The sequence below is a fragment of the Lissotriton vulgaris genome, chromosome 5 (genome assembly GCF_964263255.1).
Source record: "Lissotriton vulgaris chromosome 5, aLisVul1.2, whole genome shotgun sequence".
In the NCBI taxonomy this organism is placed as follows: domain Eukaryota; kingdom Metazoa; phylum Chordata; class Amphibia; order Caudata; family Salamandridae; genus Lissotriton; species Lissotriton vulgaris.
The window spans coordinates 356739330-356811418 of record NC_141693.1 but is presented as its reverse complement, the minus strand read 5'-3'; positions in this window follow the sequence as shown (position 1 = coordinate 356811418).

Here is a 72089-nt window from a genome sequence, read left to right as displayed (position 1 = left end):
TTTGTAACTCACATTTTCTGTTTGCTGGCTTTGTTTTAGGCTGTTGGGTTTGTCCCTTCCATTGCCAAAATCTTGTATACTGTGTTTTTCGACAAACTCGCTTTCTGTAAACAAGCTTTTAAATCTTGTTCTTATCTTGTCCCATTTACTGTGCAATCAAAAACAGAGGTCAAATGTTAGTCTCTGTCTTCCAGGGAGCTTGGTGTTTATTTTTCTTTCTCTGATTTACATGTGAGTAACCTGTGCATCCCAGTTTCCCAGGGCTCTCATGAAAAGTGTAAGCAAAGTATGTGTGCGGGGGTTTAAGTGGGATGAAAAAACTGGGGGGGGTCTCTCGTAGGGGCAGCCGATGTAATTATGAGCGTGGCTTAAACTCTTAAGCTAAAAATCTGTACTAAGCATATTGTGCTGCCCCACTGGTATTGTGCTTCTTCTGTCATTACCTCCAGATATATAATATGAGTGACATTAAATCTACAACTAGCCAGGACTATAGGCTTTGTCAATGGTTGTAAGTTACATAAGATAAATAAGAACAAACTGCAGCATTTTCAGTATTATAATTATAAACAATTAAAACATAGGTGGTTCAGAGATGAGTTACAAGTAGAAAACACTTAGAGGGCCTGTTTATGTTGGTTATATGTGCTTGGCTTAGGGCTCATTTTGCAAGCAGACCAGTTTGAGGATTGGGCACATTTTTGATTTGATTATAATGTTTTCTTCACACTTGTTCTTCAAAATGCTATATTTGGACCCCCCTTTTTTCAACAATTTGCAGTAAAGATGTGGTGTAAAACCCACCATTTGAATCCATTTGTTTCAAACTTTTCTTGCTGGGGGAGAACCCCTGCACCCTCCTTATGCAGTTCGGGCTCGCTCGCCTATTACATTGGGGTACAACATTTTTGGTGTCACCACTTTCAAAATCCACCAGCTGCCACTGCTAGAGTGAACTCAAATACATAGTGTACATTTATTCTTCAATTCTGTCGCCTACCCAGTCTTGCTAGAAATATGATGGCCATTTAAATCAAATGAGTAGAAAAAGACATACAAAATCCAGAGGTATTGAACTATGTTGCATCTTGGTGGCTATGGGATAGGTTTAACTTTTACCCAACTCTGATCCCAGCGGTCCTTGTTTTATCACTTTCATAGGCTGGGTCAAGTCTATTAGCAATGGAATGTGTGACCTAAAGGTTATACTCAAACCTCTGGAGCTGGCACACTAACCCATTGTACAGTCCTGCTGACATTAGAGCCTAGAGGCTACACACTTCTAATCAGCACATGTATGACTCACTGAGCTGCTTTACAAGTATCTGAACCTTTGGCTGCCTAGCTACACACAGACCCAAGGGGCAGGTACATCAACTCACTGAGATGGGGACCCAGTAGCAGGGCCGGACTGAGAATCCAAACCGGCCCTGGCAAAGTGCTCAGCCAGCCCCCTGGGGGTGCAACCGAGCTCTTTGCCGGTGCCGGTTTTCTGCCGATTTTGTTACAGGGCCGATTTTGCAGCTATGCTATGATGCTATGCATGATTACGTGAGCCCTTGCTCACGTAATCATGTAGCCTCCATGTTTACTTTTTATAATTTTTGTGAGCCAACTGAAAGGGGATATTTATGGAAGCATATATGGGGTTTGCATCCTTGTTTAGAATCCAAGACACCCTGTTATGAGACTCTGCTTCCTGTTAGAGTTGAGGATGATGGGAGTTAGCATAGGAGCCCTCTGCCCCCCACTCCCAATCACCTATTATTGTGCCTCATCAGTCAGCATTGCAAATGGAGCCATTAAGGTGGTGGTCAGCTCTGTTTTTTTGAAACAGTGTCAGAAATAAATATCGACCACGATAAAAAGTCCAGTGGAAGGCTGTATGGCAGACTCATATTTTCTGAAAGTCTATTTGGTTGATTTTTTTCATATATTCATTGGATAGGCACTCCGTCTGAGAAAAAGGCCTGCTATTCTGAGTTCAAATACTTAATTTAATTTTAATTTAATAACGATTTCTAAAGCGCCTGGTGACCCAAGGGCATCCCCGCGCTATAAGATTTGTGATCCTGTTGAGGGGGAGGAGAGGGAGGGGAGACAGTCAAGGGGACTTCATTTAGGAAACAGATGAGTCTTTAATTTCTTGCGGAATGCTAGGTAGTTAGGTTCAAGTCTGAGGGAGCGGGGAAGAGCGTTCCATCCCGTAGCTGCTTGAACGGAGAATTGTCGTCCTCCTGTGCGGGTTCTTTCAAATCTAGGAATGCTAGCTAGGTTCTCATTCTGGGATCGTAGGGATCTGGTTGCTGTGTAGGGGGTGATCATTTTGCTGAGGATCGCCGGGCCAGATCCGTTGATCAGCTTATGTGTCGTACACATCGCTTTGAATTGCACCCCTTGGCGCACAGGGAGCCAGTGCAGAGCTTTGAGGGCCGGCTTGGCGGACATTCTGGAGGGGATGTTAGTGAGCAGGCATGCCGCCGCATTTTGTGTCCGCTGGAGTTTCGTTAGGGTGGCCTCAGGGGCTCCCAGATAAACCAGATTGCTGTAGTCCAGGCGGGACAGTACTAGTCCCTGAATGAGTAGTTTCCTAGAGGTAGGTGGCAGTAAGGGCAGGATCTTGCGGGTCGTGCGCATGAGCCCGAAGCAGGTGCCCGAGGTTTTGGTTGCTTGTGTTTTCATAGTAAGCTCTGGTTCGAGCCACACACCGAGTGTCTTAATTTCACGTTTCGGGGGGGGGGGGATTTCCCCGAACACATCGGGCCAGAGTGCTGGAGGGATGGTCGTCCATTGTTTTCCTAGGAGCATCACCTCCGTCTTTGTCCCATTTAGTTTTAATGATGAGTTATTCATCCAGTTGTGAATTCCTGTAAGGCAGTTGGTCAGGTTTTCTGGATGGTCGATCAACTGGGACAGGGAGACGACCAACTGAGTATCGTCAGCATAGCTTACCATTTTTATGTTAAATGGTGTTACCACGTCCTCAAGAGGGGCCATGTAGACATTAAAAAGCGTCGGACTCAGGGAGGAGCCCTGAGGGACGCCGCTTGTGAGTGGGAGAGTGAATGAGTGATGATTGTCGTCCCACACTTGGAAAGTGCGCCCTGTAAGGAAGGATTCAATCCAGTTGATTGCTGTCCCGGTAAGTCCTGCATCCGCCAGTCTATGCAGAAGGACACGGTGGTTGACTGTGTCGAAGGCTGCGCTTAGATCCAGGAGGATCACTGCCACTGATCCTCCTGAATCCAGTATGCGCCTTCCTTCCTCAATGACTGCAAGAAGTGCGGTGTCTGTTCCATGGCCTGGGCGGAACCCAGTTTGGGATTGTCTAAGCAAGTTGTTGGCTTCAAGGAACTGTGACAATTGTGTGTTTACCAATTTCTCAGTTACTTTGCTGATACCAGGAAGTAGAGATATTGGTCTGTAGTTAGACAAGTCTGCTGGGTCTAGCTGAGGTTTTTTTTGAAGTGCTTTCACCACCGCACTCTTCCAGCTGTTGGGGACAGATCCGTGGGCGAGCGAGCTGTTGATAAGATCCGTGACAGTGGGTACGATGACTGAGGCTACGGTTTTGAGGAACCTGATTGGTGCTGGATCCAAAGGTGACCCACTTTTCATTTTCGTTAAGGTTCGTTCGACCTCTAGGCAGGTTACTGGCCGGAATGTCGGTAGTATGGGGCGTAAGTTACTTTCGGCCTGGTCGGGGGATAAATGGCTTTCCGTGTGGCTGGGGGGACCGGGGGGTGGGAGAGAGGTCAGGATGCGGGTGATTTTGTCATTAAAGTAATTCGCTAGCTCATTACTTCTGTCAACTTTAGGGGTGGTGGAGGGGCGAGTGATGGGGACTTTGAGCAGCTCCTTTACGATTAAGAAGGATTCTCTGGCTGAGTTGGATGATTCTTGTATCCGCGTATCATAGTATGAGGCTTTAGCTTGTCCGATGGCCTCTTTATAGAGTTTAACTGTGGTCTGGTAAGCTTCTTTGTTGGCATGTTGCCAGTTTTTCCTCCAGAGTCGTTCGGCTTGTTTGCAATTTTTGCGAAGTATTCGTAGGTCCGCGGTGTACCATGGAGCTGAGCCAGGTTTGCCGTTTTTGTCTTCCCTAGTTCTAAGTGGGAGTACTAAGTCCAGGGAGGAGGTGATCCAGTCTCTGAATTTTTTGTCTGCGGTAGCCGGGTCTTCTGCGTGTGCAGGAGTGGTTCTTTCAAGGGTCTTAGCCCATTCTTCCGTGGGGAGTCTGGACCAGGTCCTGTCCTTGCTGTAGGTGGGAGGTTTTTGGTGTTTCCTGAAAGTTCCAGGTAGTTGGAAGGGGACTAGGAAGTGGTCTGTCCAGGGAAGGGGAAGGGCCTCCTTCGCTTGCATCGAGGAAGAGCTAGTGAACACCGGGTCCAATAGATGACCCTTGATGTGGGTGGCACCGGAGTTAAGTAGGCGAATGTCGAGTGCCGCTAGATCTAAGATCAGGTCATTCTAGTGAGAGAGCAGCAATATAAATCTGTATAGATGCTTTAAAGGTAGCTCACAGCATTTCAAATGCATAGTTCCTTGTTTGGACAGAAAAAAACCTACAGATGATAACAAAGCTTCAGGTTTCATAGTAACTGTCACCTAAGACAAGAACCCAAAGACATGTCTTCAGGAAGTCCCCTGGGCCAACCTCTTGAAAGAGCCTTGGAGTCTCCATTCACTCTAGCCATTTTCTGTTTTATTACATAGTCCTGATTTTGAGGCTGTTCTTGTCGTTGGTTGTTATTTCCATCCATTCAGAGCCTCTCAGCCACTGCCTGCCTCAAATAGGTTTTAAGTGCACTTGGACCATCAATTGTAAACAATTACTCCTTTCCTTCGAGCTATTGCCAAGGGTCAACTGTGTGTGCACTGTATCACTGCCAAGGAAATACCCAGGTTGTCGTTTTTGTTATAGAAACAGCATGTTCCATCTAGGGCGAGTTTACAGCGGTTGGAAGCTGTGAAAGAAATATTTAATTGCCCTAGTATGTGGTATTGATCCAGCTGATCCTTGCCTTGACACTGAGTAACCCGAATAACATCAAATATATTCATATGGATGCCAGTGATCATATTGCGGCCTCATGGGGACCTCAATACTTTATTGGCACGCACAGTGTTCATCTGAGCATCTGTGTCTTAAGCAGAAGACGGATACCGAGGTCTTGCTCACCAAATAGAAACATATGGCCAGTTAGCGCAGAAGATACAAGTAGTATCCACTTCTAAGAAGAAAGGAAAGTGTTAACTGCCTGACTAGCCTGTGGGTATAGGTCAACCAAAGATAGGCTTGGGGTTGACTAAGGTAGCTTGTCAGAAAAAGGTAAAAGGCAGGAAGCTTAGGCCACCAGGATTTCAAAATGTTTTAACAGGGATTAACACAAAACTGGAATCCGCCTCTTTGGTGCCATCCAACCCACAGGAGATTAGCAGCTCCTCTGATAGGGAATGGGGGCATACAGCCCCATCCGTTCCTCCTTGGTGTTGAATCGTCTTTCCTCTTGAGAAGTCGCCCCAATGCATATCAGTCCAGTGTCCCCACTTTTCACCCACCTCACGTACTGCACACCTGCAGCAGCAATAGTCAGTCGAATTGACTTGTGTCACGTTGACTCCCGCAGCAACATGCCTCTAAGTAAAGCTAAAAGGCAAAGTAAGTAATGATTTCGTTTTAACATGCGTTAGTACTGTAGTGCAAAGCAAGTATGTTGTTTAATGGTTGAGGTATGTGCACGGAAAAGTGCACTTCATATTTGTTGCCTGCGTTTGCTTTTATGTAAATGACATGACGTGCAATTTTGATTGCTGGGCTACCCGAGTAATATTAATGTGTCTCCGACAAATTGATTAAGTGGGTGGAACCAGTGGAATAAGTGGGTGGGGCCGGGGGAAGTGGGAGTGGCCTCCTAAAAAAATCGGACAAATTTGACAAATTAAGTCCTGTCACCACCCATATATGCCCACACACAACATACATGTGTCCTAAGTTTAAGCATCATGGCGTGGTATAGCGAGGAGGAAACCTGGTGCTAAAAGTTTCAAGTTCTGCAATTTTACCCTTTCTTTCTTTTTTTTTTTTAGTAAAAGGAATATGCGTTAGCCTTATTTCATCCAAAGGACCTTAAACTGCAATTCTTGTGCTTCCTGGGCATCTTTAGTGATGTCGGTGACAGGAAAGGCCTTAAACTGTCAACACCCATACTCTTCAGGGGTCCATTCTCGGCCTCTTACTTTAAGTCCTACGTGGTGGCAACTTACTTGTAATTCATGGGTACACTGGCTGACCAAGGTAGAATCTAGTGGTCTGGGCCTAAATTCAGTTCATTGACTTATGTCAATAGGGGTCTTTTCTGCTTATTTTATATATGTAAATTTATTTAGATTGTGGCCACAATGTTGATCTCAAAGATCCTTATGTGCTCGGAAGGTTAATCGACCGCACTGGTCTCCAGTAAACATACCATGTTGCTGCAAAACTCGTTTTTTGTAAGCAGTTAGTGTGAGATGAATGATGGGCGTTGCCAAAGGTATGGTGGTTTTGAATTGCCAGGGTTGTGTTCTCGTGCTGGTCCATTTGCACTGGAATGTCTGCACAATAAGAATGTTGAATTCTTTTTTGTAACAGATAGTTGCCTAGGCTTTGTATTTCTTTCCAAGAAAAGAGGGCTACCCATGGAAATGACATGGGCAGAACCTATATGTACATTGTAGGTAGGTAGATGTGGATTTAACATAGTAAATCAACAAATGCCTCTATACCTTCAGTATATAATGGTAGTTGACATTGTTGAGTTGATATTTTTGTAGGGTGATATTAAGTATTCGATAATATGGTGGAATACTTGAGTGTTGCTACTTCTTATTCATTGTTGATAAGTTCTGTGGTTATTTTCTTTTGTGATTTCATACTGTTTTGTTGACTTTTTCTGGTGCATTCATTTTAGGTGTTGTTAAAGTGATGTTCTTTTAACTACCGTGAACACTTGAAACACATTTAGCCTATTGTACCATAACTAGAACCTGCTGCTGCCATCTAATCTTGCTCATGCCAATATTGCCCACAGGGTGTGCTTGTCTTTGACATTGAAGAGTGCTGTGCAAGGGATTAGCTGGCAATAATAAAATACCCCCACCTAGAACTATTTGGCAGCCACTGGGAGAGTGAAAACATGGAATACTGATCTTTTAAAGGAAGATTAGCAGAAGTAGGCCACCCAAGGAATGGTTCCACCCTTCATTTTTCCTTTCCACATCTTTTCACCTTCCTTTTATCTTTCTTTATTTCCTTTTAATTTCGTTCCATACAGTTTTCTTTCCCTCCTGATTTCTTTTTTACTTCATCTTTTTTTTCTTCTTTGCATTTTTTATTCCTCCCCTCTGTAAAAGCCTCGGGTCTGATATACGGTTTGGCGGGCAGAGAAAAGGCAAACAGGGTGGTGGACGGGTTCACATCTACCACCCTGCATATGCTCCACCTGCTACATTTAAGAGTTGCCCACTAGCCCAGCAAATATCTCTATATATGGGCAGGAATTACCATCATGGCAGTGGCGCTGAAACAATTTTTAGAGAGAGGGTCTGCCATTAATGTTCTATCACCGAAGTCATAATGACTGTGAAAATCTAAGCATCTTACAAAACAAAAGTGTAGTAAATGTGCCATGCCCATTCAGCAGGACAGTGGTAAGGGTGTGGTATGCTGGTGGTGCATTTTGGAGCACTGGTGAGGTAGTGCATTCTCATCTGCAGACAACACATTTTCCATTGAAACGGCCACTAAGGGGCTGATTACGATGTCTGGCGGACTTGAGTCTGGCCAACACTGTATAGGTCTGGAACTGCCCGAACATAGGTCTGCGTTCCAACATCCCAAAGGATGGTCGGAAACATCCATTTCATTATGGCAGCTTGTGTGTGCAGGGGCAGAAAAGTATAGTGAAATGGATCTTTGAAACATCCCTGCACAGTGCCTGCCATACGGTGCAGGGATGTTTAGGGGAGCCCCATAGCGGAGGGCCAGGGGTGAAGGGGCACTTTACAACAGTCTTTCCATATCAGAAAAGCCGAGATGAAATGACTGTCGGAAACCAACATCATAATCCGAATGGTGGGACCACCGTCAATAAGGGATTATGTTTTCTTTCCGAGACACCGACGGGTCTCGTTTAGCCTGTCGGAAGCATCACGAACGGTCCCTCCACCCGATGCCACCATCCGCTGCACCATAATGTGGTGGGAGGAGCGCAGGGGCAGAAGTCGGTGGGTCCAACACTGGCTTGCTGTCATCATAATCAGCGCCATAATGTATATAGCCATGCAGTTTTACTTGAAAAACTGTATAGTGCAAAAATGCTAAAGTGTGGAAATCAGGTTTTAGCGAAAATGTATCACTTGCGCATCACAAAGTAGAATGTCTTCATTTCTTTTAATACTATTAAAATCTTTCTATCACAATTCAGATTTACAAAAAGTACTTCATTTGTGCTTTCGTAATGGCTGAAATAAATTTAAATATGTGTAAATGTTATTTACAGATATTTAAACGTTCTTGTGTGTTAGAAAAATTGACAGCCTTTCATTTCCTGAACCCCAGAAGGATTGTCACTTAGATCACTTTTACACAATCCTCTCACTTTACAGCGGGAGAAATAAAAGTAAACTTCAGTTCCTGAAAAGGCAGCAATTTGTCAGATGACACAGAAGGCAGCAATTTATCAGAATACAGCCTAGCATTTGAGTTTTGTCTTTTAACACGCATCTAATGTGACAATATAAACATAACATTTAAAGGTATCTTTATTGCCCATTTATTTTTGGGACTCCAGCATTATTATTTATGCGATTTCTACAGCACCTCCAGCACACTACTTCCAGCACCCATGTGTCATGCCATTCTTGTCAATGTAGGAAAGGTTTGGCAGACAGCGCCATCAAACATGGCAGCTGGCAGTCAAACGTTTTTAAAGTTTTTTTATTTTCAAAAAACATACTCCTTTGTTTATTAAAACTAAAAAACGAATGACCTCAATACCATGGATTTTTTCCCCTTGGCCTGGGGTTTATTTTTATGTTGTTTACTGTCCCAACAATCATGATGCTCCTGGTGATGAAAGGTAGTAAAAAAATGGGATTTGGCGGCCCAATCTAAATAGGTCAGACAGAATGGCTAACCTCCGATGGGATGTACTGCCCCAGGCCGTCGAAGGAAGGAAGGTTTACGCGTATGGAGTAAACTTTACTCAGCGTAAACCTGGCAGCCGCCCACCTCTAAATTAGGCAGACAGACCAAGAGTTTGGTGGAGAGGATACTACATCGCCATTGAGATGAAGTGAGCTCTCCTCCAAACTCTAAATCAGTCCATTACATTTGGCATTATCCTGTTTACATAGACCTATGTAGCAGGATGTTACTGATTGCACACACAACCCAGAATATATCAGTAATTGTACTCAAATATGGATATTGTCTTTGGATGTCTAAAACTTCCCACAGCACAGAATATGTTTCCTGCTTGTCATGAATTTTGTAAGCCTAGAAACTATAGGGTTTAGGGTTGTACCTTTCCACATTTCCTAGCACCAAACCCTCACTCTCAAACGTGGCAAGTGGAAAACGGAATTCAGGAGAATAATGAAGTCTGAATAGTGTGCATGAATGCCATCCTTTCCTCAAGGACGTTCAGCACTTCCGCTGGGATCCTTCCGCCTTCAAATCAGATATATTGTTGCTGAGAGTAACACATTTCTATCACCTGATTTAGCTTCATTGACTTGTATTGTTGAAAAACAAATTTGTGTCAGTCCAATGTTTTCATTTATTTAAGCTTCAAACGTTCTAGTGAGATCCTGGTCAGTTGAAATGACTATTGTATTTGATCTCTTACTGTGCCTCCAGCTATTTTATATTACATGCTAGTCTGACATATCGTGTTGTATTTTGATCACCTCATTTGCACTCTCACTCCGCTTGCCTCCATTTTCCCCACAACTTTCATCATTTCTCTTTGTAAACATGTTTGGTTCCTTCTTCCACAATTCAGCTTCCACCCTACAGCTGTGTCAAGGTATATTCTCCCTTGCTGTTTTACTTATTAGCTTTGGCTTTCTGATACAGGAGTGACAGTCAAAAGTCAATAAAGGCAATGAAAAAGAATTTAATCTGTGTAGTGACATCTGAATTTAAGCTGATAATAGCAGATGCCTCAGTACACCCTTTGTGAAGGCACTTTTCTAGGTACAATGCGCACAGCTATGGCACTTGCATATGCTCTTGATGAGAATGATGTGTTCAATGTTAAAACCTCCTGTGCATTGGGTATAAAATTGGGACATGCCTGTACATGGAAATCTTCTCTCCGCCTTTGATTTCAGGGTATCCCCTGGTGAGTTGATCCTGTAACTCAGACAATTGATTTGTTCGTCAATAAATACTTTGGGACTCAACCAAAACTTGATGTAATCTTTCTGCAACCGTACAGGGTACATCAGCTAGGAACCTTTAAGACCTAGCCTGGTAGTATTGACCTAAGCAGGAGAGGACCTCCATTGAAACCCCAGGTACCAGGCTAAGAGGGTGGATTCTCCACCATCAGCTTGGGCGAAGGATGGTCCAGCTTTCGGCACGCTAAAACAGGTCAGAGAGTCTAATGTAGTTTATTTTGAAATGTGAGCCTGTTCGTGATTATTGATTACATACACGGTATTTTTTCATTAATTTGATTATGATTGATGAATCATCTGATTAGATACAAGGAATAAAACTGGTGCGCAGAAAAAGGCGCAGTCCCAGGACACTAGGCAATAGTTTGCAAGGGAAACCCACGTTATTAGAGCAGATGTCACCAAAGGGATGGCAAGGGTTATCTGGGTTCCAAGTACAGACCATAAAATGATGAATGTGTTTCGATTAAAAGGGGTAGGGCTGGTCATTGGCGCAGGTGAGCTTGGCCGCTGCGCAGGGCGCCAGTCTACAGAGGGGCGGGCACATAGAGCTGTCTGCAATAAGGTCAGACAAAGAGCAAAGTCCTTCTTACTTAGGTTCAATGATTCAGTTTGAAGAGCTTTTAATCATTTATCAAACGTGCTGCAGGTGCTGTTTTTGAAACGCCATTGGACTCTTCCTTGTTCCTCGATCTCCTTTTAACCCCCTGCTGCCACCCCCAAAAATAACTTGCCACCAGTGTGACGAGACCTGAACAGTTAGTAATTCAGTTGAATTAGAGGAGGTGCGGAGATGTTTGCTTTCAGAGGACAGTCACTGTTGTGATGTTATCAGTCAGGAACAGACCTGTGAACACAAAAGTGCCCCTGCTACCTCTTTTAATTCACCAGCAGCAGTGAGGGTGCCAAATGCCTTTCTGAGAATACTCCAAATCAAAGTTTTATTTAGAGTGAAGGCCCACAGAGAGGGACACTTTTTCACCTCAATTTCTAAATTAACTTAAGTTAGTGGATTTGTAGAGCATGGCTTACTACCGGTGAGGGTATTCAGGGACTAGTTAGGTGAAAACTGAGTCTAGCAGTAGAGGAACTAGACAAAAGTCAAAGAGCCAGATCTCCAACTTCCTTTGGGACTCCAGTTTGCATACAATGGGGTAACCCAGTATCCCTCAGAACCTGGGCAATCATTTTTTTTAAATTTATTTTTATTGCAGAGTTAGAAACAAGACCTCAGAGTAGGCCAACCAGTACACTTACGGCATCACAAAAGTTGAATTGACATAGGTATTGTACACAGCCATTAAGCCCACATCCCGGAGGCTGTGCGGCGCGCCAAGTCTTCCGTTCTCAAGAAGATGCCTCAGTGTACGCCGTTCCCACCCTCCACGCACCATCAAGCAGACACAGAGTTCTCATGGGGACACCGTCGGCAGCTCTTACCCGCTCCAATGCAGTCCCACCCATATCACTCCAGAGCAGAACCTGGGCAATCATGTAATAGAATACAATTGGTACTGTCGGGTGCGAAATATTTCTTTAACCGCATCGCTGCAGCGGCTTTTCCCGCTGTGTGCGGCGTTTTTAAAAATACTGCGTTACATGACGAGCTCAGCTCGTCATCAGTATTCGAGTGCCGTAGCTGATGACGAGCTGAGCTCGTCATCAGCATCGAAGTAGTTAAGTACTTGGACTACTCAAGAGTCTATACGTTCAATGACAAATTAATTGTAATACACACACACACCATATGGGTTATTTAAGAGCTTTTATAAATTGCTTTATTCATAAAATACCCAAATTTACATTTGCAAGGTTGTCAAAATTACATCATAACAAGTAGCATGTGACAAGGGTGACATTTGGTGCTCAGTGCTGTAGTGACGGTATATACAAAGGTGATTGGGGGAGTAAGAAAGAAGGGCGGGGGAGATGGCCAGAGAACACAATATTTCAAATCACTCTGCGGACGGAATGAATAAGTCTCATCTCAGGGTATCTCAACTGGTCCGCGGTTTAAATTGTCGACGTTTCAACCCAGGGTCTGCACTATTGAGGGGTAAGTGGGGGTCTTCATCAGGACTTGGACAGCCTGTTAAAATTAAAATTGGCGGTCAGGTTTGTGTTCGAGTGTATAGTGCCAAAAGACATCAGTGTGGCACACATAGCGGTGAAGACTCACCTAAGCAAGCCCAGACTGGCTTAAGGGGTATGGCAACATTAGGGTCACTCTCAATGATGGGGCTGGTATCCTAGCAGGAGCCTGGTGTCTCCTTCATATAGTAAGGCTAGGTGAAAAAAATGGGCGCAATAGTTACTCTCCCATTCATTTAGCTTCTATTTCATAGTCATGATCAATGTTGTTCAAGAGAAAACTCACCTAGATTCAATATGGAGTAAGTCTGTGTGATTTCAGTCTCCAGTCCTACTATTAAATTATGCCAAAATCGGCAAATCGGCGACTGGATACACAAGATCCACCAATAAAAATTCTCACTTCAGCTGTAATGGTGATGTCCATTCCAGCTCTACCCCATCACCAATACCATCAAGTGTTGATAACTACCTACCAGGATCCACAAATCATATTGCAAGCAGACTTCGGAACTAAAAGACACCAGATCGGCTGACAGTAGAACTCCTATCGAAGCAAGTTAATCCCAAAGACGTCATTAAGATGCAGTCACTGGTCAACCTCTACAGCCTGCAATCCCAGTAGTGGAAAGCCTCCCATTTATTTACCTGATCCCTCTATAGGTATGACCCGCCTTCTTCACTGCAAGCTGGCTTGGTTGGATCATCTTGTGGCTGAGTCATGAGGAAGTTGGCATTGGGCTTCAAGAAGTTAACCGCATGGAGCCTACTGGCAATTTCCTGAACATTTTATCTGCAAAGACAATCCTTTCCTGCAAGTCTTTGAACAGTACAAGACGGATTTGAACCTCACTTCATACTGGTTGTATTCTGAGGTACCCACTGACTCCAGTTGGGCGTGCCAGAGACAACAAGCCCTTTTGAATGGGACGAGCAATGCAAGGATTTACACCTGCATGGAAACTCTAACCCAGAATGTGAAAAGTATACCACCTGTGTTACCCTCACTATTCTAACAAATTTAATTTTTTTCTGAAAACACAGGTACTGATCTACAAATTCAGAAATAGCAACATCTTTATGGGACAGAGCGAATGCGTCTCTTCCTAAATGCATCGACCCATTTCCTTCTACAGTGGTTTCTTGAGTTGAGATCCAAAGGATCAGCACCACTGCGGCACTGTTTACTCGCAGTGGTGCATTTGATCAAACTAGAACTTACTATACACTGGCTTCTACTCAACCTACGGGTCAGTTGATGGAGGCTGGAGTGGAGGCACATGCAACCAGCTGCATGTCTGAACAATAAGGGAGGCGCTGAATATAGTGATAGCAAAGAATTATATTTATCCTAAAGATGTGGTCTCCTTCTGTTCACTATCTATGATTTACACAGATGTTAAAATATTCAGTGAGGTGATAGCCCGAAGAAGTTTGAATAAAATGACTGTATTAGTGCACTAGTTGGGCTTTATCTCTCAGAGCGACATGATATTCATCTGGCTCTGGCTTGCCCATGTGAACTACCATTTGAAATGAGAGGGCCAGGACTACAAAGTGACTCTTGGAGATTATGAACGTTGGCCCTTTTGCCCTTTGGCCCGTACATAGTGCGAAGGATCAAAATACTACATACCTGCCTATGGTCAGGGTAAAGACAGAGGACGTAATTTCTGAGAGGTAGGAACTGGGTCGAGAAACGAGTTAGGGATGGTTTCTGTCACCTCTTTTGTTCACCCTTATTAAGGAACTACTAGCTAGTGTAATGAAAATGTGAATATAGACATTTCGGTGAGAGGCATGAAGCATGTAGTTTAATTTTATGTGAATGATACGCTTGTCTATATGAGAAACGAAGAAGTAGAAGTTTCATGCATGCTTGCCTGAAATGTTTAAAACAAATGAAGCGTTGTTAGGGCTATGAAGAAACGTGGCCAAGTTGTGTCCAATTACCGATAATCAGTATAGCCCACCAACCGTTTCAGCATTTATCCGAATTGGGATTAATGTCACAACTGAATCCCTGAAGTACTTTGGTAATTGGTAATATATATCACCGATTCATGTGAGAAGGATGTTGAACTAAATATTGGAAAGATCCTTCAAGGAATAGACCGCTTCCTTCTCTTTTGTACACAACGTCAACTAACCCTATTGGGTCGTGGGAAGTTCACAAAATGATGGTTTTTCCCAGATGCATTTACACATTCCAGGGGGTAAAGAGGCTGTTTCTTAGAAAAATATTCCAAAAAATAGACAGTTGTCCTCTCCGGTATTGGCGTTAGCCCACCCCGGATCAAATTGAACACCCTCAAACTCCTGTTTTAACAGGATGGAGTGTTCCTCCTAGATTTTGGGTGTAACTAGTTTGCCTCTCTACTATAATATTTGCCTAGTGGCTAGATGAAACATCCAGCTCAGAACGGGTGCTGCTCGTAAATTGAACTGCACTGTGCATATCTGTTGTCCCAAGAGGCTGAATGAAACACTGCCTACCAAGTGTTGTTGATGTCAGAGAGTTAGGAACAAAGCAAAAAATTATGAAACTGGTCCCCTTCAGGTCAGAGACAGAAAAATGGTCTCCAACATATTTTTGTAACATTAAGCGAGAGGTGGATTCTGCATGGTGTGGGCAAAATATTAGGGGACCTGCATGAGGGAGGTATCTTCATAAATTTTAAGAAGTCAGGAAGATATTTACACTTGTAAAGGGGCAGTTCCTAATGTTTACAAGAGTCACAAGGGCGTAAGGCTTACATGGAAAGTTATGTAACACGTCCCTTCAAATCGATCACAATGAAGACCATTATTAACATGACATCGGTTGAGAGACCAACCTCAAATATATCTACAACACTTATTTACTCAATTCAAAAGTTGAGTGCACAGTTTTATATCAACACCAGCAACACGCAACTTCTTCTCAAATGGACACCTCACAGTACACTCTTGTACGCTCTCCATCAAACTCTAAATCAACGACCTCCTCCATGACTTTCAATCCGGTTTTCGTTCTGGTTTTAGTACGGAATCAGTCCTGATTGAAATGGCTGACTCAATACGTTGAGCGGTCGATGGAGGCTCTAAGGCGGTGTTAGTGCTGTTAGGATTATCTGCAGCATTTGACAAAGTCTCCCACCCCATCCTCTTGAAACGACTAAAGGATATAGGAATCCAGGGAACAGTGCTGAACTGGTTCCACCCCATCCTCTTGAAACGACTAAAGGATATAGGAATCCAGGGAACAGTGCTGAACTGGTTATCATCTGTTTTATGTGACCTCAAACATCAGGTCTGGACCCACCCTTTCCTCTCTCCTGTCAAACCCCTCAATTGGGGCAAGCCCCAGGGCTCGGCCCTGAGCCCACTTCTTTTCAATGTTTACTTAACCCCTCTGGCAGAGCTGATCTCCAAAACTGGGATCAAAATAACATCTTACGCTGATGATACCCAGCTATTGTTCACCTTTAGTGATGTGTCTGTTACCACTGTTGACCCGCTGAAAGAGTACCTTAAGAATACTGTGGCCTGGATGGACCGCAACTTCTTAAAACGTAATGCGGATAAGACCGAGATCTTATTTTTTAACCAACCCTCTCCTCTCTCTTCGAATTTGTGGTGGCCTGATGAATTAGGCATTGCTCCTTCACCCAAGTACTCGGTCAACAATTCTGGCATTAGATGGAACAAACATCTGTCCCTATCAACGCAGGTTCAAACGATTTCGGCCGCCTGGTTTGGTGAAATTAAAATTATCAGAAAATTCATTAACTATCTGCCCAATGCAACTCTTAAAACTGTGGTGCAGAGGAGGAGCTTTGCGGGCAACCAAGATGGCCGCGTGAGCTCGGAGCTCCGAAGACCCTCCGATCCTCCGTATTGATCCTGCTACCCATCCTGTCCCACAATAGTGGGAATCTGTTGCGGTGCTGTTGCTGAGGCGGGCCCGTTCTCCGATCGAAGATCCGGGTTTCCTGAGCTGAGTTACACCGTCGTGAAGATTGGTGACGACGACGCCATAATAGTCTGGCACTACGAGGGGGACGGTGGCGCTTCCACACGGTGGCAGTCCGAGAGGGCTGGAGCTGCCCAGCTCTGTGCTGGCGGCCAGATCAGATTGTCCAGAGGCCTGACGCTCTGCTGGGACGGTGGAGGTGATTATTGACTTCGGCCGTCTGGAAGTGGTAGTGTCGGTTCGACCTCGCTTTGGGTCGTGCTATCCCCGTCGCCCATCATGGCGGGCAGAGGAGACCCGGACAAGGGGAAGCCCCCGAGAGTCAGCAGGAAGCATTCCCTCTCGCAGACCACCATCTCTGAACGCTTCTCCCTTCCTAAGGGTTCGCCTGGTGCTTCAGGTCGCACTAAAGATCCGCAGCGAGATGTATCTCCGGACGATGTTGAACCCACCCTCCGGGACGTTATGGGAGCCATTGCGGGCATCAAGGCCGAAATGCACAAGCAGCACGAAGTGTTGTCGCACAAGGTCGACACGTTGACGATTGAGGTCAACCTTATCAGGGCCGACCTCTGAAAGACGAACGACAGGGTCAAGTCGCTCGACATTAAGACGTCGAGCCTGACCACCGACATGTCCGACGTGCAGTCGGAGGTTCGGAACCTGAAAGCCGCCAACTCGCTGCTTGCCCGCAGGCTCGATGATTTTGAAGGACGGGCACGGCGCCAGAACGTCCGCATTATCGGTGTGCTGGAGGGCGCGGAGGAGGACGCTGACGATCTCTTTGTTGGGGAATTGGTGGTGAAGCACCTGGCTTCCGGTGGACTAAGCAAGTTCTTCTCGGTGGAGCGAGCGCACAGACTGCCCGACGGCCAACCGAAACTGGGAGCGTCTCCGCGCCCCATCATTGCCAGACTTTTCAACTACAGGGACCGGGATGCGATCCTGCAGGCATCGAGGAGAGCTGGTCCGTTAAAATTCCAGAATGCAGAAGTGAACTTCTTCCCTGATTTCACTCAAGCGGTACAGAAACGCCAGCAAAGCTTTATGGGTGTCAAGCATAGGCTGAGGGAGCTGGGGTTGAAGTACTCTATGCTCTTCTCAGCGAAGCTTCGTATAGAACATGACGCTCGAGCTGTGTTTTTTGACTTGCCGGAGGCAGGTGGGGACTGGCTGGACACCCTGCCTCAATGTCGGACTGCCCCTGAGGATTAGTCGGAAGGGGCGTCAGGTGGTCCTGACCTTCAGGAATGAACAATGTTTCTTCGGACTTCCTTCGGTGGAGGGCCCTGCAAGTGCAATCAGTCACTGACTTATGTTTTCTTCTCTTTCTAATGCAGCTTTTCAACTTTGGAGGATAACAGGGGGTGATAGGATGTCTCCTTTCTCCTCTGGGGGCTTTCCGTAGGTTAGTTTTTTGGGGGCGACAGGCACACTGCTAGTTGGGGGGGCTTATTAGTCTAATGCAGGGGTGCAGGGTGGGGGGTGGTTGGTTTGAGTGTTCTCCTTCTGCTTTTCCTCTTTCCCTTTTCTCACGGCAAGGTTGCTATTCTTCTGTTTACTATGTTGCGGTAGCTGTTTTCTGGGGGTGGTGGTCGGGACTGTGCATCTTTGATGATGGGGGGTAAGACATTAAACGTGTTGAGTTGGAATGTGAATGGGCTGGGGATCGCATTAAACGTGGGGTTGTACTGCAGATGTTTAAACGTTGTGTACCTGATGTTATTCTATTACAGGAGACGCATCTCATTGGCAATACGTGTCACGCACTCAATAGAAAAGGGTTTAAGATGGTGGCTCACTCCGGGTTCTCTTCGGGGTCCCGAGGGGTTGGGATCATGGTGCGCATGTCTCTCCCACTGGAGGTGGAGACTAAGGTGATTGATGATAGAGGCCGATATGTTGCCGTTGTGGGTAGATGGGAGGGGCGTACCCTGGTTTTGGTTTCTGTTTATGTCCCCCCAGGTTTGCAGACGACTACCTTCCAGGATCTCGGGGGCGCCATTTTGGGCCTCTCGGAGGGATTGCTTATTCTTGGTGGGGATTTTATTGCGGTGGTGTCGGGAACCCTTGATCGTTTTCCATCCAGAGATCTTCGCAGTGCGCAATCATGGCTCCCAAATTTTTTTTTTTTTTTTTTTAATTTTTAAAACCTTTATTTGAAAAAGTGCACACAGCTATTCAGCCTGACATCCCGGAGGCAAGGCAGCATATAGAAGTATGAGGGCAATAGTGCAAGAATAAATGTCACAGTACAATGAAGGTTGATTTTATTATTTTTGTGTCATAAAGGAACATAGAGAAAGAAAAGAGAAAAAGACGCCAGAAGGGCGCATAAAGAGTGGCAATGGGGTAGGAGAAAACAGTGAAGCGTTGGCAATGGGGTAGGGGGAACAGTGGGAACACAATCACGGATACAGGAGAATAGATCAGGATAAGGGAGGGGGAGAAGAGAAAACAGGATACAATATTACAGCGTGACCCAGTTGGTGTCACAGGCTATGGCGACAGGTGTTCCTCCAACAAGACAGGTTCCGGGGGCACACAAATATCTCCCATATAAGCATTCCAGGCACCCCACACCTTCAACCATTTTTTGGGCTTACCCCTGGCAACATAGACCGTTTTTTCCCTGAACATACACCAATCCATGTTGGCTTTCCATTGCACCACCATGGGAGCTACCGAAGCCCCCCACTTCTGTGCGATATCGCGTTTGGCCACCATGTTGCCAAGGGTCACCCACTGCGTCTGAGCCACATTGTGGTCCGTCGGTCCCCAAATGTTGAGGAGGCATCTCCTAGCTTCCGCTGTCGCTACCACCCCAGTCACTTCATCCATAATCAGATGCACACGTCTCCAGTAGGAGGCTATGACGGGGCATTCCCAAAGAATGTGCATAAAAGTGGCAAGGGCACCGCAGCCGCGGCGACAAAGCCCATCAACCGAGTAGCCCATATGCACAAGCCGGGGGCCAGTCACGTACACCCTATGCAGGATTTTGAGCTACACCAGCCGGAGACGAGAGGAAATGGCGACCTCCTTAGGGGAAGAAACTGCACTCTGCCAATCCTCATCGTCGATTTCCAATCCGTCACGCACCCACTGATCCCGCACACCCAGGAGGAGGTCAGTGCAAACATTAATAAGTTTCTTATAAGACAGTGAGATGGCACTGTCAGGCATGTGGCCATCCAACACCCTGTCTTCCAACGGGGAGCTTTCTGGAATCGCACCCTCATCCGGTTTAGCAGAGAGCAATGCGTGTCGCAAATGGGCATATCGGAAAGACTCTGAGTTACCAAGCTGATATTCCGCCTGCAGCCGGGAGAAGGTCTTGATCTCACCTTTCGATATCATATCATCCACCCTGGAAATACCTATGAGGTCCCACTTATCAAACCCCTTGGTGTGCCATAACTTGCCCAAAATGTCTGAGTCGTACAATGGGGTGAATCTAGGACCGCAGTTCTCGTTGGGCCCGACATCCGCCTGTCCCGAGAGCTCGAATACAGCGCCCTGTAATAATTGCCGCCACTCAAGAGCCACTTATCCATCGCGTATCCAGGGTTATTTTCCGGACCATAGAAACCGTGATTGATAGCCGCCAATTGGGAGGCCCAGTAGTATCTACGCACGTCTGGTAGTGCTATACCCCCGTCATACCACGGAAGCGTAAGCTTCGTGATAGCGACGCGGGGCCAGCAGTCCCAGAGTAGGGCACGTTGAAGACCTTCAATCTCTCGGAAGTATCGGGCGGGGACCGGATCTTGAGTGTTCTGCAGGGCGTACAGGAACCTGGGCAAAGACATCATCTTAAATAATGCCGCGCGCCCGAGTAAGGAAAGCGGAAGTTTGCGCCAACCCTCCACGTCTCGCCGGAGGCGGAGAAGAGGGGGAAGCAAATTGTGTTCATAGCGCGCCTTCGCATTACCAGAGATATAAATTCCCAAGTATCTAAAGCCTTGGCTGGCCACCTGGATACTGCAGCCTCTAGGGAGGCGCGGTGTGTCCCCTTTCCGTAGATAGAGGGAAGACTTGGCCCAGTTAATAACAAGGCCAGAATACCGGCCAAAAAGTCTAAGTACATCACACGCCACAATAAGTGACTTGCAAGGGGAAGTGAGGTAAAGCAGAATATCATCCGCATCTCCTAAATTTCTTGAGCACTATGGGTCTTATTGATTGTTGGCGACTTTTACACCCTGCTCAGCGGCAGTATTCCTTTCACTCGGGCGCGCACGGAAGCCTCTCCAGGATTGATTACATCTTGACTCCGGCGGTCCAGGCATCGACCGTTTCTGGAGCCCGCCTAATGGCCAGAGGTATATCGGACCACTCTCCGGTCTGGGTGTCGTTTGACTTTGGTATTGTGGCGACGTCCAGACTGGCACCGGTACTTTCGCAACCCCAAAACTCGGGACCTCCTAGCTAAAGCTATCGACCTGTACTTCTCTGAGAATACGGGCTCGGTATCGTCGGCCTTGTCTCTCTGGGAGGCCTTCAAAACTGTCCTGAGAGGAGAAGCCTTCTCCTTGATAGCCGAGGTGCGCAGGCACAGGGATGAGGAAATGGTGCGGTTGGAGTCGGAAATTGAGGGCCTGGACTCTCAATTGGAAATAGACCCGACACCCGAATTGCTGCACGCTCTCTCCCTAAAGCAGTCGGAGTATCGAGCCACTGCCACTGACGCTGCCAAGGCGATGGGCAGGGAACAGCAAGGGAGGATCTATGATGCGGGTGACAAGGCGGGCAAGCTCCTTGCCTGGTTGGATAGGAGGGAGAAGGCTTCCCGTGTGGTGCCTGAAGTTCTGGGAGAGGACGGGATGGTTGTTACTGACCCCAGTGCTATTGCCTCGGCCTTTGCCGACTACTTCGAGACGGTTTACACCTCGGTCTCCTCCTTGACTGAGTCGGACTCGGCCTCTTTTTTGGAGGGAGTTGAGCTCCCTTGCCTGTCGGACACCGAGCGTGACGACATGGACAGGGACATTACGGCTGATGAGGTGGCGCTCGCGATACGATCCCTGCGATCTGGCAAGGCTCCCGGTCCCAATGGTCTTCCGGTGGAACTCTATAAGATTAAGGCCGACAACGTCGCAGTGCCCCTGCGGCGCATGTTTTTGGAGGCCCGGGAGGCCGGTGAACTCCCGCTGGACCAGCGTTTGGCCACCATTGTGGTCATTCATAAGGAGGGGAAGCCCAGGGACCTTTGTAGATCGTACCGCCCGATCTCCCTGCTGAATGCCGAACCCAAGATATTGGCTAAGTTACTGGCTAACCGGTTGGTGGGTGTGATCGCCGACTTGGTCCATCCGGACCAGTCGGGCTTTATACCTCACCGCAACACTGCTCTTAATCTTCGGAGGCTTCACGCTGTCATGGCGCGGGCGCACAAACTCTGCGAGCCGACTGTCCTGGCTACACTGGACGCGACAATGGCGTTTGATTCCCTCGAATGAGATTATCTTTGGGCGGTGTTGTCTAAGTTTGGGTTTGGCCCCGACTTCATTAGTTGGGTCAGGCTTCTCTATGCCTCCACGTTGGCCAATGTAAAGGTCAACGGCTGGATGTCGGCTTCCTTTGCCTTGCGCAGGGGTACTAGACAGGGTTGTCCGCTGTCGCCGCTCCTTTTTGCTCTAGCGCTCGAGCCGCTCGCTGCCTGGATTCACACCCACCCTGACATTTGTGGGATCAAGTGGTCACCGGACTTTGAGGATCGAGTCTCGTTGTATGCAGACGATATCCTGCTCTATCTTACTTCCCCCTGTCGGTCTTTGATTGTGGCGTTTGACATGTTGAGCACTTTTGGTGGGTATTCGGGCCTAGTCATTAACTGGTCGAAGTCCTATCTCTATGTGCTTAGCGGAGACACCCCACGTCTTCCTAGGGGCTGCGCAATACAGCTCTCGCAGCAGGGATTTAGGTACCTGGGTATCTATATATCAACGGATGCCCGGGCACGATACACCAACAACTTGCTTCCACCTCTTGCGCGCCTCAGGCGCGATGTGAAGGGTTGGAAAAGGCTGCCGCTGTCCCTGTTGGGCCGAGCGGCTTTGTTCAAGATGATGTCCCTGCCGAGATTCTTATACGCGCTCCAGAACACGCAAGACCCTGTCCCTTCCAAATACTTCAAGGAAATTGAAGGTCTACAGCGGACCCTCTTGTGGGAGAGTAGGCCGCGTATCGCTGTAGTTAAACTGACTATCCCATGGCACGATGGCGGTATTGCTTTGCCTGACATCCGCCAGTACTATTGGGCCTCCCAATTGGCTGCTATTATTCACGGCTTTTATGGACCGGCGGAAAGTCCGGGATACGCCATGGGCCGTTGGCTCCTGAATGATGGGATGTACTACAGGGCGCTGTAGTCTAGATCTCTGGATGGAAAAATGACTGGTCCCACTAAGACCGCTGTGCACATATGGGGGGCTTTACGAAAGCATTGGGGTGGAAGGGTAGGCTTACTATGGCCACTCCACTCTATGACTCCGACTTGCTGGGTAGGTTGTGGCACGCGAAGGGGTTTGACCGGTGGGACCTCATTGGCATTTCCAAGGTGGCTGATGTGATGGCCAGGGGGGAAATTAAGTCTTTTGAGGCTCTGCAGACTGAATTCCAACTGGGTGCCACAGAGTACTTTAGATATGCACAATTGAGACATGCCCTTACGTCTGCTCTGCCTGTTGGTGAGAAGGTCCCCGAGTCGTCCCCGCTGGAAGACAGGGTGCTGGACGGCCATATGCCTGACAGTGCCATTTCGCTGACCTATAAAAAACTGATAAATGTTCGGACTGATTTGTTGTTGAATGTGAGAGATCAGTGGGTGCGTGATGGGATTGAGTTGGATGATGAGGATTGGCAGTGTGCGGTGTCTTCCCTTAAAGAAGTGGCAATTTCGGCTAGGCTGCGCTTAGTCCAATTGAAGATACTCCACAGAGTTTATGTAACTGGCCCCAGACTGATTCACATTGGGCTCTCCGTGGATGGTCTTTGTAGGCGAGGGTGCGGTGCACTGGCCACCTTCATGCATACCATCTGGGAATGTCAGGCCATTGCTTCCTATTGGGAACGAGTGCATGTGGTTATGCGTGAGGTGACTGGTGTGGATTTGACTGCGGAAGCTTGATGCTGCTTGTTGAACGTGTGGGGTCCGACTGATTACACTACTGCTCAAACCCGCTGGGTCACGTTAGGGTACATGGTGGCCAAGCGAGACATTGCTCAAAAATGGGGTGCCCCGACTCCCCCACCGTGGGACTGTGGAAAACCAATATGGACTGGTGCATGCTCCGTGAGAAAACTGTGTACATAGCTAGGGGTAAGCCTAAGAGGTGGGGGGTTGTCTGGGGTGCGTGGAATGCATACAGAGGTGATATTTGTGTGCCCCCCGACACAGGTCCGCTGGAGGTTCGTCTTTCTCCCTAGCCCTTCCTTCCACCCAACTTTTTCATTTAAACGCAATCCTGGTTCCTTTCCCCCCCACTCTTGTACGCTTCTTCAATATGGTTAGTGCAGAGTGCTAAAAGGTCCCACTCGCCCCCTGGAATCGTGCATTGCTGCTCCTATGTTATACCTTGCCACTTCCTTTTTTTCTTATTCCCCTCTATTTTTTCTTTATCGTTCTTCTTATTGTTATCTTAGGTTCTTAATTATATTATAAAATTAAACCTGATTTGCTCCTCGATTTGTTTTGTGCACACCTTTTCTCCGCTCCTTATATTGCTGCCTAGCCTCAGGGATGTAAGGCTGAATAGCTGTGTGCTTTGAATTTTCAATAAAGGTTTTCCAAAAAAAAAAAAAAACTGTGGTGCATGCGTTGATAACTTCTCACCTGGATTATGCGAATGGCTTATACATGGGTCTCTCACTGGGCTTGCTCCGTAGACTTCAGACTGTTCAACACGCTGCAGCCCGATTAGTCTGTGGTATCCCGCTTCGACACAGCATCTCTTTCTATCTTCAACAACTTCATTGGCTGCCTATTGCAAAGCTAACCGAATTTAAGGCTCTGACCTTTGCTTTTCGGGCAGATAAAGGAAAAGGGCCGGCCTACCTAAGGAGGAGACTTCGTCCCTATCAACAATCCAGATCCTTATGGTCCAACAACAAACACTTCCTCGCCACCCTTCGGTTCTCGAAAGCCAGAATGGGAGATAAATCCTTTGAAGTGGATGCCACTAAATGTTGGAATAAGTTACCCTCTCATTTACGCTTGATTCAGTCTGAACAAGAGTTCAGTAAATCTCTCAAAACCTGGCTCTTTAGTTGAAATGACTAGCCTTTGTACATTCCCTCGCCCTGCTCTCTGTCTGCTATAGCGCCGGGACACCCCGTTTGGGGTAGCTGTGCGCTTACCAAATTCCTTTATTATTATTATTAAATCAGCCTCTTGTTCATATAGTTTTATGCAGCAGGAGTCTACTGATTACACACATAACCAAGAATGTATTTGTTATTTTACTCAAATATGTATATTGGTTTTGGATGTCTAAAGCTTCCACAGGACTAAATATATTTCCTGCTTGTAATGAATTTTGTAAGCCTGGAAACCATAGGGCTTAGGGTTATACCGTTGCACATTTCCTAGCAGCAAAGTCTCGCTGCTCTCGAACTTGGCAAGTGGAAATGGGATTTCAGGAGAATAATGAAGCATGTATTGTGAACATGAATGATATCTTTTCTTCAAGGACATCAGCACTTCCTCTGGGATCCTGCCATCTTCTAATTAGATACATTTTTTCTGAGAGTCACACATTTCTGTCAAAAGATTTAGCTACATTGACTATTATTATTGAAAGATATAAATATATACATATATGGTATACATACACACCAATCGAATTTCTTAATGTATTTAGTTTCACACTTTCTAACGAGAGCCCTGGTCAGTTGAAGTAACAAGTGTCTTTGATCTGTTACTGTTCTTTCCGCTATGTTATATTACATGCTAGTCCGACATGTTGTGTTGTACTTTGAACATTTCTTTTGCACTCTGACTCCATGTGCCTCCAATTTCCCTACAACTTTCATAATTTCCCTTTATCTTTGTAACCATGTCTAGTTTCTTCATCCACCCCTTGGCTCCCACCCTACAGCCCTGTTATGGTGTATTCTCCCTAGCTGTGTTATTTATCAGCTTCTGCCTTCTGACCCAGGAGTGACAGTTCAAAGTCAAGAAGAGCCATAAAAATTATTTCAGCTGTCCAGTGACATCTGAATTTAAGCTGATATAGTGGGTGCCTCGGTACACCCTTTGTGTCTTTTGGGCCTTGATACTTGAAGTGGTGAATTAACTTGCTCAGTTGACAAGTATTTATATTTTTGTTACTTGTGAAGGCCATTTTCTAGGTAAATTAACTTGCTCAGTTGACAAGTATTTGTATTTTTGTTACTTGTGAGGGCCATTTTCTAGGTACAATGTGCACAGCTATGGTACCTGCATATATTCTTCTTTAGAATTATGTGTTTAGTATAAGAAACTCATTTGCATTAGGGTATAAATGTGGGCCCTGCGTATACTCGGAAATCTTGTCTCCACCCTTGATTTCAGGGTATCACCCCTGGTCATAAAACAATTGGAATGTTCATGAAAACATATAAATATCAAGACACTTTTATTTGATGTTCCTCAACACGTTAAGTACATCAATTTATGTCTTTGTTCCCAGCACTGTTGTCCTCTCCCCTTTTTGTGATCTTTGCCCGTTTTCTTGGTTTTGTTGCCAGCACTGTTGTTCTCTCCCCCTTGTGACCCTTTTGCCTTCTGAATACCCCGCCCGCTCCCCCCGCTCGCACTTGATAGGTGCCCCGCGTCATTTCCTGCATTTTTGCCCTGCCATTGTCATTACTGTGTGATCTTGTGTAACATTTACTTTCTTCGCCCATGTTCTTGTTTTTGTTCCCATCACTGTTGTCCTCTACCCCTTGTGACCCTTTTGCCTTCTGTAAACCCCCGCCCACTCCCCCCCTGCGGCCCCACCCCCTGCTTCCCATTTGACGCCCCGCTCCTCCTCCCACCTGCTTCTCCCTCCCACATCCCCTTATATGGAGGCCGCGCAGTGGCCGCGCCTAAGGCAAGCCCGTCTGCGCCCATCTGCTCCTGGACCGCGCCCAGCGCCAGGACCCCTGGCCCCCGCGAACGCCACGATGCCAGCCTCTGCTACTACTCCAGCACCCTCTACGCACTCAACGCCAGACAATCACGCACCTGCTGCCTGGCCACCACGAAGCGCACCCAAGGACCCTTCTCCTGCCGGAACTGCAGCTTCACCAGCATACTGCCCGCTAACCCACCCACAGAAGAACCCAACCTCCTCAGATGCATCCTGCTCAACACCCGCTCCGCCTGCAAACCCGCCGTCGAACTCTGGGACCTATTGGACACCAACACCCCAGACGTCGCCTTCCTGATGGAGACCAGGCTGAACCCCTCCTCGGCACCCGACATCGCCATAGCCATCCCCGAAGGCTACAAGATCACCCGCAAGGACGGCACCAACGGAATAGGAGGAGGAATTGCCATTGTCCACAGAAACACTCTCAAAATCTCAACCGACACCCTCAGCACCGCCGAACACCTACACTTACAGATCCACACTGACCCCAACACCATACTCTGTGGTACCCTCATCGACAGCCCCCCCCCCCGGACCCCGACCACAGTTCAGCGACTTCATCGCCGACTTCATCAGCACACACGCCCTCGCCTCCATGGACTACATCCTCCTCAGGGACCTGAACTTCCACCTCAGGAACAACAACGACTCCAACTCTTCCACCCTGATAGACAACCTCGCCAACCTCAGACTCGGACAACTGGTCACAACACCCACCCACTCCGCCGGCCACACGCTCGACCCCATCTTCTCAGCAAGCTTCAATGTCTTCTTCAACCGTACCACTGAACTCCACTGGACCGACCACCGCTGCATCCACTTCACCTTCTGGAAACCCACCACACACCACCGCACCGAGCAGATGCCTTGCGGCCGCTGAAGCAAAGCCACTGAGGACCGGCGAACCACCGCCCTTGCCCAGAGCCCACCCACAGACCCGACCAACACCGACACCGCAGCCCGCAGCCCGCAGCCCGCAGCCTCAGACATTGGATCAATGACTGCGCCTTCAACACAGTCTGCCACCGCACACTAAAAACACGCCTCCATGCCGCCGGAATCAAAGAGAAGGCCCTGGACTGGATCACCTCCTTCCTCTCCGGCAGAACTCAGAGCATCCGACTCCCCCCTTCCGCTTCGAAGCCACCAAGATCATCTGCGGCATTCTCCAAGGCTCATCCCTCAGCCCAACACTGTTCAACGTCTACATGGCACCGCTCGCCTACGCCGCACGACAGCACAACCTCAACATCATCTCCTACGCCGACGACACCCAGCTGATCCTCTACCTCACCAAAGACCCCCAAACCTCAATGAAGGAATGAAGGCCGTCGCCGACTGGATGAGAAACAGCCGACTGAAGCTGAACTCGGACAAGACAGAGGTCCTCATCCTCGGATCCACCCCCTTGGCCTGGAACGACTCTTGGTGGCCGACTGCACTAGGAGCACCCCCTACACCCACTGACCATGCACGCAACCTAGGGATCATCCTCGACTCCACCCTCTCCATGACTAAGCAGGTCAACGCCGTCTCCTCCTCCTGCTTCAACACCCTCTGCATGCTTCGCAGGATCTTCAAGTGGATTCCCACCGAAACTAGAAGGACGGTCACCCAGGCCCTCGTCAGCAGTAGACTAGACTACGGCAACGCGCACTACGCAGGAGGGCTGGCCAAACTACTAAAACAGCTCCAACGCATCCAGAACGCCTCCGCACGCCTGATCCTCGACATCCCTCGCCGCAGCCACATCACACCCCACCTGAGAGACCTGCACTGGCTCCCCATCAACAAGAGGATAACCTTCAAGCTCCTCACCCACGCACAGAAGGCACGCCACGACACAGGACCAGCGTACCTCAATAGCCGACTCAGCCTCTACACCCCCACCCGCCAGCTCTGCTCCGCAGACTGCGCCACCATCCCCCGCATCCGAAGAGTGACCACCGGCGGCAGATCACTCTCCCACCTCGCCGCCAAGACATGGAACACCCTTCCCATCCACCTGCGGCAGACCAAAGACCTCCTAACCTTCAGGACACTCCTCAAGACCTGGCTCTTCGAACAGCAGCAGCGTACCCCCCACCCCCCCAGCACCTTGAGACCCTCACGGGTATGTAGTGCGCTTTATAAATGCTATGATTGATTGATTGATTGATTTGTATTTACGTTTTAGCTTTTAAAGTGTATCAGGATTTGCTTCTATTTAACGGAATATATGTATATAATTGAGTTTCTGTGTGCCCCTCCAATTTGTGGTCGGACTAGGTAGGTATTCCTTTTTTCCTTTAGTTCTAAATATTGTCCCCAGTTTTATAAAGCAAAAAAGAATAATAGAAAACTTTATTAAGATTGTATATCCTTACCGATAATTCGGGGATTATACAATGTTTTTGATCGTGTTTTAATTTAATTTACTGCTCCTGCCTACCTTCACGGAATATACTTAAAAGAGAAAAGACAATGGGGCGATCGCATTAGCTTTGCGTTGCAGTCGAACCCTCCGTCTACATTAAAGGGATTTTGGTTTCTATCCCTTAAACGGATTGCCCAATCTACAGATATTATAGCCTGGATGCATCGCGTCCTTTAATGCGTAGCCAGGCTACGCTTACGAGACCTGTAAACCATTTGTACACAGACACTCCTAGCTTGGCGGCATCGCGTCTTTCAACGCGTAGCCAGGCTGCGCTCCTGTAATCTCGAAATCGCTCGTAAACCATACAGCTGCAGCCTTTACTTTCTGTTTCCCATAACGTCGCTGTGTTGCCTGGAAACTGCCCACAAGCCTCATTGGTTACTGTTGTGGCCATCTGAAGGCACAGCCACTTGCTGGTAAGAGGTGTAATTTATTTCTGATAATATTGCTTCCTTAAATCTGTTATCATTGTGGCTAAAATTTGTGGGCAGCTATAAACAGCTATTGAAACAGGGTTTACCCCTATAATTATATTTTGCAATTGTATCACATGTCACTTATGGAGGGCACCAAACCCTAACCCCATGTAGTGACTGAATTCATGGGGGATTCTATTAAAAGATTTTTAGAGCAGGAACTTCGGTCCATCGTGAGAAACGCGGTGGACGCCGTATTGGCTAAGAAGAAGAGGGACATCCCTGGAGAGTAGAATTATTTTTCAATCAGGTGGAGAATCCCCTTCTACCTCTGAACCCCATAGAGGGGGCAAGGTTTCCCACAAGAGGAAGCATATTTAGAAGGCGTAAGCCACGCCTATGGTGCAGGTAGGCTTTGCACTACAATAGAGAGTGATGTTTTTAGCAGCACAAAGGAAAAGGACCACCTTGACGGGGCACAAAGAAAGGTTGTCCCAGTGGCATGATTGAAAGAAGTGACCTTCATAGCACAACAGGTTTACAAAGCAGTCTAAACTCCTCTGCGGAGAATATTGAGTACAATGATTTGGTTTTAGATTAATTTATATTTGATCCTCAAGACAACTATGATGTTTTGGGGGGACTTGATGAGGTTCTGGATCAAGCCTCTTCCTCCCATAAGATTAAGGATCCCTTCCGGGGTGAGATGTTTAACGCCACTATGATTAAACATCTTAGCAGCGTGGAATGGTGGCCAATGGACCTTGCTGCCGAGTACCTTAATCATTGAATCTGGAAGTCTCTAGACAAAGAAACAGGTAATATACTTTGGATTGAATGCCCTAGGCCCTCTACCAAGGACAAAATCTTTCATACACCCAACTTCGGCCCAGAATATTACTTTTCTGTTTAAGTTCAGCAAAGACCCTAGAAAGGGTATTGAGAAATGCTTAAAACAATTCCAGGACAAAGTCCTTAATATTCAGGTCCCTCTTACACATATCCTTGATATTACAGAAGATGCCATGGGTAAGAATGGTAGGTTAAATAATTACCTTTTGAGGGGTTGGGCACAATGTGCCATTTGTATGTTAAGTAATGCCAATGCAAGCTTGATTAAAGAAAGACTGAAGGCAGTGTTGATTTGATAAATCCTAAGTTGGCTGATCTGACTTGGGGGATCTCTAAGGACTCCTTTGTGAGGAAAGGTTTGTTAAGCCTTTAGGGAAATATGTTTCCATCTTTACAGCCTCAGTCTTTGACGCTCTGGCTATTTTTGAACGGGCTGACAGGAGGGGACTGGCTGTCAGATGTGGTTCCTCCAGGTCCCAGTTTTATCCACAAGAGCAAATAAGCTATGGCAACTATGGCAGGGTTTACCACCCTAATTAAACCTTCTATCCCCCGAGGGGTAGAGGTTCAAGAAGCAGTGGAGGAAGGTCTAGGACTTCAAGTCAGGATCTCAAGCTCAGCAGTATAGATTTTTCCCTGGTAAGGGTAGGGGAAAGGTTGAAATTCTTTTCTCACAATTGGCAAAAGATTACAATGGACACCTGGGTTTTAGAAACTTTCAACGGCTTCAGGATAGATTTTTCGGAGTTTCCAGTTCAAGTGGAAAAATACAAAGAGTTGGTGCTGGTTGCGGAGAAGGTGTCTCTGATACATTCAGAAGTAACACAGGTGTTGGACAAAGAGGCGCTAATTCATGTCCCAGATCAGGCGGCCTAGGGGGCTTTGGGAGCACTGTTTTTCTAGTAAAAAATAAGGGCAAAGGTTGGCGCCCTGTCATAAGCTGAAGAGAGTTGTACACATTTCTAAACTATAGACACTTCAAGATGTAGGGTATCTATCTTTTGTAGGTCATCTTACAGGCCATAGATTGGTTGGTGAAGTTAGACCTCAAAGAGGCTCACTTCACAATCACCATGTACAGGAAAAGTCAAAAATATCTTTGCTTCACATGAAGGGGCATTCATTATCAGTTCCTCTGCCTTTCCTTCGGGCTGTCCTCAGATCTGTGGTGTTTTACTGAGGTGCTTCGTCCTTTGGTACCCTTCCTCAGACAGATAGGAGTTCACCTAATTACTTATCTACACAATATCTTTATTATGTTTCAGGACTGGTTGGAGCTTCTCACTCATTTGGCATGGACGATAGAGGTTCTAGAGAACCTGGGTTTCATAGTGAATTCAGACAAGTCAGTCATGGTTCCCACCCAAAACATAGAGTTTTGGGGTGTCCGGGTAGAAACTATTCTATCTCATTTGAATCTCCCACAGAAGAAAGTGGCAAAGATAAATAAGGAAGTAAGATCCGTTTTGTCCAAAGAATCAATCTTCCTGTCGAGAGTTCTGGGACTTTTGTCATCCTTCATTCAGCCATTTCTGGTGGCCCACTAAATTACAGGGGCCTCCAAAGATTGAAAGCTTTGGGACTAAGGAATGGCTTATGATACAAGGATTGTATTCCCCTATCAAAAGATGCACAAGAGGATCTGGAATGGTGATTGGGAAATCTCGAAGCTTGGAATGGCAAGGCCATCTTCGGGAATGTTCCCAACTTGGTCAGAGAAACAGATGCCATAAACTGGGTTGATGAGCTCAGCTGAACGATTTAGAGACGTGTGGAAGATGACTAAAGGAGGAACACTTCCTATAAACTGTTTAGAAATGTTGGTCTGAATGCTTTAAGGAGTTTCAGGGAATTATTGACAATTTCACAGCAGTTTCTTATATAAACAACTTGGGAGGTGTGAGGTCAAAAGCTTTGGCAGATTTGGTAAGACAAGTTTGGTATTTTTGCTAGGAGCACAAGATTGTGTTAAGAGCGGAGTATATTCCAGGCCTTCAGATTGAAAGGGCGGACTAGAATTCCAGATATCTCCGGGACTCCAGCGATTGGAAGTTAGGCCCAGAGGTTTTCGCTTTGATACAAGATACAGAGGCATCAGCTGTGGACATTTTTCTGCAGCACTAAGACAGGAAGAATGGCTATGCCTTTCCCCCTATCTCCATGATTCGAAGAGTATTGTGGAAAGTGAGGGTGGAGGCCTGCAGCATTATCATAGTGAGTACCACTTGGAGGTCTCAGGTTTGGTCCACAGAGGTGATGGAATCTGCAGTAGCCATTCCACAACTAGTCCCGGTATCCTTACTCTTCTACAGGATTCAGATAGAGAAGAACGTCTTTTGGTTTTAGAGGGGAAGATGAACCTTCTTGTATGGAAGATTTCAGGGGTTCAAGCAGATATTTAGGCCTTTAAGGAGAAGCTAAGCATTTACTGGATGATTCATGGGCCCTGGGAACAAGAAAAAGGTACAGAGTTGTTTGGAAGAAATTATGTAGTTGGTGCATGGAAAGGGATCTGGATCCCGTGGAAGCTTCTGTAAACCAGGTAGCCAATAATCTAGCAGGTCTCTTTAAATCAGGTGCTTCATATAGGATGATAAATTGCTATAGATCTGCTATTTCTTCAGGTCATGCATTGATTAATAATTTGGCAATTGGGAGTAATCCTTTAATAAAAAGAGTAATGAAAGGTGTGATATTGAGAAGACCCCCTAGGGCTCGTTAGGAGTCCCTCTGGGGTGTCAGTTTGATTGTCAAGATTTTTACTTCTTGGTTAGCCAATGTTTACCTTTCTCTTCAACAAATATCCATGAAGTTAGCAACCTTGCTATGTTGGATTTCCTTTAGAAGAGTCTCAGACATTAGCGCTCAAGAGTTATTCAACAGGTTCTATTCATAAGAAGGTGTGCACTTTGACATAATGAAAAGAATGAAAACAGTGTCAGATTAAGTCTTCTATCCTTTTTTCTATGATTGAGAAAAATTATGCATGGTAAGTTGTATGAGATCCTAAAGTTCAGAGCGCATGGTGTTGATCAGCTGCTTTTATCCTATATAAAACCTCTTAACCCTGTATCTACATCTACATTGGCCAGATGGGTACTTGGTTATGAGAGAAGCTGGTGTGGATCTTTCCAGGTTTGATGCCCATTCTTCTAGAGGTGCGATGGCTAGTAAGGTTTTTTTGGGCCGGTGGATCGCTACGTGAAATACTTAAAACAGCAGATTGTTCAACAGCGAATACTTTTTTAAAGTATTATTTGAGACCAGTAGAACATCATAGTAGTGTAGCGTTGGATGGCTTTAAACATGCATAATGGTAGCCTTCGATCTTGTAATGAAATGGCGATTCTCCAATTAACATGCGGAGAGAATCTTGATTTAAATAAAGTCAACTGAGGCTAACATTATACCACCCTCCTCACCCTTGAGGAGAGGTACCAGGATTGTGAGCACAAACGTATGGTGAAAATCATTAATGATTTTGTGGAAATGTTTAAATAAAATGTATCTCTCTTTAGCATTTTGCTTATAAATCAGGGGTTTACAGTTGGGACTGAATATTTCCTTACATTGATTGTGATTTATTTTTCTTTTAGACAATGCTTCAAAAAATTCAACAGAAGACCATAAAGTGGCTTATTTCCTGTTTCGTCACAGCCTAAAGAGCAGGATGTCTCTGTTCACTGGACATTTATGTGTTTTCATGAACATTCTAAATGCTTTATGATATATTACCATTCTTTGAAGGGCTGCATGTTTGGGCAGCAATAAAAGGTTCTTGCATAATGTTAGCCTCCTTTGTCTTTAATGACATTGAGATTCTCTATACATGTTAATTGGAGGATCGCCATTCTCCACTGTCAGCTTGTGCGGAGGACGGCCCAGCTTTTGGTTCGCTGGAACAGATCAGAGAGTCTAATGCAATTTATTTAGAAATTGTGATTTTGTTTGTGATTATGGATTATGTGTAACGCATTTGTTCATTAACCTGATTATGGTTAAAAAATATCGTCTGATCCGGTGATGACGGGAAAAAACTGTTGCACAGAAACAGGTGGAGTCTTTAAAACTAGGCAATAGTGGTGTGAGGGAAACCAATGTTATTACAACAGAAGACACAAAAGTGATGGCAAGGGTTTCCTGGATTCCTAGGCCTTGGATGTTTCCCTTACCATCTCCCCACAAATCTCACTGGGTGGTATTTTGGTCTACAGACCTTCTGGTCCTGCAGGCACCTTTTTGAAAGCCTTTGGATGACTTGATTATCCCTCGCTCATTGCATTTCTCCCACTTTCTTCTCCTCGGGGATTTAAACATCCATTTAGACTGTACTGAGGAAGGAGATGCGAGGGAGTTCATTGATTCATTACACCTGACCCAGCTATCCCAGTGGGTTAATTCCCCTACCTACGGCGGAGGTCACATACTGGACACGATCTGCTCTAATTTTCCCATTATTATTAAGCCCCCTTTTCAAGTTACCCAGACTGATCATGCAGTTATTCCATTCTCCTGGTGTCTTAAAGACCCTCTCCTCCCAAATAAACCCATCCAGCACAGACTGGCGCCCAAAATCAATCCTGACGCCTTCAGATTAGCCATGGCAGAGTCTAAGCCAGACTTAGCCCAAGATGTGGAGGTTGCTTGGGAAAATTTTAACAGCTGGATAACTCAGACAGTCAAGCTTACTTACTCTTCCTTTCTCCCAGACGAAGCAGAGACTCCCCTTCGAAACCTTGGGTATGTAAACAGTTAGAGCGGAGCAGGCATCAATCCTACTGCCCCCTGGCTAAAGGGCTATTGAGGAAAGCTCAAAACCTGTATTATGCTGCCATTCTGCAGGCTAAAAGCATGTACTATGCAGAGAGAATTGCTCTTTCAAATATAACGCTAAGGAAATTTTCTCCATTGTACAGAGTTTCTAGGCACCCACGACGGAAAGTATTATTTTTCCTACGTCGGCTGCTTAGTGTGAGAAATTATCGAGTTTTTTTTATTGATAACATTCTGGCAATTAAAGAAAGTTTTAAGAGATCCTCAGCCATGACTTCATCAGTTGAGGGCATTGTCCCGTCAACCGCAATAGGGAGACCACATGGATACTCTGTTTTCTCTGCTTTTCCTCCATCACTCTGCAAGATTCCTTGCAATTGTTAAAGCTCCTAAATCTGGTTCACCGTCAGATCCCTGTGCAGCCAGGTTGCTGGCATCAGTGGCTTAGACAGTTAACACTCTGATTAATCTATTCCTGAGGACAGCCACGGTCCCTCTGACGTGGAAGCAAGCCAAACTCTTGCCTTTGCTTAAAAAGCCATCGCTTGATATTTTGATACCATCAAGGTACGGGCCAATTTCGCTTCTACCAGCAGTGGCTAAAGTCTGTGAGAAGGCGGTAAATAGACAACTTACTGTCTTTGTGGAAGACTAAGGCCTGTTCTATCCAGCTTAATCTGGATTTAGGGCTAAGTATAGTACATAGTCGGCCTTGATTGAAGTGACTGAGGCCATCAGAGAGTGTTTGGATGCTGGCAGCACAGCGTCTCTGATTTTATTAGACCTATCTGCGGCATTCAATACCGACCTTCATTCGCTGTTGCTGGCCCGGTTGATGGACATTGGGGTGACAGTGTATGCGCTGCATTGGGTAGGTTCTTTTTTGGACCAACGCTCACAGCAACTCTGGTTACTCCCGTTCATCTCTACGCCACAAGCTCTGTCCACTGGAGTTCCTCAGGGCTCTGCCCTAAGCCCTCTTCTTTTTTTTTTTTTTTGTAAAATCTTTATTTATGATTAGGAAACAAAAAAATAAAGAAAAAGGAGCTGCGGAGGACCCCGCACATTTCCCCACGCAGGGGGCACAATCAGAAAATAAAAAGTAGCGGCTTTCTATGGTAGCGGATGTGCATCGAGTCCAAAGTCAATCAGTGCCATAAGCCGTAGCGCAATAGTGCCGATACAGCTGTCATAGGGTAACGTACGCTATAGAAAGCCAAAAATGAAATCTGCCTGGCCCACTAGTCCTCGTATCAAGAGTGAAGCCTTGGGCTCTCCTGCATGAAACTAAACATTCCTTCCCCCCCACCCCCCTCCCCCCAGGGTGGTGACCCCATACATATCATGCAAACACACAAGACTCACACTAGACCTGAAATAGGTGCAGTGACCGCAACGAGGCTGGGCAGACAGTCGAGGGTAAACCTTTAGAGAGATAGTTAACCAGGGGGCCCCATCGGAACTGGAAATTCTTGAAATTGCCTAGGAAGATGTCCGCCACTCTCTCCATGCTAAGCAGCTTCCAGAGCCGCGCGTGCCACAAGGAAATTGCTGGCGCTTCCTTCTTTTTCCATGCAGCGGCCAGAGTAAGCTTGGTCGCTCCAAGGCAGAGCCATAGGATCTGTTTGTCCGCGCGTGTCTGATATTCAAGGTCCGGTTCACGAAGGCCCAACAAGACAGAGGCCATAGAGTCCTCCAAAGGGTAGCCAAGCACGTCCTTAATATGCGAGAGAATTTCCTCCCAGTACGGTCGGATTAGCGGGCAATCCCACCAGATGTGGCGGAAGTCCCCAAGGAGCCCACACCCCCTCCAGCACCTGTCAGAAGTGGCCGGATAGATGCGATGGAGTCTGGCTGGACACATGTACCAGTTCATGATCGTCTTGAGGTGGGCTTCCCTCAGATGTAACGAGTGATTGAATGCCGCTAAATCCCTCCACAGTGCCGACCATTCTTTATCGGAGATATCTCTCCCGAACATCTCTTCCCAGTGTCCCATGTAGCGAGGGCGAGGCGTCACCGTTGATGTAAGCAGGAGTTGGTAGATATAGGAGATGACCCCTTTCATGGCCGACGTCCGAAGTATGAAGGCCTCAAAGGGTGAAGGGGTCTCGTAGCCGCCTCCAGTACCCCAGGCGATGTGGCCCAGTGAAGTAACTGAATATGGCGATATCGTTCTGACGGGGGAACCCCGTAGTACCTCATGCAGTTAGCAAAAGTGAGGGGATCCTGGCCGTGAAATAGATGAGTCAGAGCCCTGCAACCACCCTCCCTCCACACATCGAAGGCCCCCTCTCGCAGCGCCGGCGGGAAGGCCGGGTTGAAGTGTATAGGCGTGAACGGCGAGGGAAATGGGGTCCAGTGCTCACCCGCGGCCAACGTGTCCCAGACCTTCAGAGTGGTACTCGTGGGAGTACTAATGTAGGCGTTCAATGGCCGATCTTGGGTTTCCACTCCAAGTCCCAGACCGATCTGCCAGCAATGCTCCGGTCCATGTGCAACCAGTGCTTCTCCGACATTTGTTGGGACCACTCCACCAGCACTCTCAGTTGCGGTGCTTTGTAATAAAGCTGCAAGTCAGGGAGTCCCACGCCCCCTTCTTTCCTCAAACGTCGCAAGACCGCAAAGGAGAATCGCGCCAGACCCCCCTGCCATACAAACCGCAACATCTGTGTTTTAAGGCGTCGGAAAAAGTCATTATCGAGTGGAATGGGCAGTGCTTGGAAGAGATACAGATATTTAGGCAGAAGGACCATCTTAATGGCGTGGATTCTGCCCAGCCACGACAGGAATTTAGGTTTCCACAGCTCTAAGTCCGCTCGAATCCTCGCTAACAAGGGTGGGAAGTTAGCCGAGAACAATTTCCCCACCGTCGGCGTCAGATGGACCCCTAGGTAGACAATCGAGCCGGTGGCCCAGGCCAAAGGCGTCAAAGGGCGTACCCGGTCAACCTCCGATTGCGAGAGCGTAAGATTCAGGACGTATGACTTGTCGTAGTTGACTTTGAAGCCGGCCACCTCCTCATAGCGCAGCAAGGCCTCCCTGATACATGGTAGCGATTGTATCGGATCCGCGACCGAGAATAAGATGTCGTCCGCAAAGAGCGTAATTTTGTGTTGCTCTCCTGTGAACGGAACGCCCCGGATCCCTTCGTGCTCCCGTATCGCCATCGCCAATGGCTCAATGCTTAGCGCGATGAGAAGGGGGGAAAGGGGGCAGCCCTGCCTGGTGCCGCGAGAATGCGGGAAGAACGCCGATAGATGGCCATTCACCGCTATACTAGACCTGGGACCGCAAAAATTCGCCTTCACCATAGTGATGAATCTTTCCGAGAAGCCGAAGGCCGCCATAGTCTGAAACAAGAATCCCCAATCCACCCGATCAAAAGCCTTTTCGGCGTCGAGCCCCACGAGGACCGCCGGGATCCGGAACCTGTCCGCTTTTTCTATTAAGTGAATCACCCTTCGAGTGTTGTCATGAGTCTGGCACCCCTTGATGAACCCCGATTGGTCCGGGTGTATAATCGCCGGCATCAAATCTTGTAGCCTATGTGCCAGGATCGTGGAGTAAAGCTTAGCGTCGATGTTAAGGAGAGCAATGGGGCGGAATGAGGAGCAATGAGCGAGGTCCTTCCCTGGTTTAGGTAAAACCGTTATCAAGGCCTCGGCAAGGGAGCCAGCGGAAGAGCCAGAACTGGCCATATCATTAAAAAGTGAGACGAGAAAATCGCAGATCTCTGTGGCGTACGATTTGTAAAAAAGGGCGGTGTAGCCATCAGGCCCGGGTGATTTGTGGAGCTTCAAGGCCCTGATGGCGTCCAGTACCTCCTCTCTGGTAATCGGGGCCTCCAACAGTTTGTTCCACTCCTTAGAGACCTGGGGAATGGGTAGGCTCCGCAAGTACTCCCGCTGGGCACCGGCATTAAGCCCATCCCCCGCATACAGACTCGCATAGAAGCGGCCAAAAATGGCCGCCTTCGTTTCATCACGGTGCTGCAGAACGCCCGACGCATCAGTGATCCCCCCAATATACTCACGCTGCCATTTATCACGCAGCTGACGAGCCAGGTGTCTTCCAACCCTATTCCCATAAGAATATGATTGTCATCCCAGCCTCAATAATGTAAATTCTGCCCTGTTATTATAATGGGCCCTCAACTTCCCCCGGACCGCCATCAATGGCCGGAGGGTCAATCTCGAGGGGTTAAGTTATAGGCTTGTTCGAGGACCTTCAGCTCTGCTTCCAATTCCTCCCGCTCCCGGCGTCGCAGACGATTTAGATGTGCATTGAGGCCCAAGCAAGTGCCCCGGATCGACGCCTTAAAGGCGTCCCAGGTAGTGGAGATCGAGGTATCAGACACGGGATTGAGCTCAAAAAAGTTCCTAATGGCTCTTCGCAACGCCTTACTAGAGGTATCGTCCCTGACCACCGAGGCTGGGAAATACCATTTCCGCTGTCCGTCGCCAGCCGGCGACCAGTGTAGGGTGAGCACCAGCATACTGTGATCAGAAACTGATAACGGAAGGATGGTAGAGTCGAGTACATCTCCCCTAAGGGCCTGACTAAGGAAGATATGGTCCAATCGTGAATAGGAGTGGTGAACATGTGAGAAGAATGTATAATCCCGGGATGCAGGGTGTGTGGAGTGCCAGCTATCAAACAGCCCCAATTCCCCAACCAACTGCTGCGTCGAAGCAGAAAACACACCTGTGTCGGCCCTGTTGGCCCCAGAGCTGTCTACCGTTCTATCCCACACCAAATTAAAGTCCCCCATTAGGAACAAGTGCCCCTCAGCAAAGTCCCCCACCTTCTGCAACAAGCTTTGTAGAAACCCATTCTGACCAGCATTGGGGAGATACACCACCACAAAGGTACACAACCTCCCTCGAACAAGACCTTTCACCATCAGCCAGCGGCCTTCCTTATCATAGCGCACCCCCATAGGTTGAAAGTGCAGCGCAGCGCGGAATAGGAGAGCCACCCCCCTATGCTTCGTGGATGCCGAGGCCCTGTAAATAAGGGGAAATGCCCTATGCCGAAGGCGCAGCTCATCTTTGCGTGCTAAATGAGTCTCCTGAAGCCCCACAACATCTAACTGATGGTCATTCACATACTTCCATACCTTCTGACACTTTTGCGGGGAATTCAGGCCCTTAACGTTCCAAGTTCCTATACTAACAGACATAATGAAGCAACAACCACGCCCTCGCTACAATCACCTCAGAAGTCCCCCCCCCCCCTCTACTGTAAGTCCACCAACCACAGGAAATGCAGGAGAATATCCCAAAGAGCCTCCCCAATCACCATCAATCTGATAGGAAGTCGTCAGCGGCCTCAGGGCAGACCGCAACCAACCCACGCACACCACAGCCACCCGCGCGCGTTCCAACCACACACTCCACTGCTCAACCATGTCACCACCACTGTCCCTCCCACCCCTTCTCCCCTTCAACTCCCCCGTCCCTCCCCACAAAACTGTCCCCCCCCCCCCAGAAGAAACCCCAACACAGTACCATACCCAACAAAAGAAGCAAAAAAAGTAGAAACCAAACCACCCGTGAAGATGGCAGTCCAAGAAGTCCAGGAAGTCCTCCAGGGGGCGGGAGAGGGACACCCGTCGGTGTGCCCCATTGACCACATACCGGGGTGTCTTCCCACAAAGTACAAATGAACCCACGGTACTTGCATGGTCAGGTCCCTCCAGCGCCAGTCAGTCCACACTCCGCAGGTCACGCTGCCCCGGAGCCAAGCTGTGATGCCGCCAGGGTGGCTGATGCAACAGAAGCCACCGCCTCATCTCTTTCTTGGAGACTGGTCGTTCGGTCCGGAAATCTCCGCTCCACCTCGCCGCCCACTCTCTGCCAGGAGGGAGACCCCCGCCGTCCCCTCGAAGGGGAGCCCCCGCTTCCAGGGGGAGGCTCCGCGTCGTCAATGCCCAAGAGGTCCTTCGCCACCTGCAATGACCTGATTTGCGCAAGCCTGTTTTGCCATCGGAAAATAATGCGGAACGGATGACCCCAGGAGTAAGCAATGTTACGTTCCCTCAAGAAGGCAGTCACGGGTCGAAACTCACGCCTCTTCCGAAGGGTGGATGCTGCCAGGTCTTGATACAGTTGAGGATGATGACCCCGAAACTGCAAAGATGGAATCTCCCGTGCCTTCCGCAGAATGCGCTCCAACTGAAAATCGTGGACACAGACCAAGATGTCCGGCGGAGGGCCTCCTCCCCGCCTGGGCAGCCCGACCCTATGTGCTCTGTCCATCTTGATCTCTTTGATGTCTTCATCGTCCAGAACCTGTAGAAACAGCGCCAGCACATAGTCCCTCAGATCGCCAGACTCCCCTTCCCATTGCACCGACCGTATGCGGATGTTGTTCCTTCAGGAGTGGTTCTCCAGATCCTCCGCATGCGATTGAAGGTCCAGGTTTTGCTCTGTGAGCCGAAGGACATCTTGCTGCAACTGGTGCACATCATTGGCCACATTCAAATCATGATCCTCCAAGGTGGCCACCCTCTCACCGATACCGTCCACGACCCTCCTCACCTCTCGGAGGTGCGATGCCAGCTGAGCACGCAGTTCGGATATATCTTCTTTAATGGAGGGGAAGAGCTCCGTAATGAACGCCTTGGTGGCTGGGGCCTCGTCGTCTTTCGACGCAGACGAAGCGCTTGTTCCAGGAGATGGCGGTTGTTGGGATCCCTTGGGCAGGCCGTCCTTGCCATTCTTCCCTCTCCGCGGGTTGGCCGCTATCTCGACCCTCCTAGCCGCTGAAAGTCGCCCCTGGTGGTTGAGTGTGTTCACCCCAACGCGCAACTTGGCCAATGTCCCCGACTGCCGGCCCACCAGGAGGGCACCCCTGGGTCAGGCCACCGACTATACTCCACACAGGCCGGCTCCTATGTGTTCCACTTCAGCCCACTGGAAGGCAGCTCACCGTGACTGGCCCCGAATTCAGCCCTCAGCTCTCGACACTCCGGTAGCCAGATGGTAGCCCACGGCAAGGCTCCCCAGTGTATTCAATGCCAGAGTCGCCTCCTCCGGTCCCAGCCGTTACTGCAGTATCCGTGTTGCTCCGCGGGCCGCAACCCGCGCTTGCCTCCAGGCCGCAATGGCGGCACCTTGCCACCGCACCCACACCTGCCACGCGGGGGGAGGGGCGCCTCCTCCAAGTTCGCAGTACCTGCGAGCCGCTTGATACCCTAGTCCAGGCGCCTGCAGATGAGGTCAGTGTCCGAGCCGGGCCGAGTAAATCGCCTCCTCCTTCCCCCCGCCTCGTGTGGCTTCGCAAGGTCAGTGGGGGAGATGGCGCCAAGCGCACGCGGCAGGCCGCTGCTGGGTCCGATCCTCCTGCTCGCCCGTCCTCCACCGGAGCTGCCCTCATTCTCCAGCCCAAGTGCGATTCAGGGGGTCGGGGGCCTCCAAGTCGCTCACCTCGTCAGGCGGCCCAGCGTCTCCGTTCCGTCTCGCCAGCCCCCCCCCCCCGGCGGGGACCCAAGGTCACGCAGGGCTCCGCTCCGCAGGTGAAGGGGGGGGTCCGCTGCGCGGCATCGCTGATGAGTGTCGCCGGGCACCGCGGGTCTAAGCGGAGCCCGGTCCTCGCCGCTCCTCTCCGACCTCTGGCCTCTTCTTCCGCTCCGGGGTCCGCCCTCTACGCTAGGGCGGGGACGTCCAGACCGCCCTCTGCTGCAGCGGCCGCGGCGGCCCCGCTCCTTCCTAACACCTCTCGGGACCGGGCAAAGCCGCCAATTTGCTTTCCGGAGTGGCGGGAGCAGTCCTGGGGAGAAAGTTCCCAAGCAAAGGCACTGCCCCGGGGTGCTATTTGAAGCTATGTAGAGTTCGGCGCCGGAGGGATCGCAAAACGCGTCTCACTCCGTCGCCATCTTGGCCACGCCCCCCAGCCCTCTTCTTTTTAATATTTATATGACTCCTCTGATTAATCTGGCAGAGAAGCTGGGGCCAAAGATCATCGCCTACGATGATAACACCCAGCTCCTCTTTACCTGGAATAAAGATGACTCTTCTCCGGCTCAGGCCAGAGCCTGCCTGTTGGCCGTTTTAAAATGGCTTCATGCTGCAGAGCTTAAGTGCAGCGAGGATAAGTTCGAAATCCCTTTGACCGGCCGAATATCCTTTACCCAATTCAGAGGGCCAACCAGTAAAAAACCAGGGGATCTGGTTCAATGAGGATCTCAGGTTTACCACCCAGATAAAAAAATTAGCCGGACAATGTTTTGGTGTCCTAAGATCACTTAGGAAATTTCTGCCACTTCTACCACAGCTGGCTAAAGAGATGGCCACCGGTGCCCTAATATTGCCACGCATTGATTATGCGAACGCTCTCTATGTGGGCGTTCCTAGTTACCCGTTGAAAAAAACTTCGGCTATCCAGAATGCGGCAGCCAAGGTTTTATTGAATATCCCTCGAAGGTCAAGCACACAACAACATCTGCATGATCTCCACTGGCTGCGGGTTGCGGAAAGAGTGAGATATAAAGCCCTTACCACATTGCATGCAGCTCTGTATGGATGTATGACGTTACATCGCAAACTTTTACAACGCACACCGTTACAACGCAATTTTTACAACGCAGATTCATTTACAACAAATGCCTTTACAACCCATGACATTACATAGCAGATGCTATTACAACGCATGCCATTAAAACATAAGTATAGGTAAGTATATTATTTTATTAAAAAATGTAATTAATTAAAATGTAATTAATTTAATTAATTAAATTATTTTTAAATCATTAATTTGTACATATATATATATATATATTTTAAAAAATAGTTTAGGTATTTAAAAATAAAAATCTAACTCCAGGGGAGTGTAATAGTAGGGTAAGTGCTGGATAGTGCAGGGTAAACAATTACTTTAAGTTTATTTTTAAAAGAACTATTATTAATAAAGAACTATTATTAATAAATAAAATTATTAAAATTCTTTTTTTAAATAATTTAAATTATTTATTTTAAAACTAACCCTAAAAATACCCCAGTTCCCCCAAACCCTAAAAATACCCCTGTACCCCAAAATCCAAACCCAGCCCTGAACCCTAAAAATACCCCTGTACCCCAAAACCCAAACCCAGCCCTGAACCCTAAAAATACCCCTGTACCCCAAAACCCAAACCCAGCCCTGAACCCTAAAAATACCCCTGTACCCCAAAAACCAAACCCAGCCCTGAACCCTAAAAATACCCCTGTACCCCAAAACCAAAACCCAGCCCTGAACCCTAAAAATACGCCTGTACCCCTAAACCAACCCTGAACCCTAAAAATACCCCTGTACCCCAAAATCCAAACCCAGACCCAGCCCTGAACCCTAAAAAAACCCCCTCTACCCCAAAACCCAAACTCAGCCCTGAACCCTAACAATACCCCTGTACCCCAAAACCCAAACCCAGCCCTGAACCCTAAAAATACCCCTGTACCCCAAAACCCAAACCCAGCCCTGAACCCTAAAAATACCCCTGTACCCCAAAACCCAAACCCAGCCTTAAACCCTAAAAATACCCCTGTACCCCAAAACCCAAACCTAGCCTTAAACCCTAAAAATACGCCAGTACCCCATAACCCAAACTATATATGTAAAATTACTTTAATTTATTTATTTTATTTATTTTTAATATTTTTGTAATTAAAAAAAAGGTTAAATGAAATGATATACTTACCTATGCTTACGTTGTAATGGCATGTGTTGTAATAGCATCTGATATGTAATGTCATGCGTTGTAAAGACATTCGTTGTAAATGAATCAGCGTTGTAATGGTGTGCGTTGTAACGGTGTGCGTTGTAATAGTTGCGTTGTAACGGTTGTTTCCCGCTCTGTCTGGCCCTGGCTACCTCAGGAAGTGTTTTCAATTTTACGTGCCCTCAAGAAATCTACGTTCTATGGTACAGTTCCTCGCAGTGATTCCAGGTTTCCACTGGGTGAAAATGGGTGGCAGCTCTCTGGCCTATAAGGTTGCTGTGACTTGGAACGCACTCCCTTTGGAACTACGCTGCATCTAAGATGTTAAGCTATTCAGGAAACGGTTGAAAACACTGCTCTTTGTATAGATCTTCTCTGACTCCCATTTGCTCGCAAGGTACCGAGCCGGGACACTCCTGAGTAGCTGCGCGCAATATAAATGCATACAGCATAGCATAACATAACATAGCAGTACAGTACAGACCCTAAATGATTAATGTTTTGAAAGACACACACTGATTCTACCACCCACACCTCCAGTGCATTCCATCTGGATGTGACTGGAGGTGTTCCAATTGAAAGGGTTACGACTGACTTTTGGCATGGGAAAGCTTGGCACAGGCCCAGGGTTCACCTGTTGCAACCGTGAATGTAGTATAGGAACATGGGAGCTGAAAAATCAAGAACTGATTAAGGCCCCCAGAAGAAGACTCTAACCCATGCTATGTAATCAGGTAGCCATCTCTGGCCTCCCCAAACATGGGGTTATAGATAATATATCACCAATACTGGAGAATTTCCCTTTGCTGCAGTCAGACCTATTAGCCAGTCTAATGACCCAGGTAAAATCGGGCTCCCCCCTGGCTTTTTAAGAACCGTTAGTCAGACCATCCTCCCGGTTATGCTGAAGGCACTTAATGCCTCAATTTCCACCAATATAGTTCCTCCTAAATGGAAAGAAGCCAGGGTGAAGGCACTTGTTAAGAAGCCTAATTTGAGCGTCAACAATCTCAGTAATTATCGTCCAATCTCCTTGCTCCCCTGGGCCAGTAAGCTACTGGAAAAATATATCAACAGCCTCCTGACCAATTTTCTGGAGGAAAACAGTCTCCTTGATCCCTCGCAGACCGGCTTCCGCCCCAAGCATGGGAAGGAGTCGGCTCTGTTGGCGGTCCTGGAGGAAACAAGGGGCGTCTTGGATCGGGGAGGATCGGTGGCAGTCATCCTCCTCGATCTCAGTGCCGCTTTTGACACTGTAAATCATACTATCTTGTTGCAGCGCCCCCGGGAAATTGGGATTCAAGGAGGAGCGCTGGAGTGGATCTGTTCATTCCTATCCAGTAGACAATTTCAGGTCTTTAAGGGAGCAACCATTTCTACAAGCAGGCCCTTGGACTGTGGAGTCCAGCAGGGCTCCTCATTAAGCCCGACGTTGTTTAACGTCTATATGAGACCACTGGCTGGGTTCGTTCGTCCGTATGGTATTAAGGTCGTGACTTACGCGGACGATACCCAGCTGGTGGTCTTCCTTAGGCGGGCTGGAGACCCTGTGGGCACAGTGGACCTGGTGGGATGTCTGAGCGAGGTCAGTAGATGGATGACCCTGTCTTGTCTTAAACTTAATGGGGACAAGACAGAGGTCATGATGTTGGGACATCTAGCACCATCTGCGATCAACCAGATCTGGCCAGCGTGCCTGGGCACCCCCCCAGTCCCCAGGGATGCCATCAAGAGCTTGGGTGTCTGGTTGGACAAGTCCCTGACGTTCGACCATCAGGCAGTTGTATTATCTGCCACCTGTTTTGGCCTCATTAGAATATTGAAGAAGATTCTTCCATTGTTACCGTTTGAGGCAAGACAAATTGTGGTCCAGGGACTGATTCTTGCGAGGCTGGACTTTGGAAATGCGCTTTACCTTGGGGCCCCAGATTCCTCACTAAAAAAGTTGCAGGTAATTCAGATCTGTGCAGCTCGGACTCTGCTTCAAATCCCCCGTAGGACCTCTGTGAAGGCCGGACTGATAAGATTACATTGGCTCCCGGTGAAAGATAGGATTAGTTTTAAATCCCTTTGTGTTGCTCACCAATCCTTTTGGGAAACTGGTCCATTGATCAGTCGCCCTTTAATTACTCCCTATCTTCCCAGCAGACAGCTCCAGTCTACTAATGCTTTACTTGCTGTTGTGCCAAAGGTTAAAAGGTCTAGATCAGGAGGTCGTTCCTTCTCTCTGAATGCGGCCAAATTATGGAACAGTTTACCTTTTCATCTTAGGTCCAATTCGGACCTTACCTCTTTTAGGAAACATCTAAAAACTTTTCTGTTCAATAAATAGGTGTCCTTTTGTATTCAGCCCTACTGAGAACACTTGTTAGCATTCAGCGCTGGGACGCCTCCGGGCAGCTATCTGCGCTTTATAAAACTCATTTTCATTTCATTCATTTCATTTCATGTACCACTAGTATGGTAAGAGCATGTGCAGGTATACAAAGAATCAGAAAAAGTGCACTAATGGCTCTAGACCTTTCTGAAAGAACACACCTTTGATATTGACTCTTGGGAAAAGTCCGAAAGAACCCAAGAGTCAACCCACTCCAGAAAGATGGTGAGCCTTGCTAAATTGCTATGAGAAAGTTCTAAAACACCTGTAGAAACCTCAATTGTGAATTCTCAAAGACACCCAAGAGTACCAGATTTATTAAATTACTAATTTGAGAGATAAGGTACAAGCTTGTGCCCCCCTTGAACCACCTCCTCCATACTTTTTTGCCTAAATGAGTAAAGATTTTCCTGAAGAAACTCCAGGAGGGAAGAGGCCAAATTAGATTTCTTGAGCTTTTTTATTCCAGCAGGAGACGTTGGAATACTTCATGGTGTAGCAACTACTGAAGTGCCAGCGAATGGGGTGCAGGCAGGGTCTGCACAGTTGTATGATTAGTGGCAGCCTTGACACATGGCAGTATGACTAACAGCAGTGGCACAAGCATACTACTGAGAAGAGGTGCTGACCCAACACCTCCACACTTGCCACCTTCAGCGCGGTCTCTAATGGTGCCCCACCACTGACCTGTTATCAACTGGGACAGTCAGAGACTGACAGAGATAGAGACCATGGATGTTTTCACCAACACAAATTAAAGGTTCCCTTTTCCAGTGTTAAGGATACCAATGTGTCTAGTTAGCTTTCTCATGTTCAGCCCAATGCCCTTCTGCATGTATAAGTGTTGACCACCCCAGGAGAAGGGGGCCATGTTAACATTCACGTCCCATAGTCCCCATCAGATCTTCTTAATTTTACTATTCAATATCCCAAAATACAAGAAAATTCCCCAGAATTTTAGGGAGGAATTATAGATTGCTTTTAAATGGTATAGCACTAACTGGGCTGATGTGATTCAATTGTCATGCGTCATTATTCCTGCAGAAGTGAAGGATTGGTAACTAATAAAAGTCAACTGTCCACAACAGTCATCTTGGGATGATGGTGCTTTGATTGTTGCTAGATATCCATTTTTTAAATGCTACTGCTGAAGTTTGTGCTACAAAAATAGATTGGAACAATATTAATAATTGTAAGCAAACACGGGAAAGCCACAGCTGACTATTTTGATCTGAAAGAAGTATTTGATCATCGTTAAGATATTGTAAAGCTGTCCAAATAGCCCAATAAACAATAGCAGGAGCTTTCATTCAAGACTTATTGCTAAAGCTACAACACAAATTGAGGGCTCTGAGCTAGATGTACTAAACATTTTATCAGTGAAGTTTTACTGACTCCTATTATCAAAAAAGAACACAACCCACTGCCTGCAAATGATAAATAATAGATGCGCTATTCGCCAAAGAAAAAGAACGAAGGAACTACATAATCCAGTCCACAGGGGGCAAAGAAACATTGTGCATAAGGGGGAGACAGTAAGACACTAAACAACTAATGAAATAAGGCCATGATAATAGGGCATATATTCCAAATGTATTGAACCCCTTTTCCATATATCAAAAATACATTTAAGAAACATTTAAGAAATATTACAATAAATACAGTACTACATCCACAAATATTTCTACAAATCGGTGGTGCCCAGGTACAAGAAACAAACAATTACCCCAAACATACTCGCAACAGAATCATAGTGGCTCACTCACACAGCACATACCTCAATGGCAATCCACTGCATCAGATACAATAATCTCCTAGAACGATGATTAAGGGTATTTTACATAGATTTAAACACAAATTGCTTTGTGGTCATTCCTCCTCATCGAATAGCCATACTTCTAACATGTGTATCCAATGCCTCATTGTTACATCTTCCTTTGCGATTTCATTTGAACCTCAGGACAAAAGGCACAAATACATGATAATATCAACAGGAGACTTTGTCTCCACTGATCACAACATCTCATGTATCCGTGCCTTTTGTCCTTAGGTTCAAGTGAAATTGAAATCCTATTGGTGAGATTTACCCACACCCCCTCCCCTTTCAAAGGGTTATTTCATATGGGTGTCGCCTTCCGGTCGCCTCTCAGTCCTGGGTGGCCGACCCTTTACCTGCTAAATATGGTTTCCCTTTTCCTGGTGGGGGTCTCCTTCCTATGCAATCCAGTAAATTTGCCCTTTCAAAATGGCACCCACGAGGCTTCGCTTTTAATCACCCGTAGTCTTTTCCCCCATGGGTACCAGATCTCTGTGCTGAGATTCTCGGTGCAGGGTTTTCCTTTTTTGGACGGTTAGTCCCCAGATGTTTTTTCATGCCCATGCCCCCACCCAACCCAAATGACAGCCTTTCTGCCCCCCTAGGATGCAGATGGGGCATTAGCCACAAATCTGCCCCCTGGGGGGGCAAAAAGCCCAGTAGACACCAGGGATTTTATGGGCAAATTAATTAGGGTGGTAGCATTGGCATTCCCATTTTGGGCAGCCACCACCCTAATTAAAATGTGCCCAAAAACTCCCTGGCATCTAGTGGACTTTCTGCCCCCCCTGGGGGGCAGACAGGGGCATTAGCCCACAATCTGCCCCGCCGGAGAGGCAAAAAGCCCACTAGATGCCAGGGATTTTTTTGGGGCAAATTTGAATTACAGTGCGGGCTCCTAAAATGGGCATGCCTATGCCCCCACCCCCTCCCCGCAAAAATAAAAGCCTTCCTGCCCCCCCTGGGGGGCAGATGGGGCAGTAGCCCCCAATATGCCCCCCCGGGGGGGGGGGGCAAAAAGGCAACTAGACGCCAGGTATATTTTTGGGCACATTTTAATTAGGGTGGGGGCATTGGCATGCCCGTTTTGGGCAGCTCCATCCTAATTTAAATTTGCCCAAAAAACTCCCCGGCGTCTAGCAGACGGAGGAATTAGCTCACAATCTTCCCCGCCGGGTGGGGGGGCAAAAAGCTCACCTAGACGCCAGGGATTTTTTTGGGGCATATTTGAATTAGGGTGGGGGCTTCCAAAATGGGCATGCCCATGCCCCCACCTCCTCCCCTGCAAAAATAAAAGCCTTCCTGCCCCCCGGGGGGCAGATGGGGCAGTAGGCCCCAATCTGCTTCCCCAGGGGGGGGGCAAAAAGGCCACTAGACGCCAGGGTATTTTTTTGGGCAAATTTTAATTAGGGTGGGGGCATTGCCATGCCTGTTTTGGGCAGCCCCCACCCTAATTCTTTGCCCAAAAAACTCCCTGGCGTCTAGTGGACTTTCTGCCCCCCCTGGGGTGCAGATGGGGGCATTAGCCCCTAATCTGCCCCATTAGGGGGGAGCAAAAAGCCCACTAGATGCCAGGGTTTTGTGGGGCAAATTTGAATTAGGGTGGGGGCTCCCAAAACGGGCAGGCCCATGCCCCCACCCCCTCCCCCGTAAAAATAAAAGCCTTCCTGTCCCCCTTGGGGGAAGATGGGCAGTAGCCCTCAATCTGCCCCCCCGGGGGGCAAAAAGGCCACTAGACGCCAGGGATTTTTTGGTGTAAATTTTAATTGGGGTGGGGGCATTGGCATGCCCGCTTTGGGCAGCCCACCCTAATTAAAATTTGCCCCAAAAAAACTCTCTGGCATCTAATGGACTTTCTGCCTCCCCTGGGGGGCAGATGGGGGCATTAGCTCACAATCTGGCCCGCCGGGGGGGGGGGGGGCAAAAAGTCCACTTGACACCAGGGATTTTTTGGGGCAAATTTGATTTATGGTTGGGCCGCCAAAAGTGGGCATGCCCATGCCCCCACCCCCTCCCCCACAAACATAAAAGCCTTCCTGCCCCCCCTGGGGGGCAGATGGGGCAGTAGCCCCGAATGTGCCCCCCGCGAGGAGACAAAAAAGGCCACTAGATGCCAGGGATTGTTTTGGGTAAATTTTAATTAAGGTGGGGGCATTGGCATGCCCGTTTTGGGCAGTCCCCACCCTAATTAAAATTTGCCCCAAAAAATCCTTGGCGTCTAATGGACTTTCTGCCCTCCCTGGGGGGAAGATGGGGGCAGTAGCCCCCAATCTGTCCCCCCGGGGGGCACAAAGCCCACTAGGCGCCAACGATTACGCTGGCTTTTTTATGTGTAGGGGTGGGGCCAGCCCAGAATGGGCATACCAATGCCCCCATCCCCCCAAAAAAACTAGCCACAGTGTTTCTGCCCCCCTTGGGGCCATATCGGGCAACCCCACCCCCGATATCCCACCCCCAGGGCAGCAGAAAGCTGACTAGGCATGGATTTGTTTTTAGCAATATGCTTACCTGTCGATTTTGGGCCCTAGCGCAGCAGGCACATAGGAAAACCGAGCAAACCTGTACATTTTTACAAACTAGACACCCAGAGGAATCCAGGATGGGGTAACTTGACTGGCTCTCACCAGGTTCTGTTACCCAGAATCTCTTACAAACCTAATAAATTGTCAAAAAAATCATATTTTCCCCACATTTCTCTGGTGGAAAGTTCTGGAATCTGCGTGGATCCACAAATTTCCACCCACCCCGCGTTCCCCAAAGTCTTACGAGAGAAATGGTACCTCACTTGCGTGGGTGGGTCAAGGACTCCCGACAGGCAAGGGCTCAAAACCTATTGAGGCGAAATGCCCCCATCCCCCCAAAAAACTAGCCACAGTGTTTCTGCCCCCCTTGGGGCCATATCGGGCAACCCCACCCCCGATATCCCACCCCCAGGGCAGCAGAAAGCTGACTAGGCATGGATTTGTTTTTAGCAATATGCTTACCTGTCGATTTTGGGCCCTAGCGCAGCAGGCACATAGGAAAACCGAGCAAACCTGTACATTTTTACAAACTAGATACCCAGAGGAATCCAGGATGGGGTAACTTGACTGGCTCTCACCAGGTTCTGTTACCCAGAATCTCTTACAAACCTAATAAATTGTCAAAAAAAACATATTTTCCCCACATTTCTCTGGTAGAAAGTTCTGGAATCTGCGTGGATCCACAAATTTCCACCCACCCCGCGTTCCCCAAAGTCTTACGAGAGAAATGGTACCTCACTTGCGTGGGTGGGTCAAGGACTCCCGACAGGCAAGGGCTCAAAACCTATTGAGGCGAAATCAAAATTACCTATCACAAACCAACCTGGTTTTGCAAGGGGGGTCCCATGAGATTTTGGCCCGAGGCTCAGCAGCCATCTAGGGAACCCTAACTAACCCACACATTTCTAGAAACTAGAAACCCAGGGGAGTCCAGCGAGGTATGGCTTGCGTGGGTCCCCCATCATTCTCCTACCCAGAATCCCCTGCAAACCTTACATTTCGCAGAAAAATTCACTTTTTTCTCAAATTTATGTGTGGGAAAGTTCTGGAATGTGCGTGGATCTAAAATTTCCTCCCAACCAGCGTTCTCTCAGGTCTTCCGATAAAAATGGTACCTCACTTGTGTGGGTAGGAATAGTGGCTGCAACAGGAAATGGCCCAAATTGTACTGTGGAGACTTCAAAATTACCTATAGCAAAACTACCTGGTTTTGGTGGGGGGGGGGGGGGGGGGGGGGGCACCTGGGATTTTGGCCCGGGGCTCGGCGGCCATCTTGGGAAGCAGCGAAGGGGTTAAGGCTGTGATGGCCTTGATCCGCATCTGAATCTCCGGGTTGGCTTTTGTAGGGGATATTAGAAAAAAATCAGTTTTCTTTGCGTTGAGTTTGAGTTGTTAGAGGCAAGCAATTGGAAGGTCAGTTTCAGGGCCTCATTCAGGGAGAGGATCTCCTCGAGCGATGAAATTTTGTCCGCGTATATATGGTAGGAGATGTTTGTGGTGCAAAGAACTTTGGTAAGCGGCTCTAAGTAAAGATAAAAGAGGGTGGGGGACAGGGTTGAACCTTGAGGGACCACATCATGACTATCTGTCTGCAACCAATCTAGATAGGCAATCAGTTACATAATTGTGCACAGATGGTATGTATTCTGATAGTAAAATGAAAATCCTGTATACGATGACCTACTTGCATATTCTACTCGAAACATCATCAATGCCTTTGGTAATAAACACTTCACTCAACATGTTGTGATCAGTCATTACTGTAAACATGTCATCCTACAAGTCTTTACTTAGTTTCTTCAGTGCCCAGAATATACATAATGCTTCTTCCTCGATGAGTGAAGATTTGAATTGAACCCCTCTCAAACTTCCAGAAACAAACATAATGGTTCTTTCAATTTCCAAATTTCCTTGCCTCAGAACTGTATCTACTCCTCTCGAACTTGCATCAGTTATCATAACAGATTCTCTATTGGGATTAAAACTTTACAGGTCTGGCGCATTTTCTAGACTTCTCATTATGTCAGCAAATTCATCTTCACATACTCTTGAACAACCAAAGCGAATACCTTTTTTTCGAACAACAATGCATTCTTCAGGCGATCAACACACCTCGAAAAAAATGATTATACTACTCAGACATTCCTAGAAATGTAATCAGTACATCTTTGTTCTCTGGACTTGGTAACTGACTTATTTTTCTTACTAATTCATCATCGGCCTGATACCTGTCTTTCTTATTAGGTGTGTAAGCTAGGTTAGCTCTTGCCTGTTAAACTTACACTTGGGACTTTTCAATGTGAGACCATTATTCCTAAATCTAGTGAGAACCTGCCCAGTTCTCTGTTCATGTTCAGTAGATCTTCAGTATATCAAAACATCACCCTAATACATTTTTATGCCGGCGATATTCTTCAGTACACATTCCATTGCTCTTTGGAACAATGAAGCTGCTGAGATGAGACCAAATAGCAATCTTCAACAACTAAACATTCCAAATAAATGCAGTAAGATCTTTTGAACAAAGTTTATCCAGAGGCTAAATCCAGTTTTGAAAATATGTTTGCACCTTTTAGCAAGGATAGCAATTCTGATACAGTTGGAAGTGGATACCTGTCCACCTTAACACACTTGTTTAAGCCTCTGAGATTGTTACATAGTCTTATCTCAACTGAGCATTTCAGTTACAGGACCACAGGGACCAACCACTCTGTTGCCTCCACCTCTTCTATGATGTCAAGCTCCTTTAGCTTCTCTACCCCGGCAAGCATGGCATCCTTCAAAGCCACTCGGAAAATGTCTTACTTTGCTCACCACTGGAACAGTGTCAGCTTTTAATACAATCCTATGAGAGTAACCTTTGAGACATCCTAATTAATATTTAAATACCTCCGGGAATTCACTGTAATGCTGATTGCTATGTGTTCAATCAAGTCCTTATAATATCTTATTATTTTATGGGTTCCACTGGTAAAGTGAGAACAAAATGCAGAGCTGTCATATTTTGCATGTTGCTCAACTGTACAGCACATACAATGTCAACCAAGATTAGGAAGGCCGCTAATAAGTAAAACAAGTCATATATGACATCCACAACAAGAAAACTCAATGACGTAGTCACAAACCAAACTAAACTATTGTACTTTATTGTTCTCATGCAGTCATCTACATATGATGAAGTAAAACAAAGGTGAGTATGGTTACTCACAACGTACATTGACTAAACAGGACTTACATTCATGCAACTATTCAGAATTTAGAGGTAATTATGGTTAGATACTGATTACACATAGGTCAAGCAACGTCTGAGTCAATGCCTTCAGCTGTGTTTGCGATCCACTCACCAGTGTATGATCATTTACACCTAAGGATAATCTCTCTCATAAATGCCAGTGATCAGATGGGAGTTTATGCATTATATGCCCAGGTACACTGTTCTTAGGAGAGAGGCATTCATCCTAGCTGGGAGTGCCACATTTTTCAAACTGGGACACTAAGGGCCAAATTACGACTTTTGGCCGATCGGTGATGTCACAGTGACAACCACCATGCCCCTGCTTCGCCAAAGGTCGCTGCCACCCGCCCATCAGATTACGACTACTTTTGTGGACCGCCAGAATCATCATTTGTCCCTAACTGTCCAATTTCCTGGGTCCTTGGTTCATGGCATCTGGGATAGAAGTCCTCTGTCTGCTATGATTGTTTATTTCTAGTTTAAGCATGTGTCTTTTACTCTAGACCATCAAGGACGATTCACCTTTGCCATTTCGGCCGCCCCGGATCCATGGTAATAGGACCATCTGTACTTCAGACCTGTGTCCACAGACTAGTGCGTCCTTCTTAACGCAGAAGGTCCCCTGCGGATATTTCACCCTAAAGCCCAATAAGTTGAGGGTTCTCTTGACTGAATTGTTTCTATACATTTCGAGGTCCAGAGGGACATTAATCCCCTTGTTTAGCTTTTTCAGCTACTATTGTTTACATGAGGGAACCCCGATTTTCAGAGATTAACCCTTAAGTGCGACTCTTTTATTCAGTTCCTTAGAAACCGGCATTAGTTCAGGAAATCTTTAACTCACTCACCACTGTTAGGGTGTGAATCTTCCTGAGCATCGTAGGTGTGTTCACCTCTATTTTTCATCTCACTTTCTTTCTTACTTTCACATCTTTGATGACGGAATTTATCACAGACTTTAGGGTTCAAGGTTTATCTGCTCCCTCCTATGCACGACTCCGGCTTATTATCTTTTGGAATTCTTTCATTCTGCCCTCGGGCGCCAGAGTGAGGCTCTTAATCATCAGGGGAGATGCTACAATTTAGGTAATTTTTTTCTATTGTAGGTCTCCCAGACACCCATAGATTCCTGTACATCTTGATCCTTGCGCCCTGAAGGTGTGACCCACCCTCTGGGTCATTCACCGAAACTCACGGGCGCTGGTGTCCACTGATCACACCGTCTCCTGTTGATATTATCATGTATTTGTGCCTTTTGTCCTGAGGTTCAAATGAAATCGCAAAAGAAGATGTAACAATAAGGCATTGAATACAAATGTTACAAGTGTGGCTATTCGATGAGGAGGAATGACCACAAAGCAATTTGTGTTTAAATCTATGTAAAATACCCTTAATCATCGTTCTAGGAGATTATTGTATCTGATGCAGTGGATTTCCATTGTACTATGTGTTGTGTGAGTGAGTCAGTATGATTCTGCTGTACAACTCTAAATTAGGCACCTTATCTACAAGGTACCTAAACATAAAGCCAAACATGAAATTTGAGTCTTTCATGGATGAAATACCACCACAACTCGCTAAATCCCTTTATCTCAAATTCCGATACGGTATCTTACAAATTAATGCAAACACTACTAAATGGACGAGTAGTGTAGAAAATTAAAATAATGTTTGTTGTGATATCTGCCACACAGGCACTAAAGAGAATGAAGCACATGTGTTATTCTTCTGCCCTGCCTATATTTATGCTAGGAGAAAATGGATCAAGCCCATTTGTCGGCTCCTGGCTATCAGATCCTGTAAAGAGGCAGAAAGAATGTTGCAAACAGATGCTGCACAATCAATTGTGTTTAGTGTAAGCAGATACCTTTTGTGTGTAGACCTAATAAGAAAGAGAAGGGGACCGAAGTTTTAGCTATTTCCCAAAACAAGTTTGTGTCAACTAAGTAGTAAATACAAACCCAGATGTAAACCTTTAGTTGATTAGCAAGGAACCTTGTACATTCTTCTGATAGTCACCAAATGTATTTTATATAGGAGGTAATCCCCTTTACAATCTGTGCTTGGAAATATGACTAACACTGTGAATGTATTGTAAAATGGTATTGTTGAGGGTTTTTTATGTAATTTAAAATGTATAACCATTATTGGGACATCGATTACTATTTAAAAGTGTGTTGGATTGGGCGGGTTACGTTTTGAAGAATTGTCGTCTGATCATTTATATAGTATGTAATCTTTTATGGTTTTTAAAATTGAAATAAAGATTATTGATTGATTGATTGATCATGTGTGGGGTAATTGTTTGTTAGTTGCGCCTGGGCACCACACTGATTTGTACAATTATTTGTGGATGTGGTACTGTATTTATTTTAATATTTATTAAATGTTGCTTAAATGTATTTTTGACATTTTGATACATGGAAAAGGGTTAAATCAATTTGAAATATATGCCCTATCATCAACAGGTTTAGAAATTGATTACAAATTGCGATTTAGAAGGGGTGTGTTGTAAGTGTCCCTTCCAAATCGTAATTCATACTCAAACTTCTGGGAGACCTCAACTTTCACCTCGAAAAGATCAACGACCGCAACACCGCCACCCTCGTGGACAACCTCGCCAACCTCGGACTTAAACAACTAGTCACTTCCCCCACCCACATCGCAGGTCACACACTTGACCCCATCTTCACATCCAGCAACCATGTCTCCTTTAGCCACACTACGGACCTCCTCTGGACTGACCACAGCTGCGTTCACTTCACCTACAACAAACCAAAACCCAGCTTCCACCTCCAACCTACCCTACAAAGGAACTGGAACAAAATCACCACGAACAAAATCTCCGCATCGCTCCTTCAAAACACCCCAGCCCTCTCTTCTAACGCTAACGAAGCCGCCGCCAACCTCACCCTATGGTTATCCAACACCGCTGACACCTTAGCACCACTGAAAAAACGTCAAAACAAACCTGGCAGCAAGAAGGCCTCATGGTTCAACGATGATCTCAAGAAGTCCAAGAAACTCTGCCGCTCCCTTGAAAAGGCCTGGAAAAAAGACCCAACCACCAGCACCAAGGACGCCTTCAAAAACGCCACCCGCACTCACCACCAACTAATCCGAAAGGCCAAGAAAACAGCATTCAAGGATCGACTTGACAACAGCGCCCACAACTGCAAGGAACTCTTCAACATTGTCAAGGAATTTTCCAATCCCTCAGCCAACTCCAACGACATCACCCCCTCTCAAGCCCTCTGCGACTCCCTAGCCTCATTCTTCCACAACAAGATTGCAGACATCCACAACAGCTTCGACAACCAACCCGGAGACCAACCCACCCAACCATTTGCTGAACATTCACCCCCCTTGAACACCCTTAGCGACTGGAACCCAATCTCCACCGAGGACACCATCCGCCTGATGAACTCCATCCACTCAGGATCCCCCACAGACCCATGTCCCCACCACATCTTCAACAAAGCAGACTCAGTCATAGCACCGCACCTCCGAGACGTCATCAACTGCTCCTTCAACTCCGCCACCTTCCCGGAAGACTGGAAACACGCTGAACTCACTGCCCTTCTGAAAAAACCCACAGCCGACCCCACCGAACTAAAAAATTACCGCCCCATCTCGCTTCTTCCATTCCCGGCCAAAGTCATCGAGAAAGCTGTCAACAACCAGCTCGCCGCCTTCCTCGAAGCCAACAAATACCTCGACCCCTCACAATCTGGCTTCCGAGCAAAACACAGCACTGAGACCGCCCTCATCGCAGCAACAGACGACATTCGAACTCTACTGGACAACGGAGACACAGTCACCCTCATCCTCCTCGACCTCTCTGCAGCATTCGACATAGTTTGCCACAGCACCCTTTTACAACGCCTCAATAACATCGGAATCCAAGGAAAAGCACTTGAATGGATCACCTCGTTCCTCACCGGAAGAACACAGAGAGTCCGCCTTCCACCATTCAAGTCCGAGGCCTCTGAAGTCATCTGCGGCGTACCACAAGGATCCTCACTCAGTCCCACCCTCTTCAACGTATACATGAGCCCCCTCGCGGCCATCGCACGCCAACACAACCTCAACATCATCTCATACGCGGATGACACTCAACTGATCCTTTCCCTCACCAATGACCCCAGCACCGCCAAAACCAACCTACACGAAGGAATGAAAGAAGTTGCCGAATGGATGAAACAAAGCCGTCTGAAACTGAATTCAGACAAAACAGAAGTCCTCATCTTAGGTACATCCCCCTCCGCATGGGACGACTCCTGGTGGCCGGAAGCCCTCGGAAAAGCACCCATCCCGACAGACCACGCACGAAACCTAGGCGTCATCCTGGATTCTTCACTCTCAATGAACAGACAAGTCAGCGCCGTATCCTCTTCCTGCTTCAACATTCTTCGCATGCTCAGAAAAACATTTCGCTGGATCCCCTCCGAAACAAGGAAAACAGTCACCCACGCTCTGGTCACGAGCCGACTGGACTACGGAAACACCCTCTACGCAGGTACTACCGCAAAACTCCAGAAGAAACTCCAACGAATCCAAAACGCCTCTGCCAGACTCATATTAGACATCCCACGCAACGATCACATCTCTGGCCACCTTAAAGCCCTCCACTGGCTACCCGTCAATAAGAGGATCACCTGCCGTCGGCTTACCCACGCACACAAATCACTCTACGACATCGGTCCAGATTGCCTCAACTCACGACTGTCCTTCTACACCCCCTCCCGCCAACTACGTTCTTCCAACCAAGCCCTCGCCACTGTACCTCGCATCAACAAGACCACCATGGGAGGCAGATCCTTTTCATACCTGGCTGCTAAAACATGGAACTCACTCCCCGCTTACCTTCGCCTTACCCAGAACCACATAGCATTCAGAAAGCAACTCAAAACGTGGATATTTGACAAGTAATCCTCCTCCCCTTCCTAAGCGCCTTGAAACCCTCCGGGTATGTAGTGCGCTATATAAATTCTTTGACTTGACTTGACTTGACATGATTTCAGGGAATGTATTGTCTTCATTGACATGTATTGAAGCAGAGGCAATTTTGGGCAGGAAACCGCTAAAATAAAGCCATTTTTGACTAAAAAAATCGGGAGTCATCAAACAGAATCATGTCTGTTGGCATGTATGAAACCCACCCGAACCAGTCATTTCAGGCAGCTCTGCCTCATTCTTATCCTTATGAGATGACTTTCCAGATGATCTCCAAAGATTGTTTCAGTGCCAGTCCCTACTGTCACAATCCCACTTTCCTTACCAGCCCTCGTTTGAGAGAGTCGTCAACTTTCCACTTACCACTTAAAGAATATTGTCTCTCTCTAGAAATTAGACTTCCCCCTTTAGGTTCATAAAGTGAATACTGTAGAGTAACAGAAATACAGAGGTCTCCCTCTTGTGTTCACCTGGAGTTCTGTGCTAATGCTTGCTTGTTAGTTACTAGGAGCTTTTCTACTATTGTTACTGCCTGATCAATACAGGTTCTTTATGTATGTGAATTAATACCTGAAAAATATTATAAATTATACGAATGGTCAGCCGCGGCCACTGCTGATAAGAGCGGTGGGGCCGGCTGGGGGAAATTTCGAGAGAGACGACCATGAGGGAAAATTAATTCTTTATTTAATTTTCCCTTGTAGTCATCTCTAAAAATACCCCCTCAGCCGGCCCCACCGCCCCACCGCTCTTACCTGCAGCGGCCCTGGCTGCGACCTGTACCCATGTTGGCATTTGTGTTCCTTGTCGGAAACAAGATTGACCGTTCTAGTACGTAAAATGTATTTTACTCTGAGCTTCTGAATTCGGAAGGGAAATACTCCAACTCAAAGTTTTATTTAAAGTTCAGGTCCCTGTTTCACCTAAATTATTAAGTTAAGTTAAGTTAGTGGATTTGTAGAGCTATCCTAGTGCCAGATAGGTAAAAACCTTGCCACAGAAATCCCTCTTTTTAGGATGTTCCTGTAGCAATAGGGGCTTCACCTTATTTATAAAGCGTCCTTTAGCCACTTAACATGACTTAACACCACCTTGTAAGGCATCCTTTCATGCTATACTTAGCGTGAAAGGGGTGGGCTATGGGTGTGCAGTGGGTGTTCCACTGCAGCTGGTGGCATAAATATGGGGCAGCGCCAAAATAAAGACCAGGAAACGCCTGGTCTTAACATGGCAAAATGAGGAGAAACGCTTTGTTTCTCCTCGATTTTGCTGCACACTTAGAAACAGCAAAACACCATGAATGATTGTTTATGTGCAGGAAGGTGTCCCTTGCAGCACATATAGGAGTTACAAATCTCCATTTATGATTGTTTATGTACAAGAAATGACATTTTCCTGCACATAAACAATTATTGCCCCCACGCAGGCACCCTTGATCTATAGAGCAAAGGGGGCCTGCGTTGGAACTAAGCACCTAAATTTAGCGCCAGCGCTGGGGGAAATGCAGGGGTGCACCGTATTCTTTGTAAATATGGTGCATCCTTGCATTTTCAGAATGGCGGAGCATCGTGTTAGCAGGTTTTGCTTAATGTCATGCTCCGTCATTTTGTTGTACATATGCCCCTTAGTCTAGCAGTGGTCGTTTGAGAGACAAGCGTGCTAGTCGAAGAGCCAGGTCTTCAGCTTCTTTCAGAACTCAAACAGCATAGAGCAGCAAGCAAAACCTACTCCTGTCACCTACAATATAGCCCTTCCTTTCCTTGAAATCTCCTGACATCCCCATCATGCATCACTCATTATATGAGGAATAATAAAGCATTCCTGAAGGAATTGATAACTAACTTCCTAATCTAAGGTCATTTGCAGTTTGCATTTGAATTGGAGTTATGCTAAAGAATGTGCTAAGGCAGTCGCACCTTTGCACACAAAACAACAGTGCTAATCATTACAATTATAAACGCATTTTGCAACTTTAAAAACCTGCTTCACTGATGCCACCTCCTATGACCTTTGTTCTTTTGAATGTTATTAACATTGCTTCTGCTCATGCGCTCCTCACTCTATTTCAAAGATCACAATCTCTCCTTTAAAAGTCACACGCTGTACACTAGCAATATCTAATCATCGTTTGCTCTTTATTATTACCGCTAACCAATGCATGAAATTCCCATGTTTCCCTCCGCCATTAAAGATCACATCTAATTCATAGTAAGGTAAACCATCATATACAAACTGGAGTAAAGGCATGGAATGTTTCCTGTAGAGCACAACACTAATCCCAAAACACTAACCCTGGGCCCAGTGTAAAAGCAAAATGCCTGGTAAGGGTTAGTAAGTCCTATAAAATGAAATTACAATGCATTACATAACCCACACTAAAACTAATCATATAACACTCAGCAGTTAGACAGTTGATTGTAGCTCATACCGGTTGCTTAATAATTCCTTTTTTCTGCTTGCCTCTTTTACACTCACATAGGACAAAAGTGCCAAGGGTCATAATGGTCTCCCAATACTACACCAGTCCATAGCAAATAAACCACACACCACCAATTGATTAGGCACAGAATAACTGAAGAGATCTTCGACATTCCGCTGGCCAAGAGAGGATTTCAATTTAGTCCAACACTACAGGTCCCAACTGGGAACGTACTACAGCAACTTATTGGCATCTTACAGTGACAATCTGATTTTGGGATGATATTAACAAAGTCCAACCACTAGATCTCTCCACCACTTCTCCCTTTAACATATGGCTGCTCAAGGCCATAAACGTTAAATAAAATATCTCAGAATGTACAAACAAGTACAGAAACCTGCTAAATGGACTATGAACATAAGACATGCCAATATTGGACATGCAGAGCTATTCAAAGCCGCCAGCTCCCCTGTGCCCCAGTAGGTGATACCTCTTTCTCTGAGTCCTACTCAATGTCAGATGATGAATTTTAATGTCTCAACATATTCTGTTCCCAGGTTCAAGCTACACTGACCACCATTCCGGACAGACTCTGTCAAAATCTGCAGCCCGCAAACTGGATACACAACACAGTCGGCCAACAAAATTCCTCACTGCTATAATGATGATGTCCATTCCAGCTCCAGCTTATCACCAATACCACCAGTGCGGAGGACTGCCTGCCAGGAACCACCACATAACACTGCAAACTGACTTCACAACCAAAAAACACCAGGGGCCATATTATGGATGCAGGGCATTTTGCGGCTAGCGCTATCCAGGAAAATGCACCACATTATAGTGAAGGCGCTTCCCCCAGTGTAGTCGCAAACTTGAGCTGCCCCCAGGACAGCGCATTCATATGAAAAATGGAATTGAAGTGGCAACCCGCCTTCACTTTTAAAGTGGATTATAGATCCCCTTGCAGGCGTGTGCAGATGTCTGGGGATTCTATGGAACTCCCTGTCCATCTGCCAGAGGGCTGTAATCAGTGGGCACCCTTACAGTATGTCACCTTTTGAGTGGCGCACTCTCCGTGCACCTCCTGAGAGCTTCTTTGCCTCTGCGCCCACTTTAGTAATCCGGTGTGGGCGCAGAGGCAAAGGGATTCCCTCATTTGCATGGGGCTAAGTCCCCATGAAAATAAGGGAACGCCCTCTTGAGGAAATGCTGGCACTGTATGTGTGCGCAATTAATTTTTATTCAGCATTTTCAAGTGTCTGTCATTGCCAATCCAGGCTTTTACGAAGACATGTGAAAGCAAACATGGTTTCAAAAGCAGTATTTAAACGTAAGTATTTCCCAATGCATTTCGAATCTTTTCGATTCTTCGTCAGGGGTTAACTAAGGTAAAAGATAAAAAGACAATTCAACAGGCTGTTCAGAGCAACAGAACACGGCTCATTTCTCTAGTTTCAACCAAACCCAAACTGAGCACCCAAAAGCAACTATCCCAAACCAAACTTGTTCACTATCTATGATTTACACAGATATCAAAATATTCAGTGAGGTGATAGCCCAAAGAATTTTGAAAACAATTTCTGTTTTAAGGCTGCCCTAACCCGTTATGCGCACGTCCCTTTTCTCCATGCAAGCTGTATTACAACGTGTATTGAGAACATGCCCACCCCACCAGCATCTGGCAGAGCGCCGCACTAGCGCTGTGTCAGGGTGCTCAGACCAATCACATGCTGCGATTTCAGCATTGTGATTGGCTTAGGAGAGTGGTCCTGGCTGCCTGCTTCCTGTTCCTGTCGGAGGCTGGAGAGCAGGAGTGGAGAAGATGCTGACCCGGCCTTAAGGTACATTTAAAAAAAAAAATCAATTCCGTTCCCCTTTCGCCATAGGCCCCCTCCCCCCCCCCCCCCAATTTGTGTGCGAGCCCCGCCACCCTCGAGCCATACAAGCCACAACTGGGAGAGGGTATTGAAATGGGTTTAAATTCCTGAATGGGGTTTGAAGACGTTCTATGTGTTATAGCAATGCATAATAAGGTAGGACACTTTGATAGGGAATCTAAATGTATTGATCATTTGTGTGGGTCTGAGGTTTCTGTTCCATGGTAAGCAAGACCTCATCATAACAAGCTTTCCACTAATAATAAATCAGATAGCATAGACTAACATCTTTCATGTCACTACACTCCTGGTGTTAATTAAACATTGGCAAATATATGGTAGCATGTAATACAGAGATTTGTGATATAATATCTGAACTTGGCTTATCTTTGAACAGTGGCAAGATGATTATATGATACTGCAAGACCAACTTTGGCTGCAGCCTTTCCAGAAGATTATACCATTGCCAGACGTGTTACACTAGGCACCATGGGTGGTGGCATCACATTATTATATAGGAATATCTTAAAATTCCAATTATACCTTTATAACTCCATTTTGAGCACTCAGCTAGCAGGAGCAGCCCATGCAGGTAAGAGCAGTGGGGCCAGGTTGGCGGGGATTCATCAGACGACCATGAGGGGAAAATTTAATTAATAACTAATTTTACCTCGTTGTCGTCTGTCAAAATACCCCACCCGTCCTGCCATCCCAAAGCTCTTACCTGCATGGACCACGGCTGCCAGCTCGTAACAATTTATTGAACCTTACAGAATGAATTATATTAGTTTTGATTTATAAAACTCCGAATCTCTTTACAGGTTGGCATCTTGGATATAGTATTACCACTAATGACCTCTGGTGGAATATCATTATAGCAGGAGACTTTAATTTATAATTTCAGGACCCTCAAAACATTGCAGTCAAATGTGTGATGCAGACCTGAAAGGGTTACAATTTGAACAATTTCTGTAGTACCAACTCATGAGAAGGTTCACATTTAGGACTGGATCCTAAATGTGAACGTTGTGCCGCAAAAAGCTTATGCTCGAGCGCTAAATGTATCTATAAGAATATCTCTTAACAAGAAACTAAGAGGCATAAGGCATCTGCCAGATGATGTTGTTGCTACATTGACTACATGAACAATTAGATCTGTGCAACTTACTTCCAAGCCCAGTATAATTGTAGATATCAATAATAATATTCCAATGCAGACCACCCCATGCGGAAGAGATCATAGGACACAGCACGGACTTTTTCGGAAGGTTCTTTATTTGGAGAGTGCAGGGCATAATGCATTTCGGCGTTAAAGTATGCCTTCTTCAGATGCCCTTCACACGACAAGGATTACACTTTCACCACCCTTTTGTCCTGCTAAGGTCCTCCCCCTGGGCGGGAAGTCAGGTGGCTCCTCCGGATTACTTGCAGCTGTCGTCAGGTGAGTAAAGACTACAGCCCCCATCATGCACCTAATTGGTAAGTGTCCTTGGCGGAGTCCATGCTCGGTGAGCACTGAAATACCCCGCAAAAGGGTGATTATTTGAAGAAAGTGAACCCAAACTCAGTCACTTTGAATCTTCCTTGGGTCCCCAACGTTCTACCTCTTTCACCAGAAACTGACCAGGCCATACAACTCGGTACAATGATCCTGTTGATACGTGAAGTCACACACTGCTCCTGGCAGAAGCCACATGCCTGAATTGGTTGCTGAGGTGGGGCATCGTAATCCGATACCTCGAAAGAAGAAAGTGTTTCCTCTGATGCCAACAATGCGCAGTCCTCTTTAAGAACAGGTCCTCTTTTACGTGCTGCCAGCAAGCACGTGCAAAATTCCAATGCAGACCACCCCATGCGGAAGAGATCAGAGGACACAGCAGGGACTTTTCGGAAGGTTCTTTATTTGGAGAGTGCAGGGCATAATGCATTTCGGCGTTAAAGTATGCCTTCTTCAGACGGCCTTCACACGACAAGGATTACACTTTCACCACCCTTTTGTGCTGCTAAGGTCCTCCCCCTGTAATAATATATGCATCGGTGGTCAAGGAAATTACTCACTGAAAACCCATACAAAAAACTAAGAAAAAGCTAATAAGATTTTGCCCTTCAAAACAGAGGCTCTTATTTTTCCACTAACTGCAGTCCACCTTGACAGTGCTGGCCATATACATTCAGTAGAGAAACATTCCAAAGAGCCAACATACTGATATGGTTACTGTTGCTATGTGCTTTACACGGTGAATGATGTGATGACCTTTGGAATTGATATATACTATTGAATAGAGGCTAGCAAAAATGAAGTGTATACAGACCTCCACGTATACCACACTTTTCTCCACATCTTATTTTTTACATATTCAGTGAAAAGCAAAGGAAAAGAGGGTAGAGGGAAGCGGGGATGATTTTTTACTGACCCTAATTTATTTCTACCAATTCCCTTCTGCAATCGCTACTTTAGTCTGATGATGATGTGTTGCATTACAATTTCGACTGATCTGTCTTTCAACTTGTTTATTGAACAATATGTCAGGTTAAAAGAAAGCAATGGACACCGACCGCTTACAAAAGCTATACGATTTCCATCTGTCACCTGTAAGACTGCAGATATCAGTTAGAACCTGTTGATATTGGTAGTCAAGAATATTGATTTACTTTAAAACGTGCTATTGGAACTAATACAAAACTTAATGCATTATATTCTTCAGCAGTAAAGGTTAATATAACCAAAGAGTCAGATCTTTGTGCAAACAGTAAAACCATTGTTCGGATAAAACATATAAAGAAATGAACATGCAGTGTGAAGTGTGTTGGAGAGCCAATTATATGCTGAGAAAAGAGCTTCTGGAATCAACAAGTTCAGGGTGTGAGAACCTCACACAGAAAATGTTTGAAGTTTTAAGGGCTTTAGAAACTCAAACGGCTGACCATACCAATGCATGATGCAACAAGATTCAGAATTACTTTGGTTGGATGATAGGATTCAAGGCCTTATAATTAAGAAAAATTAAGCTGCAGTAAAAGATGCAGCCCCGCCTACTGCAGTAGTACAATACGTAAAATCAATAGCTTATAAACTTTTTTGAGTTTTAAGTGGCGAGCTAAGAGTAAGTTAAATGTATTATCTAAGCCATTAATCTGACCAGCAATGAGGAATAACGTTGTCTCTTTCTGTTGAATCACTGATATTGTGTGAAGTGTCACAGGACAGGGGTAACATCATTGGTATTTAATATCTGCAGACACTCTATCAGTGGGGACAACGTTTCACAACTACACAGGTGAAACTCAAGCTCACTGTAGACTGTATCGATATGAAGGCCATAAAATTGCAACAAGTTGATCTTAGATCAACCTAAGTTGGTTGATTCCAAAATACATCTAAAACCAAGCTTTTCCAATGGCAGATCCTAATAAACTGAGATATAAACAACATATGTTCAAGACTTTTCTGGTTGGGAGCTTTGGTGTCAGCCTAGTCGAAGAAGTAAAGTAAATACATTTAGGTTCTTTTTGACTTGAGAATTCCCATCGGTGAAATTAGGCCAAAATAGAAAACATCCTCCTGTTTAACAGACAAGTTTTTAACCACTGCTATGAGAATCGTCGGCTCTAAAATTGATGAACTAATATGCCATCAAGGCTAGGACTTGTAAAAAGATCATTAAATACTGCACATGTTGCAGTATTCACTAGTCTGTTGCAGGCTGACGGAGGTGAGAACAAATTTCTTCTATTTTCTGGGGATTGTAATGGTTGTCAGTGCAACCCACAAATAAATTTGAAGTTCTGACAATTGGTCCCAGGACACATTATGGGCATGCACATAATGACTTAAGAAACAGACCTAAAATGTATAATCCTACTCTCGAGATGCTAGTGTGGTAAATGTTTGTTTGGGTAATCAGACATAATATCGAAATTTCATTATCGATATGACACAATATCGAAGTTTTAATATCGAAGGTAAAATATATCAAATATTTAAATATTGTATACAAAAATATAGTTTATAGTATGTTTAGTTTAATATTGTAAGTAAATATATCGGGTGACAAAATATCGAAGTAAAAAAATATCGTATAATTGTAAATAATAGTTAAATATATATATTTTTTGATAATATTTTTGTATAATTTCTAAATATTATGTTAACATTTTAAAAACATATAAATAATATTATAATATTTAAAAAAACATATATATTTTTAGGAGCGGGTTATTGGGTTTATAGGGGATAAGGGTGGGGAGTGTTTTAAAAAAAAAAAAAAAAAACAATAGGGGGTCCATTAGGATGTCGGGCGGATTTCCTCCGCCAGGCTGGCGGTAGCAAATCCGCCCGACATCCACAGCCCAATTCCCCCCTGCCATATTAGTATGGCGGGGTGGACCGCGGCGGTGAGAAACACCGCCCGCATGTTTTCCGCCCCGGTCGCCTTGCGGCCGGGGCGGAAAACGAGTAACATGGTGGCGGTGTCTGTTAGACACCGCCCGCCATATTACAATGGGCTTTCACCAATGCATTTCCGTGGCGGCATTGCCGCCACGGAAAGGCATGCGGTGACTCCCTGCGGGGGCCCGTTGCGGGCCGCCTGGGAGTCCCTGGCTTGGGGGGTTGCACATGGGGGGTACCTATGGTACCCCCCCCGCATTTAAAAGTGCAACATGGCAGGCATCGCGCAGTGCCTGTCATGTTGCACCTTGAAAAGCAAAACGTGCACTTTTCACATAGCGGCGGGGGGAGATTTCTGCTCCGCCCGCCGCAATTGCAACCATACAGGATGCGCCCGCCTGTGTGGTGGGCGCATCCTAATGCCCTGATCGGGACCCCCGCCCTTATGGCGGGCAGTCCCGGATCCCGATATGATGGCGGGCGGACTAAGTCCGCCCGTCATCATAATGGGCCCCTAAGTTGTTTAATAAAATCCTATATTTACCATTTTTTAAATAAATTTTTTAGGTATTTTAGTAAAATAAAAAAATAAAAATTAAAATATTTTACTATAATTTATAAATAATATGTATACATTTTTTAAATTAATAATATGTGTAAAATATTTAAAAATAATTAATTAATATTTTAAAATTTAAAAAACATATATATTTTTAGGAGCAGGTAATTGGGTTTATAGGGGATAAGGGTGGGGAGTGTTTTAAACAAAATGTTTAAAAAAATAAGTTGTTTGATAAAATCCTATATTTGAATATTTGTAACAAATTTCTTGGGGTATTTTATAAAAAAAATTAAAATTTTGTAAAAATATTTTAGTATAATTTATAACTAATATGTATAAAATATATTTTAGAAATGTATAATATGTATAAAATATTTTTAAATAATTAAATAATATTTTAAATTTAAAAAATACATATATATTTTTAGGAGCGGGTTATTGGGTTTGGTGGGGAGTGTTTTAAAAATATGTTAATAAAAACAATAATAGTTAACAAATTTAAAACAATAATTTAAAAATTCCAAATTTTAAAATTTTAAAAATTTAAATTGTAGCAATTTGTATTTAAAATTTACATATTTTTAATATAAAAAAATGTGTAATTGTAGTAGTGGCAAATTTAGTTTTAGGGGATTAGGGTGGGGAGTCTTTTGAATAATAAATTTAAATAAATTTTAAAAAAAATAAAAAATTTAAAAAAAACTTAAAAATTATAAATAATAAAAAAAATCAAAATGTATTACTATTTGTTTTACCATTTGTAAAATACATTTAATATCTTTTAATTTAGTAGCCCCATCTTGGCTTTATAGGGGATAATTGTGGGGAGTGTAATTTTAAATAAATATTTTTTAATATTAATAAAAAAAAAATATAACAATAAATTCTAAATAATAATTTCATTTTTAATTGGAAAAATATTAAAATAGTTTAAGAAAAAATATTATATATAAATTTAGGGGTGGAATATTGAGTTTATAGGGGATACCGGTGGGGAGTGTTTATAAAATAAAAATTATGAATTTATATTGATTTCAAAAATTTGGAAAAAATTAGTAAATAAGAAATATAATAACAAATATTTATATATATATAGACCCAGGTTGGGTTAATAGTGAATAAGGGTGTTTTTTTTGTTGAAAAATATACATTCGAAGATAAATTGCTACTTAATTTTAAATACAATGTATTTATAAAAAATAAATATTTAAAATATATATGATTGATTAGTGGTAGTTATATGGGAGAAAGGATGGTAAATATATATATATATATATATATAATTAAAAAAATTCTACAAATAAACATTTTGAAAAAATATTATTAAAATAACGTCTTATACATATTATTTTATTATTAAATCATATCATTTGTTCACATAATTAAATTTATTGTATTAATCATAAATTATTCTTTAACAACTGCAACTTAAAATGAATGCATACTGGTGTGGGAATTTTAATTTATAGTAAATTATTGTACAGCATCTACTCCAATATAATGTAGATTGGAGTAGGAATAGTAAATTATATTTAATTAGTGTTAAGCTTCTACCTCAATTTTATGTAGGCTGGAGTGGGAATAGTACATTATATTTAATTAGTATCCAGCACCTACCTCAATATAATGTAGACTGGAGTGGGAATAGTAAATTAACAATAGTTAGTGTCCAACACCTACCTCAATTTCATGTAGACTGGAGTGGGACATTATATTTAATTAGTGTCCAGCACCTATCTTAATGTTATGTAGACTGGAGTGGGAATATAAAGTTATATTTAATTAGGTCCAGCACCTTAACTAATTTAATTAAGATTGGAGTGGGAATAGTAAATTAACATTAATATGTGTCCAGCACCTACCTCAATGTAATGTAGACTGGAGTGGGAATAGTAAATTATATTTAATTATTGTTCAGCACCTACCCCAATATAATGTAGACTGGAGTGGGAATAGTAAATTAACAATAATTAGTGTCCAGCACCTACCTCAATTTTATGTAGACTGGAGTGGGAATAGTAAATGAAAATTGATTTGTGTTCAGCACCTACCTCAATTTTATGTAGATTGGAGCGGGAATAGTAAATTATATTTAATTAGTGTCCAGCACCTACCTCAATGTTATGTAGACTGGAGTGGGAAGAGTAAATTATATTTAATTATTGTCCACCACCTACTCCAATATAATGTAGACTGGAGTGGGAATAGTAAATTATAAATAATTAGTGTCCAGCACCTACCTCTATTTTATGTAAATTGGAGTGGGAATAGTAAATTATAATTGATTAGTGTCCAACATCTACCTCAATTTTATGTAGACTGGAGTGGGAAAAGTACATTATATTTAATTAGTGCCCAGCACCTACCTTAATGTTATGTAGACTGGAGTGGGAATAGTAAATTATATTTAATTATTGTCCAGCACCTAACCCAATATAATGTAGTTTGGAGTGGGAATAATAAATTATAGTTAATTAGTGCCCAGCATCTACCTCAATTTTATGTAGGCTGGAGTTGGAATAGTAAATTATATTTAATTAGTGTCCACCACATACCCCAATATAATGTAGACTGGAGTGGGAGTAGTAAGTTATATTTAATTAGTGTCCAGCACCTACAATAATTTTATGTAGATTGGAGTGGGAATAGTAAATTAGATTTAATTAGTGTCCAGCTCCTACCCCAATATAATGCAGACTGGAGTGGGAATAGTAAATTAACAATAATTAGTGTCCAGCACCTACTTCAATATTATATAGACTGGAGTGGGAATAGTAAATTATATTTAATTAGTGTCCCGCACCTACCCCAATATAATGTAGACTGGAGTGGGAATAGTAAATTAACAATAATTAGGGGCCCATTAGGATGACGGGTGGACTTTGCCCGCCCGTCATCCCATCGTAAATCGGGACCGCCCGCCATAAGGGCGGGGGTCCCGGGGGTGCCATTAGGATGTGCCCGCCACAGTGGCGGGCACATCCTGTATTTTCAGCATTGTGGCGGGCGGTGCTCTCTGCACCGCCCGCCACAATGCTGAAAATTGAATTTAACATTGTCATTTGCAAAGCGGCAGGCATCGCGCGGTGCCTGCCGCTTTGCAAATGACAATGAAGGGGGGTACCACAGGTACCCCCCACGTGCACCCCCCACCTGTAC